The following is a 72,089-nucleotide window of genomic DNA, read 5'->3' on the forward strand; positions in this document are numbered from 1 at the left end:
TCAATTGGTATTCAAGTATGACGAAGAGGATGAGAAACAACCAGGCCCAAAGAGGAGTCATTGTCCAGCAAATGAAGCAACGGTGGAGTTTCTATAATCAGTCTCCAAGTGGGACATTGTTGGGTGTGGAGCCTGATTATCTTTTGTATTCAAAGGTATTGCTGCACTGGACCCCAGTTTGAAATGGGGCGGCAAGGCCGCTCGTAAAATATTCGCTGCAGGGGGGTCTAGGGGGGGGGGCGGTTGCGACCTTTGGGGAGGCCCCCCCTAGCGGGGGGCTTTGAGGGTAGCGCCCCCGAAGCTAAAAACAAATGTAAAATTGCCTTGTAAAAGTATAGTAATTTCTAGTCAATCTGGGTCGTTCATTAGGCTGATGATCTCACAATAGAACTTATGTTTAGTTTAGGGTTTTTTTCCCTAGAAGGAAACCCCTATCTTTGTATGAGGGCATTGTATTAATTTTATGTAATCTATGTGTATTCTTCGAGAGAGAAACAGGGAAGTGAGACTGTGAGAGAAAATAGAGGATGTTACAGCAGATCTGTTGTAGGTTGTGTCTCTTCATTTTGTTGGATAATAGAAAGGAAGGACTGGCTATTCGGGGTGGGCATAGCCCAAACTGGGTGAACCACGTATATCTGTGTCTCTCTTGTTTTATGCATTTTCTGTGTTTATATTTCTACAATATTTTATGTGTTCCATTGCTCCGTAATAGATAATTTTCTAACATATTTTGTAACAAAATATCTAAGCCTGGGAAGAAAATTATCCTCCCATTAATTGTTGTAGCTCATAGATGTATACCATGTTCTTTCACTTGGGTGGAGACCTTGGTTGAATTTGCATTTGGCTTATGAAGATTGTGTCTCTCAATGCTGGCAGCATTTGTGTGGTGGTATTGGAAAAACATCGAAGCATCAACCATTGACTATGTGTTTTGACCAAAAACTTCCAATGACTTTCCAAATTGATCCTCGTTAGCTGATTAATGACTTTGAATCACTTTTTGGAGGTTTATTGGCACATTTTAGTAAGTGGTTTGATATTTGGAAATGATCCTTTAGTGCAATTTGATATGAAATTGGATTGATATAAGTTATCACTAACTACTTCAATTAGATTGTTTTAAATATCTATTGTGTGAAATATTGTTGCTTCTATTTGTTTGAGACAAAATTCCCATTCTCTACAAAGAATTTTCTCTTTTGATTCTTCAATTCTAGGAATATTAGCCAATCTTCCATCTGCATTGTCTTGCCATGTCAAAAAACCCATGATTTTCTCCTTTATGTCATCAAATTAAGTCCTGGGATCTGATAGATGATCAACTAAAGAACTAGTTGTGTTGCATAAGTCATGAATAGTTGCTAACTTTTGGCAAAATACAATCTATTGCTAAGTGAGAAGAGTGTTTAACTCTTATTCTTCCTTCTTAAATTCAGTCAATTCAGGATTAAAACTTAGTTGTTCAATCTTTCTTTGTAATTCTTGTATTTAAGAGTGTCAGGTATGTAAATCAATATCATAATGAACTTTGAGAGAATTAAAATTTTTATGGAGTTCAGTGACATGTCCTTGCCATTGCTCGAAAATATTTTGTTTCTCTATTTCAATTCTTTATTCCAAATGCACAATCCTGTCTTCTTTTTTTTAACAGTTGTTGTACTTCTATAGATTTGTCCATTGTTGCTGAAGCATAGGCTCCTGTGAATTGAGTGAGCCTACCCAAGTCTTTTGTAGGAGTGACCAGAGATCCTTTCCACAAAACCTCAAAAGATGCATTTCTAGGGACTAAAGCCTGAGACTAATTAATTTTCCTTTTCTTCCTCTCCCTTTTGACAATACCTTATACTGACGATTGTAAAAGATGTCAAGCAGAGGAATTTCTTAAACTCTTAACAGAGCCTCAGATTTTGGGAGAGTTGTTATAATTTCAATACCTTTATGCCCCAAAGGATTCTAAAAGGAATTTTTTGTTATTATATTTTTTTCAAGACTTTTGGAAATGTCTTGGACCTTCTATTGTAAAGGAGTTTTAACAACTTAAGGTTCATTGGCCTTAAAATTTAGAGCCTTATTATATTTCTCCCATATTTCTTCTAGGTTGGTATTTGGGATAAGACCCTGTGATTGGGAAGAAGAAGAAGTGGTTGTTTCTCTTGACTGAAAAGCATTGGTAGATTGTGTAGAACGAACAATTATCACATCATTGGCCACTATTTTCTCCCGAGGAATCCTTCATGAATCCAAAGGAAGGTTTTCTAGCATTGCAACTCTCTACTGGGTGAATGGAATCATTTCTTATGCTATCACCTATTGCTCTCCATGTCTCACAAGAATTGAATAAGTAGAATCATTTTCAAACAAATCATCAAACTTGTCTAGCTCATGAGAAAATTTCCTGATGATCGATGATGCAGTAACCTTTTTGACAATTTAATGGGGGTCATACTATATGCTGGGAATGGTGGGGAAAATGAGCCATTGAATAGAATTAATTACAATGACTACATCCTTGAAATTATACAAAGTATATATACCACAATCAATAGGAAAAACAGGCCACACCTTCTTATTTGATTCCTTTAAAAATTTTGAAATATTGTTTCCTTCGGTATGGTGGGAAAGAAATAGGGGAATTTTGAGGTCTAAAGTTGGCCTCCTAAGGAAATTATAAAATAATAGTGGAAATAAAAAAATAAGATTAGATTACATCATCAAATTGTAGAGGGATTTATTTTTCAACTCATATTTTCAAATTATCTCCCTATGGGTTTACTCAAATTTTGAGTAGAAATAGTTGTTTGATGCAAAATTTGATTCCTCATCCAAGGAGTACCCATGTTGCACACTCTCGAGGGACCCTACTACATGAAAGATGAGAAATACATGAAAAATGTGATTGAAATAATGTTTTTTTCATGTATTTCTCATTTTTCATGTAGCAACGTCCATCGAAAGTATGCAACATGGGTACTTCTTGGATGAGGAATTAAATTTTCCATCAAATGAGTACTCCTTCTTGAAATTTGAGTAAAACCTTAGGGAGATAAGTTAAAAATATGAGTTGAAAAAATATTTTTATTATTTTACTATTTTTTATTATTTTTACTTCTTTAACTCCAAAAATGGTGAATCATCCCCATGGTTGACATCAACATCTTGAATCCTATTGGTTCTTATACAAGTTTATTTTGGTTGTACATTTTTCTTAGGAGTCCCATTTTAGATCTAAAAATTCCCCTAGTGAAGCTCTTACAAAACAAAAAGAGGTAACAAATGAGGGTGAGATAGACTACCAAAGGCTCAAACATTGATAAATAACTCTTCTTCGAACCAGTTTCCTACCTGGAGCATGTCCGTTTCAGCTTCAGGAGATACCCATGGGGTATTTTTATAAAAAATAATCTTGTACATAGGTAGCATAACTCCATGACAAATTGTAGAAATCCAGAAGATACTTTGAATCCTAATGAATATCGTGCTAGATGTGGATAGAGGTTGGGTCTTCTAAATTCCACTTCCAACCCGTAGACGTGAAGTCCATGGTTAAACATAGGGCATACATTATATTAGCGCTCATATAAAAGGGGGATTTTTTTTTTCTTTTTTTTTCTTTTTTTCTGAGACTTTAAACTTGCTTCTAAAAGCCAAGATATGGGTAGCTTGGTTGTCTGCAAGTATGATACCCTAGTCAAAGATATAACCCTCTGAGGCCCCATTAATAAGTCATGTCCATTGATCAATAAACTGATGTGTATTAGAGTAAGAAAAGATTATACACATCATAGAAACTACTTTGCAATAGGGACAAACAAGGGAGTCAACTGCATACTTACCCATATCCTCTTTCTTGTTCCTGTTTTCACGCCTCCTCCATGCCCTAATTGGTTCTGATGCATGGTCATGTTGTTTCATGAATGCTTCCACAAATTTCTTGTCATATTTACGCTAAGGATTGGGAAAATGTTACATTACGCTCAAATCCTTGCCAGTAAAAGATCCCATGACCATATTCTTCATCATCACAATCGGTCTTTGGGAAATGATCAAGTTTTCAACAACCCATGAAACCATGTCTGTATAAATTTTAGGTTGTGCCACCATTCTGTAGAAGAATGAATTCACTACATCACTATAGATAATGTTTGATATCAAGGTATAACCTTCCACTGTAACAGTGATTTGCGTGAATTTGGGTCGTTCATACTCAAAGAGTTTGTACATGGATTCCAAAGAGGACTATCTAGAGCCTTTGGTGCACACTGTGTTAGAAAATAACATTGGCATGGAATTTTTGTCTTTTGGGATTTCTACTAGAGGAGTGATAGATTGTTGTTGCGCAATGGTTATTCTTTCCTTTTGATGCTTTATACATTTCTTCACTATTACGGTGATTGGGACTAGCCAGTAGAAGAAAACACAGGGATGAGTGACGAAATTTTTCACACAGAGGACTTAACGAAAATAATGAATCTTTACACAAAAATCTCCTTCTTTGAAGTAAATCTTGATAGAATCAAACTATAATGAATCAATTTTTTTATAATTTCGAAAATAATAAATTCACCACTATCAAACAGTAAGTGCAGAAATGTGAATTCATGTGGCCACTCTAAAGCAGAATATGAGAGATAAAATATTGGAGGAATGAGTAGCAGTAATATGTTTAGATGTTACGATAATGGTGACTTATAATAAAGGGAATTTCGATCAAGTAACGACTATTAAAAAGAGGTGACAAGTGATATTGGGAGATTTATATCAAAGATGGCATATTAGGGATTTAAGGAACAAGCTTCCAATTTAAAAGTTTCGATAAAAGCTATCAATAGGAATATCAAAGGTATCTGCAATGGGAGATATCGAGGATATCTAATATCTTATGTGACTAGTATCGGAGGTAACAAATATGGAAGTGAAAGGCATTAGAGCTGGGAGATATTGGAAGCGTGAAATATCATAAGTGTCACACTTTAAAAGTTACAATATTGTGAGGGCCAATATAACAAATGAAAATTGTGGCAGCAACAGAAATTATAATATTCATTTTATAGAGGCGCACATGACTTATGATAAATCTTTAATAAATAAAGTGATCATCGGGGAAGCTATATTAGAGAGGGACTTTATCGTAACTTTCACACAAGGAAAATTATGATATTATAAGGATTTGATGGAAGTCTTTCGATAATGCTTTTACTTTTAAGAGAAAGTTTTAATTGGGGTTTATATTTTATCGTAACATTTTAAGGGTTGAGATTTTGATATATGAGTTCTAATGAGGGAAACCCTTAAGCCCAAGAAATTGATAACAAATTCAAAAATGTCCTAGATTTATTTATAATTAAATAATTTTATTAAAATGAAAGAATGGTCCCCATTATTTATTAATAACTAAATAAAAATAAATGGGGTGTTGTTGAATACTACAAAAAAGTTATAATTTAAATCTCCTTATGGTGGCGCTGAATGATAAGCTTGGGATATTTACAGAATATGGGGGTTGAAATGAAAAGGAGAAATGAGAATGGGGATGAGGAGATTGGGAATAAATAGAAAATCAACTGAAGAAAAAACTTGGAAAAGATTAACTCAATTTGAGTGTTGTGAATCAATCACATCCCTAGTTTAAAATAGAAGCAAAATTTGATATCAGGTCATACCATGGTGATATTGATGCTTTGAAATTGAATTAGTAGTTGTAGCAACTGGAAGTTTATTTCAACAGCCAACAAATTGAGGAAGCACATAAAATCTAATTTCCACAACTGAAATTAGAGGGCCATGCCCTAGTTTGGTGGGAGAGCCAGATGGATACTGTGAGGTTGGAGAGAGATGCTCCAATCAATAAATGGGAAGACTTAAAAAACCTAATTAGGCCACAATTTTACCCTATTGTGAATGTAGAGTACCAGTGGATCTTGTGGCGCTACTTTTGGAAAATTTTGGGACAAAGCATGCAAGATTACACCACAAGTTTAAAAATATGGCCATAATGTTGGGTATCTCCCAAAAGAACCGAAATGTACTCCTCAAGTATTTGAGGGTCTGTAATGCCATATCTAGTAATAAGTGATGATGTTCAACCCCAACTTAGTGGACAAGGCTTATGTACATGCACAATCCCTGGAAAACATAGGCATGAAGAGAGCAGACTCAAGTGGATCAAAGAAGAAGGAGAAACAATATTCTTCTAAGGGGAAGATGAATAAAAAGGGGAAAAGATAAAAAGATGGCAACCACAACACATCCATTAAAATATGATAATAACCAATGCAACATTGATGATCATATAGAGGAGAAGTGTTCGAAGTTGCATCCAAAGATAAAACCAAAGAACAAAAAGAAAGACATTAAAAATAAGACTCTCATAACCACTGATTCAAGAAACCAACTTGAAAGAAACTCGGATGTGGATGAGAAGATCGTTTGTACATCAACGTAGAATGAGGTGAATTTAAGTATCCTTCAACTACATGAAGAGGAAGATTGATGCTTTGTTTGACTTAGGATCACCTTAAAATCTCATTGTGGCAAAGCTATTCTAGAATTTCGGGCTAGAAGTTCGTGATCATCCAAACACATATCCATTGGGATGTGTAAATAGGGATGCAAAGATGAAGGAAACAAAATAGTGCAACATTAAATTTTCCATCAATGTTGATTTTATTGATGAGGTACAAATAGATGTCGTTCCCCTTGATGTATGTGGAATCGTGTTTGTGACTCCCTACATGTACATGCGATATGAAATATTCATGCAAAAATATAACTAGTATCATCTCATCAAGGATAGAAAATAGTTCATCATCAATGCACACAAAGGTAATTTGAAAATTATATTTGTAAGTGTCGACCAAGCCATGAAATTGATTAGTTCTAGAAAGAAGTATGTTTTATTATTTTTAAGAGAAAATTAGTCTATAAAAGAGTTAGTAAGAGGTAAGGCATCCCTGGAGTGGCATATTAAGAAACATAAATAAAAACTAGAAGAGTTTCTACATTCATAATGGGATGTATTCTTAGAGCCTTAAGGACTACCACCTAAGAGGAAAGTGGAGCAAGAGATCCACCTATAGTTGGACTCCCCATTGCTAAAATTTGGGTTGTACAAGAATTTTATTATAGAGGCAAGTGAGGTGAAGAAATAGTTGTAGCAACTAGTAGAATAAGGTGTCATTAGACCGAATACATCACCATGTGGGTCACTCATCATAATTGTGCCAAAGAAGGACAAGGCTTGGTAATTTGTATATATTATAGGGCGTTGAACAAAATCACACTTAAGAACATATACCCTTTTCTCTAGATAGATGATTTGGTAGATCAGTTGCACTAAGAAAATTACTTCAAGAAGTTGAACTTAAATTTTTGATATCACAAAGTTCAAGTCAAATAAGAAGATACTTGGAAGACTACGTTCAAAACAAGGCAAGGATTGTATGAGTGGTTAGTCATGACATTTGACCTATATAATGGAACAACTACATTTATCATATTAATGAATGATGTATTACACCCTTTTATAGATTCAATTGTTATTGTTTATTTGGATGATATACTGGTATGTTGTGCTACCTGGGAGGAGCACATCTCACCTTTGACATAGTTGTTCGAGATAATAAGGAAGAACCAACTACCAGAAAATCTCAACAAGTATGAGTTTGTAGAATAACCTTTGGTGTATATGGACTATATGATAGGTGGAGGAGATTTGAATGTAGATCCTGGCAAGATGGAAGCCATAATGAAATGGTCAGTGCCCATAAATGTTTATGAGGTTGAGAGTTTCATTGGGGTAGCACAGTACCTCAGGAAATTCATAGCCTCATTTTCCGTGATAACAAAGCCACTCCATGCCCTAAGAGAAAGTGTCTAGATTTTCCAATGGGAAAATGGTCAGAAGAGGGCTTTTGTAGAGCTAAAGAAGAAAATTAGTCAAGCACGAGTTCTGGCATTACCAAACTTGCAATGGACCTTTGAAGTGGAGACAAATGCGAGTGGGTATTTTATGGGATTGGTATTGATGCATCGAGGAAGCTATGTATGCTACCATTTCGAAGTATTTCATGGGGAAATTATTAACTACCCTACCTAAGCCAATGAGCTCTATGCCCTAGTGCAAGTTATGAAGAAGCGGAAGCACTATCTAATGGGAAAGGAGACAATAATCCACACAAGTCACTAGTCACTACCATACTTGCGGGACAAGAGTAAGCTACAACATACTAGGAATCACAAGTGTATGGGGTTTCTACAAAAGTTTCATTTGGTAATAAAGTACATGAAGGGAATCACAATTGGATGACATGATTTCAAGGTCACCCACATAAAATATCATAGATTTTTGTATTGTTATTCACATGCAACCATTTACCCACGATTCATATAGAGAGGAATATTTAGAGGATGAGGACTTCAAGGAGGTGTTTCAACAATTGTAGAGTTATGGTCATGTGCATAATGGACACAATACAGTTGATTACGATATCTAGGATGTGTTACTCTACATGCTCAATAAGTTATGTGTTCCTAAAGGTGAGAGATTACAACTGATTAGAGAGGATAACGCCTCCAATGTTGTAGGGTACTTTGGTGTAGGGAAGACCATGGCCAACTTGTAGAGGTATGTGTGTTGGCCCAAGATGCAAGAAAAAGTATATAGGTTCATAAGAGGATGCATGCATTGTTGTACCAACATCCTAGAAACAAGAAATAGGGTCTATATCACCCCTTACCTTTACCCACGCATCCTTGGGTAAAAATTTCCATGGAATTTGTGGTATTTTTACCAACAACTAGGAAGGGACATGACTACCATTTCGTGGTAGTTGACAGGTTCAATAAGACATGTGTTCTAATGCCCTATAAAAGGAACATCAATGAGAAATAAGAAACAAACTTGTTCTTTGGATAGGTCTAAGTGCCCTTTGGGATACCAAGGAGTTTCATTTCAGACTGGGCTATAATATTTCTTTGTGCATTATGGACTACATTATGGGAAACGATGGACATGAAGTTGAAGGGATCTACAACATTTCATTTGCAGATTAATGGGTAGACAAAAGTAGTCAACAAGGATTTTGTGTAGCTTCTTAGGGGATATAAATAGAAGCATCCAAATACATAGTATGAAAATTTGGTATATACACAACATTCTTACAATAATGCAGTCCACACTTCTATAGGAAAGTCGCCATTTGAAACATGTTTTGGATATTTTCCGCCTTCACCTTTTGATATTTCATATGGAAAACAAGTAGGAGTGAGGTAAAATCTTAGAGGAGATGATTGAGGGTTAAAAAAATATAGAGAATATCAAGAAGAACCCTCTACAATTACAAGAGACACTACAAAAGTTGTAGGAAAAATATAAGGCCAAGCATGATCAACATAGAACATAGAAATCATTCAAGGTGGGAGGGTATGGCTACATTTGGACAAGGAGAGGCTAAAGGGGTCTAGTGAGAAAATCAAGGCTTTGAGGTATGGTCCCTTCAAGATACTCGAAAGGGTGGGGGATAATTTCTATCGAATAAATTACCACCATATATGTGAATTTGCTCAATTGTGAATGTAGATAATTTGAGACACTACGAGACTTCCATGCTAGATTAGCAACATGAACATTCCCTACCTTCTATGGAGGATTTGGAACCAGATGCTCAAGTAGAGTTGAAAAAGGATATGTTTTGTAGAAGGCATCCATAAATACAAGACAAGGATAGCGTGACCTTCGTCAAATTGGGTTGAAAGAACATCTTCCAAGAAAAGCTAAATGGTACGCCAGAGAGAAGGTGGAGGAAAAATTTTCTCAGCTCATTCAAAAAATGATTTTGGGGACAAAAAGCCTCCACAAATGGGGAGGTGTGATCTGAGTCAGATGATTATATTTATTTTCATCCATCTCAATGATTTTAGAGTGAAAAACATGGATGAAACAACTCATGGATTCATTTTTACAAGCGAGACTTGGTTTGGAAAAATAAGGTCTAAAACCTTTCAGGAGCATTTTGAGGCATTAATAATTTTTTGGGGGTAATTTTTTTTTGATTTGGAACCACACCTTATCATGTTATTCTATACAAAGAGACATTTCTAATGACACAATAATTATGTCAACTAGAGTCTGTATGCGAAAGTTGTTTGGGTCCAACCCCAACCCCTTATATATGTAATAAACCCAAGGGGCCTAGCTATAATCATAGTTAGTTAATAGAGATAATAAATCATGTAAGAGGTTATCCGTATCAATAATAATTGTAAGCGGTTCATATGCAGTATAAAAAAAGGACCACAATTAGTTATAAATGGGCCATAGTTAATAAATAAAGTGGTTAACCCGTGTTATGTAAGGGACCACTAATATTTAGGGTTTTGGATGTCATTAAGCTATAAATAGTCTTATATATAAAGCAAAGAATCATCGAGTCTAATTGTAATTAAGATCTGCTCTGTTGGAAATTTCCCTCTCGAAGAGGCAAGTGAACATTGTATTCTTCTTCTAAATAATAAAATATCTCTAGAGCTTGTCTCATTTCATGTGATATTTCTATGTATTAGACTATATTGTTTCTTATGTCTTGTATCCAGGTTTTCACACAGGTCAAGTGCATAATAAGTGGTATCAGAGAACTTTCTAGGGCCAGATGTACCTCTAATTTTCACAAAAATGAATTTAGGCTAGAGACCCATTTTTGTTTCTTTATGCCACGAGATCTATCATTAAGCACATAAACCTACGAATTTGGGAAGGCATGCATGCAAGAACTAAAAGAGGAGACCACACTTGTTGAAATCCCTTTTAACCACTGTGGGTACCCCTTTAAGTATTAGCGCATTAGACAGAACCATGCACGGACTACACTTCCATGTACCCTTGGGTATATCAAAAGCCCTAGATAAGGCACTAGTCGTCTTACTACTACAGTACACTGAAAGCAACACTCAGGGAGAGTACTTGCATGTATAATAGGGTAGTTATGTAGTATGACTAAGGGAACGATCAATCCTCCTTAGTTAGTGCCTTGAAAAATTGGGTTGAGTACTATTGGTGGACCCCTACGTATATTGTGATCTGTAGCACCTAACACTCCTTGGATACCATAGTTCCATTAGCTATCTTAAGATTTACCCCTAACTTTTCTTCCAGATTAGATACAGGTATTGGGGTTCTACTGTCATTTTCTAGATTAGATCCAGTAGTTGGGGTTAAGCCACCATCATATAGTTCAAATTTATTAGTTGGGATTTTCATGACGCAAATCAGACTCTTTGTGCGGTGACGATTTTAGCCGCCATAGTCCATATTAGGTTATCACAGCACATTCTAGAGTACCAAGACCTTGGGGTTTTTGTTACTATAGCCCAGGCCTGATTTTAGCAAGATCTTTGGCAGTATCAATCTTTCTAGAATTCAACCATTGCAGTATTGATCGGTTGGGAGTAAAACTCCTTTTGGATTTAAAAAAAAACAACTTAAGGCCATCTCGAGATGATTGTAAGGGACCAAGCCTATAAGATTCAGGATGACGAGTTGGCCACAATGGTAACATTCACTTGTAAGCCCCCAATTTTCAGGTGGTCCTAAATTTTTCTTGATGCGACTTCAAGAGACCCACGTCACTAGACTCATGATCTTGCCCTCTTTCTAGGAATAATAATCTTAAGAAAAATATAAATTTGATCAGGTTAGTGTATGATTGGTACCATGTATCAAGTTATGGCTATGGAAAGGGCTACTAAGAAGGTTCACAACCTTGAGAAAAAATTCAATAACTGCAAAGAGACCATTACCTCTCAGCTCGCAAAAGTATTGGCATTATAAAAAAGCCTCACAAAACCATGAGGGAAGAACATAGTGTTGATGCACACAGAGAAGGAGAATCCGACCATCACATTCATTTCCATGGAGATCACCAACCTTCAAGCCACCAAACACCCAAGTTGGACATGTACAAATTTGATGTCTCTAACCCCACAATATGGGTGGCATAGATGGAACAATACTTCTTCCTTGATAAGATATTAGAGGATGGAACTTGTTGGGTTGTGTTATATTCTTTCCACATAGTTAATAGGGGGTTTGAAGGACACCCGCAACCCCACTTCATGGGGTCTGGGGCAATGCCCCAGGAAATTTTTGTTTTGGACCCTATGTTAGGTTGGACGGACCCACCTATGGTTTTATGCATGATTTTCACACATGTTTTTTGGATGCGATGGTTTTTGGTCGATGGTATTAGACGCGATGGTTTTCAGTCCATGGTATTTGATGCTTCGACAAGTATAAATATATATTGTAACATTGAAAGGAACAAAATGAAAAATCAAGCTAGTAGTCCCAGTTTTGGGATCTAGGGGAAAATCTCTCTGTATATGTGTTTTATGTGTTATGATCTCGCATTATTTATTTTTTGTGTTTTAGAATTCATATGCAGGTAATTTCTGTACGGGGTTAAAACCTACATTTGGTATCAGAGTTGTTTTGGCTTCAAGGGGACACCTTTGTTGCTGAGGGGTTCACGCAAGCCTGTGGTAGACCCTGTTCAATGGGAGATCTGCGAGATCAATTCCGGCAGCGAAAGAAGATGACGAGCAATGCAAAGATAGAGATCGAGAAATTTAATGGTCAGATTTTTGAGTTTTGGAAAGGCAAGATGGAGGATCTATTGGTGGATAAAGACCAGTGGATCATGGTAGATCTGGGTACTAAACTAACGCGAGTGTCCGATGAAGAATGGAAGAAGTTGGATCGGAAGGCAAAAAGCACAATACCATTGTGTGTCTCAAATTCAGTATTGCTAAATGTATCAGGGGAAGCTAAGATGAAGGCTTTGTGGGACAAGTTAGGGACTTTGTACAAATCTAAGTCTCTGGTGAATAAACTGTTCCTGCGAATAAAGCTGTATAAACTGAGGATGAAAGATGGAGACTCGGTGATAGAGCATCTGAATGCATTTAATACTATGGTAAGTTAGTTAGCATCTATTGATATTAAAATTTCAGACGAAGATAAGTGCACCAGTTTGTTGTGTTTTCTACCAGATTTGTGGGATAGTCTGGTTATTGCAATAGGTAGCAATGCAACTTCCTTTCATTTTGATGAAATAGTCTCATCCTTGCTGACGGAGGAGATGAGACATAAAAATATGGAGAACCAAAATGGTGATGCCTTGTCTGTATGAGGGCGGACCCAAAACAGAAATAAAAATAAGTCATCGAGAAGGAGATCTAAATCTAAAGGGAGATCTAAATCTCCAGGAAAACCTATAAAGGTGGTGTACTAGAAATGTGGAAAGGAAGGGCACTACAAAAGGGATTGTAAATCTAAAGATCCTGACAAAGGAAAGGGATCTAATGAGGCTGCTTCTACAAAGGTGAAAACCACCTCAGATGAAGGTGGGGATGTGTACTTGGGTTCTTTAAGTACACATGTAGATCATGAGGCATGGTTGATTAACTCAGGTGCATACTTTCACTTCACTCCCCATAGAGAGTGGTTCTGCGAGTATGAGAAATATGATGGTGGTGATGTCTTCTTGGGGGATGACAGGAAGGCTAGAATCTTTGGTTGCAGAAAAGTAATGTTGAAGTTGCAAGGTGGAAGGGTTAGAATGCTTCTAGGTGTTCTACATATTCCTACATTAGCCAGAAATCTGATTTATGTTAGCAAGTTGGATGATGCAGGTGTAAAAACAGTGTTCGAAAAGGATACCTGCAAGATGGTTCGGGAAGCACTGGTATTGATGTGGGGAGTTCGGATTGGAACTCTATACAAGCTGCAAGGTAGCACTGTTATTGATGGGTGCAATAGTTTTGTGGTTCCTGAAAGTGAAGCAGAAAATCTGGTGGTCTCTGGAGGGAATACCATGCTGTGGTATCAAAGGCTTGGACATATTGGACAAAAGGGCCTTCAGATACTTCATGGTAAAGGTATCGTAGAAGGTATGAGTAATAACACTCCAGATTTTGATTTCTGTGAAAATTGTGTATATGGAAAGCAGAATCAGGTGAGTTTCCCCTTTGGTAGTAAGAGGGAGAAACATATATTAGAACTTGTGCATAGTGATGTTTTTGGACCTATGAAGATTCCATCATTGGGTAAGTCTATGTACTATGTATCATTTATAGATGACTTCTCAAGAAATACATGGACATATTTCCTTAAGAAGAATTTGAAGTCTTTGATAGGTTTAAAGAATTTAAGGCTCTGGTGGAAAACCAGACAGAGAAGAAGATAAAGGTGCTGAGGATAGATAACAATGGAGATTTTTATAGTAAGGAATTTGAAGAATTCTGTAAGAAGTGTGGTATAGCACAGCAGAAGACTACTCCATATACACCTCAAAAAAATGGAGTTGCAGAAAGAATGAATAAGACATTGATGGGAAGGGCAAGAAGCATGCTCAATGGTGCCAGGTTAGGACAATAATTCTTGGCAGAGGTGGCGTATACTGCATGTTACCTGGTCAATTGGTCACCTTCATCAGCGTTGGAGGATAAGACTCCACAAGAGGTATGCACTAGTAAGAAACCCTCTCTTTCACATATGAGGGTATTTGGATGTGATGCATATGTACATGTTCCAAAGGAGAAATGAACCAAGTTGGATAGTAAGAATCAGACTCTACAATAGAGGAGGAATCAAAAGATGAAGAGCCACAAACTCCGACTGTGCAATTTTCTTGGCAAAGAACCTTGCATATCATTCAAAGACAAAACACATTGATGTTCAGTATCACTTTGTGAGGGATATGATAGAAGACAAAAAGGTGTTGGTGGTAAAGGTGGACACTTTAAAGAATAATGCAGATGCATTGACAAAATCTATGAGCTATGAGAAGTTCTTTTGGTGTAGAGATACAATGGGCATTTCAAGGCTGGGAAAATGACTAAGCTCTCTTGTGGCCCCTTGTGGAAAGAAAACAACAAGTGGGAGAATGTTGGGTTCTGTTATATTCTTTCAACGTAGTTAACATGGGGTTTGAAGGACACCCGTAACCCCACTTTATGGGGTCCAGGGAAGTGCCCCGGAAAATTTTGGTTTTGGACCCTATGTTAGGTTGGGCAGACCCACCTATGGTTTTGTGCATGATTTTCACATATGTTTTTTGGATGCGATGGTTTTCGGTCCATGGTATTGGATGCTTTGGCATGTATAAATAAGTATTGTAACATTAAAGGAACATAATGAAAAATCAAGCTGGTAGTCCTGGTTTTGGGATCTAGGGGAAAATCTTTGTGTATATGTGTTTTATGTGTTATGATATCGCATCATTTATTTCATATGTTTTAGAATTCGTATGCAGGTAATTTCTGTATGGGGTTAAAACCTACAGAACTAAACTACATGTGGGAGCCCTTTACTTGGACCAAGAGAGATGGTAGTGGTGGTAGTGCCATCAAAACTATTATCTAGGGAAGCAAATTTGGAACATGTTCTCAAAATCCATCTATGATCGCTTTGATTGGGAATATCACCTTTTGGATCGTCTCACTAAGCTCAAGAAAATAGGTATAATAAGGGACTACATTGCAACTTTTGAACAATTGGCCAGCAAAACTAATGGACTAGGATATGAATTTTACTTGGAATCTTTCATCAGTGGCCTAAAGGAAGCCATCCAAGCCCATGCCTAAATGCATCACTCAAATACATGGTTGGACGCATGCCACAAGGCCTTATATGTAGAAGTCTCTTTAAATTCCCAATGCAATAATCCAAATTTCATCGCAAAGGCACGTCCCACAAGGCTATGGGCCCTACCAAAATAGTTAAGGTTCAAAAGGTGTCACCAACAAAATTGGCTGAAAGAAGGAAACAAAGCTTCTACTATGATGACAAGTACTCCATAGGACATAAATGTAAGGAACCAAAATTCTTTCAAATTGATGCTACCAAAAATAACTCAATCGTTGAAACTCCATCCGCTAAAGTTCCTCAGGAGGAAGTAAGTGAACCCTAAACTGACAAGGACAATGATCTCACAATGACTCCAAATGAGCCATTTATATTGCTACATGCCTTGGCTAGAATTTCTTTGCCCTAGACTTTCAAAATATGAGGTTATATTAAGCATCATCTAGTAGTGGTGTTGATTGAAAGTGGCAACACTCATAACTTTGTCCATAAGAGAGGAGGAAAATTTGTTCATTTTTTTATACGGGTCATATCTAATTTCCAAGTCCTTATCGCTGATGGGGGAACCATGTAATGTGAAGGACATTGTGAGAATATTATGCTTTAGGTGGGGGATTATCACTTCAAAACCCACATGTTTGTCATTCAAACGGGTGATTGCGACATTGTCCTTGGTGCTGAATGGTTGCGCACACTAGGCCCTATCACAATGGATTTTCAGAAGTTATATTTGAGCTTTAAGCAAAAAAACCACACTCATACATTTAGGGGAATCCAGGCAGGTGCTCCTACTATCATCAGCTCATATTGAATGAGTAAGCTTTTAAAAGTGGGCCATCATGGGGTACTAGACCGATTTAATGCCATCGAGGCCATTGAATCCACTCCTCCTCATATTCATCCTGATATGCAACAGGTATTAGAGTGCCAACAATGGGTCTTTAACAAACCTAAGGAGCTCTAACCTTCTAAGGGTGAAAATGATCATCATATCCCTTTGATCCTAGATGCCCAAATGCAAAATGTACTTCCATATTGATATCCTTTTGCACACAAGGATGAGATTGAAAATATCATTAAGGAACTCACCAAAGCAGGTGTTATGCATCCCATCAACATCCCTTGTTCATCTCTAGTGGTCATGGTTCTAAAGAAATATGGAGAATGGTGCATGTGTCTTGACTTTCAGGTCCTTAACAAGCTCATTATCTAGGAGAAATTTCGTATTCTAGTAGTTGATGATCTACTTGATGAACTACAAGGTGTTAATTTTTTTACCAAGCTATACTTTCACTCGGGTTATCACCAAATACACATGAATGAATTTGACATTCCCAAGACATGTTTTTGAACTCATGAAGGCCTTTATGAATTCCTAGTCACTCAATTTGGTCTCCATAATGCTCCATCCATTTTTGAGAGCCTCATGAACCACCTTCTGAAACCATATCTTAGAAAATTTGTCCTAGTCTTTTTGAATGACCTTCTCATCTACAACATAACACGAGAAAAACACCTTCAACATGTTGACCAAATATAGCGATTGCTCCAAGATCACAAATTAATTGTCAAATTATCCAAGTGCCCTTTTGGCATGGAAAAAGTAGATTATTTTGGACACATTTTGGGTCATGACGCAGTGAGGATTGATCTGAAAAAGATTCAAGAAATGCAAGATTGGCCCCAACCAAAAACCTTGAAGAGTTTGTGGGGATTCTTGGGTCTCGTGGGGTACAATCGTAAATTTGTCTGCAATTATGGATACATCTCCAGACCCCTCACTAATATTCTTAAGAAAATTTCATTTCTCTGGACTTACGCAACTTAGTAGGCCGTCTTGGCTCTCAAAAAAGCTATGTACTCCATTCCAGTAATGGATTCACTAGACTGCACCAAATATTTTGTTATTGAATGTGGTGCTTTAGGTACAAGCATTGGTGCAGTATTAATGAAGGAAGGTATACCATTGGATTTCACAAGTCAAAAGATCAGTGGCAAACATCTAGGTCAATCTACATATGAGAAAGAAATGATGCCATATTACATGCAGTAGACACTTTGCGACCATACTTATGAGGGCGACGTTTCCAAAAACCACATCTTGGAAGAGTTTCATTCCTCTATAATTATAGGACATTTAGGCTTTCAAAATACCTATGCATGCGCATGTCGTTCTTTCTTTTGGATCGCCATGAAGAACAAAATTCCTACTTTTGTAGTTGAATCTCATGTATGCCAACACAACCAAGGGGAAATGATTAAGCTATCGAGAACCTTACAACCATTGTCATTCCCTGCTTCCATATGGATGGATGTTTCCATGGATTTCATTACATGTCTCCAAAAATATGGAAACAAATTAGTCATAATGGTGGTTGTTGACAAAATTTCCAAATATGCTCATTTTTGTTCTCTACCACACCGATTCACCCCAAGATTGGTGGCTGAATTTTTCATGGACCATATCTTCAAATTGCATGGCAAGCTTACATACATTGTGTCTGAACGAAGCCCCACTTTCAGCAGCAAATCTTGGCAAGAACTTTTCAAGCTCCAGTGCACACAAATCCAACTAAGTACAACTTATCATCCACATAAACATTGTAAAATAGAAGAAGTCAACAATTGTTTGGAGACCTATTTGCAGTGCTTCACTTCAGATAAGCAACATCAAAGGTTACAATGGTTGTTTTTAGCTCAATGGTGGTATAATACTAACCATCATGAAGCCACCAAGATGATACCATATGAGGCAGTGTATGGCCAACTCTCACCTTCACTAACTTATTATATCCTGGATGTTCCAAATTACTCTCAGTTGATCAACACCTATAGAATCATGCCACCATGATCGCTCATCTCAAATATAATTTGCATCAAGCTCAAAACAAAATGAGGTAACGGCCTGACCAACATTGTTTCGAGTGGTCATTTCAAGTAGGTGACCTGGTCTTCTTGTGACTCCAACTATATAAGCATTCCTCTCTCAAAGAAAAGGCCGAACATAAACTACCACCAAAATTCTATGGGCATTATTAGGTATTTCAACATATAGAAACAATCACTTACAACCTCGCTTTGTCAACTACTTCAAAAATCCACATGGTCTTCCATGTATGTGCATCAAGAAAGTTGTGGGGAATAATTGTAGGGTTCAAACAAGTCTTCCGAAATTGGATGAGGAAGGCTCACTTTGGTTCTCACCAGAATAGGTCATTGATACTCACAAAATACATCTCCATGGCCGCACAATCAAGGAATTCATTATCAAGTGGAAAGACACCTCTCTAGATGGTTCAACATCGGAACCAACCAATATTCTTCAGCAATTTCCACAACTTCCACCTTGAGGACAAGGACGCTTTTGATGGGGGAGGGCATGTTAGTATCCAACCCTAACCCGTTATTTATGTAATAAGCCCAAGGGGCATAGTTAGAGTCATAGTTAGTTATTTCAGTCAATAAATCCCGTATGAGGTTATCCACATTAATAATAATCGTAAGTGGTTGACCCACATTATAGAAAATGTACCACAATTAGTTATAAAAGGACCATACTTAATAAATAAAGTGATTAACCCACTTATGCAAGGGACCATTAGTAGTTATGGTTTTGGATGTCATTAAGTTATAAATAGTCTTAGATAATAAGGGAAGAATCATCAAGTCTAATTTTAATTGAGCTCTGCTCTATTGGAGCTTGTTCCGTCAAAGAGACAAGTGAACATTGTATTATTCTTCTGAATAATAAAATATCTTTGCAGTTTGTCTCATTTCATGTGATATTTATGTGTTTCGGGCAATATTTTTTTTGTATTTCTGGTATTCTGTTTTTTTCGCAGGTCACGTCCATAGCAAAAATTATGCCATTCAGAAGTTGACCTTCTTGTTTTCACCACAATAGTTCAAGAGGATGGAATGTCAACTCTGATCATTCATGGAAAAGGGGCTAGTCATGCGATTGATGTGGAAGACTCTAACAAAGTCTATATTGTAACTTTGGTTAAGAGTTGAGGTAGTTTAGCCTAACCACTAGCAGACTATCTTGCAATTTTATAACCAGGCTACTAGGAGGATAAGGGGTTACATTCTTTCAAGTGCATTTGTTCCAAAGTTGAGCAAAAATAGCCAGGAGGGATAGGAGATAGAGCACACAGAGATGATTTGTGCACTCTAGTAACCCATGAGACACATGTTATACTTCTTTGTACTTACAACCATATTTTTATTTAGAGAAAGAGAGCATAACGACCTCACATTCTAGTTGGGGTTTTTTCCCCAAAAGGGTTTCCCAAAGAATATCTATGTCAAATGTGTGTATGAGATTTTATTTTTCCATTCTCTATTTTCTGCATAATTTTTATTTGTATATGTCGACTATTAACAGTAAAATCTAAAGATCTAGAAATCTATGAAAATTATAATAGTATAGAATTTCATATTTTCAATATAATTTTATTAAATCTATTGTAACTAATTGCCCACTAAAATACTAATGATAATCTACACATCAATGAAATATTAATGATACTCTACACATAAATACAACCCATAAATCAAAATCAATTATTTTACACTAAAAAATTATTCAGATAAAAATTAGTAAAATTAATATTTTTATTTTTATTTAAATTTTTTACCTATACAAAAAATTATAATATTTTTAATATAACCAGGGTTATTTAAAAATATTTAAATTATAACTATAATTTTTTAAAACTAATCAATTAACATTAATAATAATTAATTAAATTAAACTATAAATTCTTATATATAATTATATATAATCAATTTAATTTTATCAATATATTTTTAGTTCATAAATAATTCACAATCCCTCTTCCTCCAATTACACAACATAGATTCTATAAAACGTTCAATAACACAATTAGATAACCTCTTCTATTAATACAATAAAATAATATAAGAAATGAAAAGAAGACCTCTTATGTTAATACATATTATATATCTAACATAATTCCATCGCTAGATTTTTTAAAAAGTTCACGCTTTTTCAACCATGAACACGGTTCTTAATAAGGAATGTTGAGATCACGAAAATAAACATTTATTAACATGATTAAAGAATTTCATGGTAAGAGAAAATCAAAATTTTATAAAATCAAAATGACTATTTTAATTTATTTATTTTTAATTAAAAACAATATTTAAATAATTAAAAAAATATTTACTATGAAATATAATAATTATAAAAAATAATCTTCAATCCCAACGAAATTAACAAAATTACTATCCTTAAACCTATAAAATAAACAAACTAATTTCTAAAATTAGAATTAAAATAATCATTAACTAAACATAAAAGTGATCATAATTTTATAGAATATTTTATTTGTACTTCAAATTTCTTTCCTATTTAAAATGAAATTCAGTTATTAATGTAGTTTTTATATTTATTTAAATTAAATTTTCAAAGATTTAGGCGGAATTGATATTTCATCACAGGTTTAATCATAATTATAAAATTTAACTATAATTATAACCATAATTATAAAGTTCAACTATAATTATAATATTGAGAGAAAGATAAATAAAAGTAGAAATTATATAATGAGATTGAAAGAAATTATATCTTAATGCATTATGAAATATGAAATAAAATAATATTTTTTGATACTTTTGTTATTTTATATGGATGTATGTTTTTTGGTTGCAATATCTTCAAAAAAATCTCTTAGAACAGATCCCAAATTTGTTTATAACATATAGTCACAAGATTAAAGAAAATACATCATATCTTATATCTCTAGTTAAATCTAGCCATTTCCCCATTTAAAGCATGGTTGTGAGTAGGGATCTTATGTATCAAAGGCACTTAAACAAGATGGAAGACATGAGGCTTCCTAAAATTGCTTCTAACTCTAGTTAAATTCATCACTTTTGGGTCGAATGGGGTTTGCATAAAGATGCTCAATCCTGGCTCGACCATTGGAAGATAAATGACATGATTTGGAAAATTAAGGATTTAAATATTAAAAACATTATTACATCAAAATTTATGGTTTCTTTGACTAGAGCAAAAAAACAAAATAAGCATGATTAAAATAAGAAGAAATTCTCATGAGTTTCAAAGAAAACATTGGCCAATTCCCAAAAGACTATGGATGATAGATTACCACTTTTCTAAATATTTGTCACACTACCAACTTTCTCTATATTTTGTATAAGAAAAATTATGGTGATTGTAATATTTTTCTTTATGATTTTTTAACATAGAAATAAAATGCTAAAAACTCTAAATACTCTCTTTCTTTGATCAAGATTTAATAAATTATTTCAATTATAATAAATATTAATCACCATCAACGACAAATTTGTTATTTTCAAAATATTTAATAAATTTAGAATTAAAAACATCCTTAACTTGATATATTTAAAATAAAAGAGTTGAAATTATGAGAAATTATAAAACAATATTAAGTATGATGTACACTAAAACCTCGAGATTGCACTACAATCTCCCATAGGAAGCTGCAAGATAACCTAAGTACAACCCAGTTAGTTATCAGAGTCTAAAACTTTAATTAAATTACAATTTAATTAACGAACAAAATTATTTTAATTTTTATGTCTGTCTTGGGTAGTTTAAGTGGCCATGGCAGTGGAATAAAGTCTCACAGAATCGTAAATGAAAAAGTCCTACCAAACCTAACAAAAAAAACTACTCTAATCTCCTTCTAATTCTTAAAATAAACAACTCCACTCTAATACCATTCGAAGAAATCCAGTAAATCCAGTCTCCTACCATTCTAGTTCTCGTGTTCGAATAAATCCAGTCTCCTACCACTCTAGTTCTCGTGAGAGTCCGAATACAAGGGAACCACTACACGGAGGGGCAAATCCACCATCTTCAACCTAAATATCTGGCCGAAGCACAAGATGTTGGCTGCAATTGCCCTTCACCCACTTCGACCCTCTTTATGTTGCACATGTTCTGTCCAATCGACAAACCTAATCAAAGACTTCAAAATTAGTTCAATTAGGTCCATTGTTTTTTACCAAGGACAAATGAAGTCGTGTAGTTATGACCTATGCCAAACTCAACCTGGCACACTAGGGTGCAGTAAAAACATGTCACCTTGATCTATATGTTTGATCTGAATCTTGAAAAATATCCAAGAGTACGAAAAAAATACAAAACCCTTTTATACAAAATATAAAGATATATGTTTTGGAATAAAAAACCCTTTTAATACACAAAGATATATATATGATTTCTGCTCTCAGAAGATCGAAAAGTGTGAATATATATATAGCTCAGACAGGAATTTGCAACCAAGGCTGCCCCGCCATTTTGTCGGTCTACACAACAGTGAAGAACGTTTTCTACAATTTCATTAACATCTTCTCAGGAGAAGAAAAGACTATAGTAATTGAGGCTTCGAATTTCGGACCAGCGCTACCTTGTCATGTTCACGGTCTGCAAAACAGTATAGAAGTTTTCTGCAATTTACTTAACATCTTTTATATAAATAGAAATACTATATTAACTGACATCGAATTACGGTCTGCATAACAGTACAGAACGTTTTCAGTAATTTCCTTAACATCGATGACAGGTTTATAATGGTTTTGGTCGTCAGATTCCGTCGCCGTAAGGTTTTGATCAGACCATTGAGCTGTACCTGCAATCTGGGTTTGAAGGAATAGGCGAACGTTGACGAACAACTGGACGCCCGCATGCGAACTGAGGGAATACAGGAAAAAAATGTTAGTTATTGGGATAGACAATAGAGAGAAAACCAGAATAATTGCAGAAGCGCATAGGACATGGACCTTCTGGCTCAATGTATGTAGACTGTTCTTCCATCCCTTGACCTAAAATCCAGGGGCAACAGCGAAGTATTTCAGAATTTGATTTTAAAAAATAAAAGGGTAAAAGTCTTAACAACAATAATTTTGTGTTTTTCTTTTCCAGAAAATTAGGTAGAGTATATATGTCTTTAGAGAGGTGAAAGTGTAGAGTATGTATATTTTTATAGATTTAACAATTAAATTTTTCGAGAGAGTAGATCGAAAGTAGATCAAATATGACATTTTTTCTATTAAATGGTCTTAAAATTATATAATAATAATAATAATAGATAATAATAGATAAGATGAAAAAGAAATATGGTATCTTCTGGAAAATAGAACTCAAACCATTAAAGTTTCTTCTATTCATCAGATTTTGAAACAAATGATTTTAGATTTTTGTAATCCATATTTATAATCATGTTGTTTTTCCAATTAATCACATTATTTAAATTTGGTTTAAGTTTGGAACAATCTAATATGGTTCATCTAATCACATCAAATCTTAATGATGTGATTAACCAAAAAACAACTTCATTCTAAATATTTTGAAATGTCAAACAATTTGTCTCTCCTAATTATCAGATTCCTAAATATTCCTAAAATTAATCTTCTTCCTAATTATCAGATTCCCTCCTAAGAAGTCAAGTGTTCAAAACCAGAGAAATAAAGTATATATGACCTGATAGACTTAGCAGTCATATTGCTGTCTCTAAGACTATGACCTTAAAATTAGATAATAATAATAATGGACGATTAAATTCTTAAATATTTCAAAAATCTACTATCTAAATAAATCTAACTACTTATTAATTTAATTGAGGATAAGATTTCTGGATATTCCAAAAATATGTTATCTATGTCATCTAACTAAATCTAATTAATTAACTTACTACATGATAATTAATATTGGTCAATAAAGAATATATTCTGCTTTCTCCTCTCACCATTTTAGCAAGTGCCGACGGCACTTTTTTTCCCGGTTGTTCTGAGGGACTGAAAAGTTGTTCGAAAGAGTTTACTGATACCATGTCCATTGAATCCCTGCGGGTGGTGGAGCTCAGGTTACGGTTGAGGTGGAGAGGATTTCTGTAAGAAGCTTCCTGGAGCCGAGGAGGAAGCGGTAACTTTGACTGTCCGAAATCATTTTGGGAAATTTCATGGTCCATTGATTTATCACCTCTTCCCCATTCGAAAAGGGAATTCGAGCGCTCCAAAGCAAAAGATTTGCTGCCCTCGTCCAAAGAGCGGTGGCTGGAACTAATCGAAGAGACTGATCTGTTATGCACTGCGGCTGAGCTGCGGTTCGCTACGGTCATCGTTATTGTCAATTTTACACCATTCTCGGGACGAGTGCTTCCATCACGTAAAACCCCACTGTCACTGTATATGTTTTTCATGATACAGTTCCTGAATTCACCCGTCAATTGGTCGACTTCATCTTCAACTTCTTTATTTGGCTGAGAGCTTATGACCCTTTTCTCGTCCGAATTTGCAGAGGAGAAATTCTCTGCGACGGCTTTCCCCGGTTCTTCATCACTATCATCATTTTCAATATCTGATGGCGCTCGAAGCGAGGGACTTCTGCGGAATCGTTTGTTCCCGAATGCATCCCTGTATAGAACAGTATCAGGATTATTGGTTTGCCCCGGAAGATCTGGTTTTCCATTTACAGTATTCACTCCGAAATCGGCTTCAGCTTTGGAGTGTCTGGAAAACTTACTGTCCTTCCCGAACACATGTTCCATGGAATCATTTCGAAATTGAAAGATATCAGACATCATAATAGACACTATACTTACGACTGTGCTAAAGTCGAAAACACATAGCTGAGAACTGGAACTATAAAAAAAAAACAAAACTTTTGGGACAACAATTCATTTAAAAGGAGGTGAAGCTACAGCTGTCCAACAGAGTTTCATGTCACTGAATATTAAATGGGATTAAATGGGTGTGCCTATTCTTGATTTGTTTCATGCCACTTGGAAAGTTTCATTATATCAGGTCGTTTCACACCGCATATTATTATATTTTAGATTCTCTATATAATAATGGCATGCCATCGTAGTTAGGAAGGCAGTGGTTTATAATGTGGTTTTTTATAAGTTTTTTGGGTGGGTTTTTCCGATTAAAATCTAGCAGTAATTTATTGGAATCTCAAGTTTGATAGTTAATTTATGCACGATTAAAGCAAGATGCTGCATCTAAATATACAATTAAAACCATTTTAAATAATACAATTCAAGATTTAACCTCCGTCACCAAAACTCTAAAAAATCACATTATAAACGACCCGTTATGAACTATGCTAAACTCACTCTGGCACGCTAGGGTTCTGAGAAAACATGTTTTCGTGATCTTGTGATGAAAATTTAGAGGCGACCTTAGGGTTTGCATTAAGTAAAGCACACATCATGTGAGGAAGACAACGTCGTTTTCTTTACGGCCGTTATTTGCATAGACAGTGCTCTGTCCAATGGGAAAAAAGTCTTACAAATTTTGTATGGAACTCTGTATGGAGTTGTCGTTTCTGAAATTTGAAGTATCATGCAATTTTGACATTTGCTATTTAGAAGCGTCACGAAAACAACATAGATCGCATTTTCGAATTTATTAATTATCGTGAATATTTGACAATCAGTTAGAAGCCTATGAAAACTACAGATATCGCATTTCAAAATTGCGAAATTTTTGACAATTTGGGAATTAACAGTGTCATGAATAACTATGTACATCGTAATAGTTTAATTGAGTAGAATATAGCTTTAATATTCTTACTTAAATAAACTCTTTAAATAGAAATTATGCTATACAGTAAATTACTTGAATCTTATACAGCATGCTGTTTTAAGGAAAAAAGCATTCTGGAGAAATTATATAGAAATGTTAGGGTGGATGTGTTTCTAATTTTTATTGAGGTTTATCATCAGTCGATAGAGTTTATAAAAGCATCAGCTTTAAAATTTCTATGTGATTTTTCTAGGAAGTCTTGATTTAAATCATAAATTATAGAAATATCTAATTTAAAATAATAATAAAAAATTATTTAAAAATGTTGTTTTGAGGTTTCTGCGGTTTGCACTGTGTGTAAAATTTTCTTCTGGAATTATCGCATTCATTGTTTTTAGAATCTATATTTCGAGCCATCCACATTGGCTCGAAACTTAGATTCTAAAAACAATAAATGCGAGGAAAAAAATAAATTACGGTGCCTCAAAACGTCCATTCTAAAAACAATGAATTGCGGGAAAAAATATATATATATATATATATATTAAAAACACATGTAAAATATTTATATGATTCTAGGCCATTTACAATGCAAGGTTGCTTTTATGAATTTTAAAACTATTTTCATATTTATATCAGTTTTTTATTAGGAATTGATATTCATCACAAGCTCAATTGGAACCATAGCATTGAGAAAAGGATTAATGGGGGGTGGAAAGCTTACTTTGGTCTTGAAAATAATTGTAAAATAGCAAACCTTGTAATGTGGGATAAAAAGAAGTTCCTCTTTGAAACTTTAGTCACTCTTGTTATCTTATATGGCTGTGAGGTTTGGGGTTGCAGCATCTCCAGAGAATCATGGAGAAAGATTGAGCAAATCTAGAAGCGTTTTATAACTTATAGCCTTGAAATTAAAAGTAATACACCCTATCCTATTCTCCTTATAGAAGCAGGTATTTCCCCTATTGAGAGCCTAGCTATTATAAGAAGGTCATCAACCCCACCCTAGAAGATCAAAAGTATCTCTCTATTTTAACTAGCTCAAAGAAGAAAATTAATATAGCGAAGATTGAAACGAATTCTCATGACCTCCATAGTGAAATAGGTCGTTGGGCAGTTCCTAAAATGCCATGGACGGAAAGGATCTGCCATATATGTGAGAATAGGAACATCTAGGATGAAAATCACTTCCTCTTAGAGTGCCCCGCGTATAACCACATTAGATCTCAGTTTCACAATCTTTGTTACAATACTGAGCTTCCTAGCCTTTTACAATGTCAAAATTATAGTGAGCTCGGGAAGTTTCTCTCCAAGCTTTTTGAGCATAAGAATAAAATCTTATATCAAAATAGATAATTTATTTTTTTAAATCTGACAGAACATTATTTGATCTCAGTAGACATTAACCACCACCATTATCATCATCATCAAATAAATTTAAAATAATAATTAAAATACTGATAATTTAATAAAACTAATATATTTATACTTAACCTTCAACCACTTATAATCTCTTGAAATATGATTTGATTATTATTTGAGGAATGCTGGATGCTTTACGTAATAGTTCATTATTTTTTTTCTTTTTCCACAGTTCAAATATGTTCCATCGCATGTCAATTATGGCTGGACCCAATGGCCCTATGAATAGTTCAAATATATCATTCACATGACATGTTAATTTTGGGTTGAACCAATGGACCTATGAATGCTTATGGACTTCTAAATTTGCCTAATATGCATATTAGATGGTTAATAGAGTAGGGAAGAAGACAATTTATATGAGGTAGGTTATTTAGGATAAATCGAAATTTAATCTTTTTATATAGAACTAGTTTCGTCAACTTTATGAAAATGTTGATAAAATGATTTATTTATTTTTTTGATAAGGATTTCCATCGATAAATTTTACATATTTTATGTGGTTAGAAAAATTAAATAATTTATTATTTGATATAGTTTTAAATATAAATATTAATATTTTTATAATTATAAAATATTTTTTTGGGATATATTTTTAAAAATATAATATATAAATGTAATATTTATTTAAAATTAGAATGTATGGGGTTTTGGATTGATGGTGAATGGGTGTATTGATAAGACACTCTTTACGATAGGTCACCGATTGAGATTTTCCTAAGTACTTAATATATATATATATGAATGAAAAATGTTATAAATTTTTTATTTTTTATTTTTTAAAAAATCAATTTAAATGTAATTTAATAATTATTTTCCATACATTTATAATGATAATAAAAATAAATTTATTTTTTATTAAAAATATTTTAATTTCAATTATGCAGCGAAATTATTGTTTATATAAATGTATATAAAAAATTATATTTTACACAAATAAATAAATATATATAGAAACTTTAGATTTTTATACATATTTTATTATATACATATATGTTGAAGAGATAGGAGAATTATATAGTGATATTGGGTATATATAAAATGGGGTTTGATTACCGATTTGATTAACGAAAAAATTTTCATTTGAATTTTCTTTCTCTTGTTTTTGATATAGCAAGTTTATGTTTCTGAAAGAAAGAGGGATTCGATTTTCTAAGTTATTTTGTTTTTATACAGTAAGTTTATGTGTCTCGAGGAGAGAGATTATTGGAAGGAATGACATTGAGGAATCAATGTAGATTTCAAAAAGAGTTACTTATTTTTGTAAAATATTTTAAGGATTCATTGATGAATGTTGAGTTAATGATGGAAGAGAATGAGTCCAAAATAAGGTGACCATATTGTTCGAAGATTTGAGCAAGCAAGGTATTTAGCGGAGTCCAGGTAGATGATATTTATGATAGGGAGAAAAACAACGGGTTTCTTTTACTTTTTCTCAATAAAGGGCAACCATGTAAATGAGTTTATGTGATGTAATTGTTCTTTTAATAAATTATTCATAATTCATCTTCTGAGTGAAATTATTCATGATTCATCACTTAAGTGAAATTAATTATGTTTAAAAGCTAGTATATATTAACGTTTTATAAATAACTTAATATATAAATTTATTTTATAATAATAATAAAAAATAATTATTCAATAAAAATAATGAATTTATTTAGATATTTTTATAGCCCGTGTTTTATTATAATATTTCAGGTGCTGAAAAACATTTCATAATAATAACTCATTTAAAAAAATTATTAGATATGAAGAATCATGCCATTGGAATTAATAAATTACAATAAATATGTGATATCATCTTTATAATATTATAAAGATGAATAAAAATTATAAATTCCATTTGAGAGGATAGTGGTTAGCATATTTTATGATTAATTTGTATAATTAGATTTATATGATAATAATAAATTAAAATAAATTATTTATATTATTGATAATATAGTTAAAATAAATAATTAATATAATTATATAAATTGAAGGGTTATTAAAATCTTATAAGTATTTATTGATAAATATTTTATATAAAAGTAATTATAATATTAATAAAATTATAAATTTATTATTATTATTAAAAAGAATTAATATATGTAAATGATAATGTTTTGGGATTAATCACATTATTAGGATGTCGTTGACATTTTAAATCAACTAATGTGGTTCATTTTTGTCACACTTTTGTTGAGAGAATGAACTTTGTCATGAGGATAAACCATAATAGTCAGTTTGAAACATGGACCAAATTCTAATGAAACCCTAATGATGTGATTAATCCGAAAGACTCATTTACAATATGGATCACAAAAGTATATCATCTAAAGTTAATATATGAATTGAAAACAAATATATTAAAAAAAACATGTAAAGTGATTTTTTTATTGTGGAAATTAGATCTACTTTACTATGGATATTCTTCGTCTATATATAGGTGTGTTACAATATTATGGATCAATATCATATATTCTCAATACCATATATTATATATATATATGTTATTGGTTAGAATGACATTTTTCTATTTAATTTATTTAACTAAAATGATAAATAATATATAGTTAATTTTAAAAAGCTCTAAGGGATAGTTTAGTTGATCGAGTTTTTGGTCGCTAGGTTAAATTTCCTCAACGCCATTGGGTTAAGCCTTTGCTAATTTGAAAGATAGATAAATCTCTTGAAATTGATCTACCTAAATTTTCCGATAAATATAGCAACGACCACTCAATATTTGTGAACCACCTTAAAAAATACATAACTAATTTAATTATAAGAACTTTATTCTAAAATAAACAAACCTATAGAAACAAAAATTAAAACCAAAAACTATAACTTAATAATAATAATAAAAATAAATCGTACGGGACAAGACATGACAGAAAGACTTCGTAAAGTAAGGGGCATTTAAGGCCTTCAAACCAATGGAGAGGAAATGATAAGACGTTTTATAATAATAACTTTGTATAGATTCCATGTTCGGAGGAAGTGATGAACATCATTTATGGTTAACTTGGTGTATGTAATAATAAGGAAAGCTTGAATATGTTATAACAGAAGTTTTGTGTTAGCACTTCGCCTGCTGATTGACTGGCCGGGATGAAAAACATAAAGTCCGTACACTCCTTTGCGCTCCTAAATTCCATTCTTCTCTCCATTCAACTCTGGTTCCAAATACAGTTGATTTTTCCAGCCACCCATGAGAAGTTTAGTTTAGTCAACGTCCCCGTCTTAAACGGGATTAATTGACCATTGGGATAACCTAAAGTCGTTCTAGATTAAATCTCACTTTGATAATCAAATCAGAGAAAAATGACCTGAACCTCATAGGGAATCTTCAATCAACTGCTCCTGATTCATGCATTTACTTTCGCATCGTCCTGGTCATGACCCAGTCCACCCAATGTCATGACAAATATAAACTCTACTGCTTCGCTCCGTTGGATGATATACATTGGACTCCAGCTACTTCCTTTATTTTGCCCTATCAAGAATAAGAAAGTTGGTCCTATGGGGTTGCTTATAGTGAAAGAAAATAATTTTCAGCAGATGCCCACTACTTAACCAGATTCCTCTATCTTTAGGCTGGTTTGTTTTTTTTCTAATTTTTTTATTTGGTACAAAATTTCACATATTTTTTCTCGGTAGGTACTTTTAAGCTCTCTTTAAATTTACTTATATATTCAAAATATTATTTAACCAAAAAAGAATTTTCAATTCCATAAAAAGTGTATCATCAAATTTAAAAATAATTAAATAAAAACCAAAATAATTAAAATTCTAAAATACTTATCACTCCAAACTTTATAAAAGGCTTACTCTCACCCACTTGGTAACTTTGTTCCTACCATGTTTGAAAGTAATCAATATTATTCATTCATAGTCTCCCAATGTAACTCTACTCTTATTAATAAGAGTCAATTATGTTAATCAAGTTAAACATTATCCATGTGAATCAACTAAGTGGTCATTCTTGGTGGATGATAAGAAAAATTTTAAAATATTTAATGATACAAATGTTATTATTAATAAATAATAATAATATATTGTGAAGTGAGAATTGAACATAAATTTGTTCAACATTGTAATGTGAAAAATATTGTTGCAATGTGAAAATGAAATTATTGCAAAGTTACATTACATTGCAATTTATTTAGTATCATAATGTGATATTACAGAATGTGGCCAACTACATTTAATAATGTGGTTAATTTAATAATGTGGTTAGCAATGTTCAACTATGTTTGACTGTGTTTGACAATCAAAAGCAATCAACTTCGGTCAACAATAATCACCTATTAATATTACCAGTTAATTTGAATGATCATCAAATATGTTGTGGTATTGGAATGATTAAAAAATCTATCAAATATCGCAATCAAACAAACATTGTCATACTGTACATTACATTGCAATGCCACATTTAATGTGGTTAATTTAATAATGTGGTTAGCAGTCAAACATAATCACCTATTAATATTACTACTTATTTTTAATAATCATCAAATATGTTGTTGCATTAGAATGATTCAAAAATCTATCAAATATCGCAATCGAACAAACATTGTCATAGATTTACATTACATTGAAATTTATTGAAAGTCATAATTCAACATTAGAAAATTAGTCAACTACATTTACTAATGCAGTTGACAATGTTGAACTATGTTTGATAGTCAACACTCCTCAACTTTTGTTAAGCACCATCTCCTATTAATATTATTAATTGATATTAATAATCAAACATAGGGAATGACAATGGTAAAAAAATGTGAACCTTTATAATCAACATTTAAATAGTTGACCATGGTCAAACTTGGTTAACCCTATGTTTACTATATTTAACAATAGTCAATTTTGACAACTAAATGATTGACAATGCTTGACAACCATGGTCAACCATTGACAATGGTTGAATATGGTCAACTATGGTAATCCATTGGCAACCATTGATAATGGTTGGCTATGGGAAACCATTTTCAATCATTGTCAATGATTGAGTATGGTCAACCATAGTCAAAGTAAACCTTTATATTCAATGTTTGAATAGTTCGACATGATCAAACTTGGTTAACCCTATGCTTACCATACGTAACAATAGTCGACCTTGACAACACGATTGATGATAATGTTTGAAAATCATGGTAAACCATTTTCATCCATTAACAATGGTTGAGTATGGTCAACCATGGTCAACCATTAGCAATCTTTTTCAACCATTAACAATAGTTGAATATGGTCAACCACAGATAAACATTGTCAACCATTGACAGTGGCTAACTATGGTAAACTATTGTTAACCATGGTCAACCATGGTTAGTCATTATCAATTGTGGTCAGCCATGTTCAACTGTTAACAATGGCCAAGCATTATCAACCATGGTAAACCATTAACTATGGTCAACAATGGTCAATCATGGTCAAGCATGGTCAACTATTGTTAACCATTGACAATGGTCAATCACGGTCAACCATTGTCAACTTGTCAATGGTTGACTATGGTCAACCATTATCAGGCATTGTCAATGGTTGGATATGATCAACCACTGTCTACCATGGTTAACCTTATCAACTTTGATCAACCTCATCAACTCTTGTCAACCATGATCAATAAATCTACCTTATACATATTGGCTATCACTAACACAACCACATTTACTAATATAGTTAATATACATTCATTGGCGACATTTTCCACCTTCTATATATAAATCAATGTATGAAATATATCAACCATATTAATATATGTAATTGTGGTAATATATAAATAAAAAAAAAAAAAAATCATATATATAACTAACTTTATTTACTTATTTATTTATATGGAAAAAAGCGTATTCGGTGGGCATTTTGCTATGGTTATGAATGATTCAACTTTTAGGAAGAGATTTAAAGTGTTTTATATTAGATAAACGAAAAATAAATCAAAATTGCATGATATTAAAAATATTATTCTAAATCATATAATGTAATATATATGTTTCTCACTATGCTTTGGAAAGAAAGGCGCACACAGCCGGTAGGACTCCAATGATTATTAATGATTCGGCTTTCAATGGTTCATTCTCATCCAATATATTAAAACAATTAATGTATGAGTTAAAAGAACAAAGTTGTTTTTAGTGCGATTTTTTTGAAGTTTGAAGTTGTCGGTGTCAGAATTTGGTGGAAAAAAATGTGGTGAAATCTTGATTTGTGTTAAACTAGATTTTTGATTGTATATATGGATTCAACACCTTGAAAAACCCCAGGGTACTTCTATTGTGGAGGGGATACCCATCGAACTTGTAGTTTTGATGAATTCCTGCCAAATTTTAGAGAAATTAGACTAGAAAAATCAACCAGAAAAACTTCCAAAAAATCACAACTTGTAAAGAACAATATAATTAAAAAAAATATAAATTATAATAAAAATATTATTTCAAAAATGAAGTACAATAAGAAATGAAAAAATATCATAAAAATTTATTGAATAAATTAATTTAAAAATAAAAATTAAATAAATTAGTAAAAAATTATTATTGTGAAACCTATTATTAGAAAATAAAGAAAAACTGCTTAAAACATCACCTTAAGAGGGTTCTCCACATGTTCAACACTAGATAGACAATCAACCCTAAGGATTCAATTTCATGTATCTTTTATAATATGTATTTTATAAATAATATAACACATAGATATAATATTAACTCTCTCTCTCTCTCTATATATATATTGTTAAATTATTTATGTCATCTAGATTAATTGGTTTGTTTTGAGTGGATTTAGTTTTAATAAATTAATTAGTTTGGTTTGAGTGGATTTAGTCTCAATTAGGGTTTAGGGTTAAATTTATTGAGAGAGATTGATGATGAGAAATATTATAGAGAATTAGAAACTATCACAAAGAATATCTAAATACACAATTTTAGTGATAAACATTTCATTGTGAATTAATCTTTATGTTTTCATCTAAAAATAAACTTAAACTTAATCTAGGCTAAACCTAATCATAACAAAAGAAAGAAAAATACTAAATTAATCTAATATCATTAAAATAAGTAATAATAAACACTGAAATTTTGATTTCTAAAATAATAATAAAAAAAAAAAAACAAAACAAAAATCAATTAATGTATTCATATATTTTCAATATAAAAGATAAATTTTAATAATAATAAAAAAAAAAACTATTTTTTTCATAATTAGCAAATCCATTTTATTTACTATAAAATTTCTTTAATATTTAACATAATGAAATTAACTATACACCAATTCAATGAATAGAATAATAATTCCCATAAACGATAAATCCAATAGAGTATATATCCTAATTTAAAATTTTTGATATATTAAAATAGAGTATAAATTTAACAAGCGTTTTTCTGTCAACTAAATAGGTTTTTTTAAGTATTATTCTCCTCACATTCTAATTTTTTTTTTTATCATTGAAATAGTATATATTATATGCAATTTTATTATTTTTTGTGGGTCATAAACAAAAGAGAAATATTTTAATTCATGAATAGAATTTGGCATAATACTGTTAAATTAAAAAAGGTTATATAAAATATTTGATGTTTTATACGTGGTAAACAATTTAAAAACATTAAAGGGAATATATATATATATATATATATATATATATATATTATTATTGCAGATTTTTATTTTTATTTTTATGTTTAGAAAATTTCCAAATTTTATATATTTTATCTTAGTGAATTATTGAAAAATAAAGTATTTTTAGTAAAACTCTCATTAATGAACCTAATGTAGCTTATAATAATTTTGTTCTTCACACGTGATTAAGTATGTTTTTTCTTAAGAATCCTCTCTCACATGCCACTATATTAGAAGGTATAGTAAATATTGCTTACCATATCTTAGAAATGCTTGGAAATTTTGTATATAACTTGGTGGAACAAAAAATTCCTCTATGCATATTTCATGGATGAACCCTCACAATTAATATGAATAGTATTAAAAATGCATGTGACTCTTTTAGGCAAGATTCAATTCCCAATGCAATCATCCAAATTTTGTCGCAAAGGCACATCCCATTGAGGCTATGGGCCCCACCAAAATAGTTAAGGTTCAAAAGGCGTCACCAACAAAATTGGCCAAAAGAAGGAAACAAAGCTACTACTATGATGAAAATTACTCCCTTGGACATAAATGTAAGGAACCAAAATTCTTTCAAATTGACGCTACTGAAAATAACTCAATCGTTGAAACTCCATCCACTAAATTTCCTTAGGAAGTGTTACACTAAAAAATGTCACCATGGCTATTTACAGTTGGTATGGCTCTATCAACAGTCATACTACCCTCTTAAGCAAGTCTTATGCCTCTGCTATTCATGTCAAACTCCAAGAAAGAGAGAAAGTCTTTATAAATATGTTTATCTCTGGGTACGCAGGTTCTCTCAAACCTTGCCTACGGGTACGCACCTATTGTTCATAAGGTCTGCGTCCAAGGACGCTCTGTATCTTAAGGGGCAGGCGCGTCCCTCTGAAAAGGTTAAAATGCGCAAGTTTTATCTTCAAAAACTTACTTGTGGTCATTTCTAGAGCATTCTAGAAGGTTGTTTGATGTGTATTGAGCGCCTCCAGATGGTTCATGCACTCCTATCAAAGAGGAACTTATCCCATCAATAAGGGAGTGATCCCATCCAAAGAGGGGACTATCCCATTGATGGTGGACCTGATTAACTTCCTCTTGAGCACTATAAAAAGAGGCATTGAGCCAGAAGGAAAAATGTTGAAAGCTATAGATTTCTAAGGGTAAATGCTGCAGGAATTAGGACTCCCATTTAGAAGCTTGTGAGGAGAGATTGTCATCTTTACTTGTTCTATTTGGAAGTGGGTGAGCTTTGTCAAAGTAGAGGAAGACTCTTGTGGACCCTGGAAGGAGCTTGCACAACACCAAGGCTCAGGTTGTAATGGTTCCTTTTGATTACCTTTAATGCAAATTGGTCCATTCTTCTCAATAACTTGTTGTTTATGGGTTATTTCATGTACTCCTTGGTCTATGTGTTGAATATGCTTTGTTTTATGTTATAATCAGGTGCTATTTAATTGTTTGACTGTTGGTGATTGCAGGTTTTGGAGAAAAGGAGGAGCTCATCCAGATCAACAAAGCTTGGACTTCTACAACAGCGTTTGGACAAAGGTAAGAACGAAACACTTGATTTCTCATATCATAATGTATGTTTAGAGAAGGATAGCTCCAGTTTGTTTTGTTTGTCATTAGAATGTCTTAGACTTCTAGGAAGGTCAGTTGTGTCCGCACCCTTGACTGATTCCGTGTGACAAATTGGCGACTCCGCTGGGGATAGATTCCATTGATGAGAAGAGTCTTTTCTTTTGTGTGAACTTTGCTTTGAGAAAATTGGTTTATTTTTCTGGTTTTGGCTCTGTGACTTTGTTTTTGGGTGGGTTAGCTTAGGGTTAGTTTCATTTTAGTTTTTCTTGAATTTTCCAGTAGGACGCACCCTCTGAGTATTGCACAGTGCGTCCCTGGACGCACTGTCGCTGTGTGCACAGTGCGGGCCCGCACCTGTCTTAACGGGTTGCCTGCGTCCCCTGCTGAAATTTGAGAAAATTCCATTTTTTGTATTTTTGCTCTTAGATTTTGCTTTTTCTTAGTTTTTACTGCCCAGATCCACTAATTACCTGCCATAAATCTTCACCTAAGCTTGTTTCATTGGCATTCCTGCTTTAAGCTTTCATCAATTGGGTGTTTTGAGTCTCTTTCTTGAGAAATTCTTGATTTGTTTTCCTTTGGTCATTACTTAGAGGTTTCTATCAGTCCTTTCACAATTTTGGATCTTTTTGCTTCTTGTGTATGAGTGTTAATCGCCTTTGAGTGTTTTTATTTTTGATCTTTGGAACTCTCACCCAATTTTCTCAACTTGCACTTGATTGGTTCTTAGATCACATTAGAATCATCTTGTGTTTGAGAATTCTCTTGCATAGATCACATTTGCATAATTAGAATTCTCATTTTCGGAATATGAATGAAAAATGTGCATAGATTACACTTGCATACTTTTCAAGTGAATTGTGCTTAGATTACCATTGCATAGTTTACATTCTGAAAAATCAATCGTAGATTTAGATCAGTTTTCTTTGATTTGAATTTACACAAAATAGAAAATAAAAAATGGTTTGGAATTGATTTGCATTAGTTTTTCTTGATGAAATTAGTGCATTAGAGAATTTGTTATATTTTCTCTTAGTGATCAATTTTTTGCATTGTTGGAAGTGAATGGAAACTCTCTCCTTACTTTAGTTAGGATTCATCGAATTGAAAAGATTACATTATCATATTTGATTGCATTCAGTTGAGTCGGGTCATAACACCATTGGTTTCATATCCATTTACCCATTTGAGTAATAACAGCCTTAATAACATAGCGCTTAATTAAAATTCATCTAGTAATTTTTACATTTCTAGGGCTCTGATACACCAACATAGCTTAGGCTAGTGTCTTGGAGTAGGAGAGTAATTAACTCTCCAAGACAGTAAAACCAAACAAGTAGCTGATCTTGTGATAGAATCAAATCCAATTGTTACATTTACACTCTGGGAAAGCTCCTCTTAAAGGAGAAGCACGAGCTCGTGTCCGAACCAGTGAGGGGATCCATCCTCCCTCGTTGGGAATGACGCCAGACAGTACGTATTACAAATGGTAAACCTCGGATTAACCATTGTCGAGGAGCCAGGGGTCACTTGTCGGTAAACCTTGGATTATTTTCAAGGAGCCGACAAGGGGATTGAGCTTGCTACTCTGCCCTTGCGTGCTGTCGGAGTTTAGACTGTTCCCCCAGGTGCATTTGTTGCGGTTGGTAACCTTAGTGGCCATTATCTTTAGGATTCTACCGAGGTGACGGTGGAGGGAAGGTCCCACTGTACCTGGAGCAGACGTCGGCTATACTCACTTGGATTTTCTGGGGGTTCACTTCACTCGAGACGGTTAAAGTGGAGGAACTTGGTCCAGTCTATTCATTAAGCAGGTTGCCGGGGTAACTGTTCCACCCGCCATTTCTGTACTGAATTCTACGAGGTTGGGCTTCATCACCAACTAGTGTTTTCGGTCCGGAGAGCTTACTGTTTGTGTGTGGTTTGACTCCTATATTTGATAGCGCGTGTTAATTTTTTTGTTTTTACTTTTAGAGACCATAGGTGTGAATTGTGAATTTTAATTGTTAGGTGTGAATTGTGACTTGTTAATTTTAGTTTTAAATTGTTAATAAAATTCACTGAAGTTGAATATAATGGCAAATGTTCCAGAATTTATCAACCTAGGAACCCCTCCTAATGAGAATCCTAGTACTTTTCCTTACTTTGGAAATGTTGGTCCTCCTTATATGGCTACTTTGTCATTACCTGGATTTACAATAGGTTTACCGATATGGTTATTTTCAACTTCGTTGGCCCAAAATACTCCAATTATTCAACCTCAACCGAATGCTTCTCCTTCACAGGGTTCACCATCTCAACATCACCAACCTTCTGTTGACCCTTTACCTTCTTCACCTAATTTTTCTTCCTCCATTTCTTCCTCTTCGCCTGGTAAAAGCCTTGTTGCTAGTAACCAGGAGGCTAAGAAGAAGAAGAAAGGGAAGAAGAAGAAGAAGAAGAAGAAGCAAGATAAGAAAGAAGTCAACCAACCAACCACGACTGTAAGTGTTAGTGGTGTTGAGGAAAACTCCAACATGCAACGTAAACCAAAATACCCTTGCAGGCTTTGTAAGGGTGACCACTTCCTTGTCAATTGTCCTGGTATTCCAAAGGTCTTGGAAGTATGGTCAAAAAACTCTCATCAAATTTCCATTGATCCATCAACCAGTGATAGTCAGGTTCCTGGGAAAAAGGGTAAGGTTAGGTTTCCTTGTAAGTTATGCAAAGGGAGTCATCAAACTCACATTTGCCCTCACATGGATGAAGCCTCGAAATTGTTGGAAAACCTTACTGTTCCACAACAAGAATTTCCAACTGGTTACCGTAAACTTTCTCCCAACCTACCGTCAACTGACAGAGTGATTGATCTAAATTCAAGTACAGTCGATCACACTCTCCCATTGGAGAGTGAAACTCATGTCACTCAGGTTGATGATCAATTAGTTGATCAAGTGGTCGATTCAATTTCACAAAGAGTCGATCCCACTTTCCCTTTAGAGAGTGAATTTCATACCTCTCAGGTTCTTCTTGTTACATCAGATTCTTCTACGCCAGGGGGCATTTCACCTGTTTCTACAGAACCCCCTCCAAGTAGTGAGGTCTTTTCCTTTGATTGGAATAGACTGACAGAACCTCGTCTTCCTTCCTCCATCCCTTTCCAAATCATTGTTAAGGCTGGTAGTAGGGACATACATCGTACTCAGGTAGATGAAGGTGCTTCTGTTAGTATTTTATCCTCAACTATTTGGAAAGCTTTGGGTTCCCCTCAGCTTGCGCCTATTACACAGAATCTGAAAGCTTTTAACAGAACCATTAGTGAACCTTTAGGGATCCTTCCTAAGTTTTCTATTACCTTGGAAGGTAAAACTGTCTGTATTGATCTTATGGTAGTTCGAGGTCCCTTGGATTTCAATTTACTCCTTGGACGAGACTATGTTTATGCAATGAAAGCTGTCGTATCGACACTCTTTCGCGTGATGTCTTTCCCTCACAATGGCAGTATTGTGACTGTAGACCAGCTTTCGTTCCCTAGTCTTGTTTCAACTACCAATAATATGAAACCCCTAAATGTTCCTGATTCTAAAGTGGTATCTACCCTGCCACGGGTTAATTATGTGGCAACTGGTCCCATGTTTTCAGTTACCGATGTAAGTGAGCCTCTCGCTGTTTGCTCATCTTCCTTTGATTTAGATCTGGTAATTGACATGGAAAACTCTATGGGATTACTTGAACACGATGTTCTTCTCCCTTTTGAGTCCCTTGACATGTGTTCCTTCCAGAGAAGTATTCTTCCTTCTGATGAAGATCTCTTGGAAGCCATGATCAAGGTGTGTCCATTGACATGTCATTCCTCCAGTTGGAAGTCATGATCAGGAGCGCGAGGATAGTTTTTTCCTGTACCAACCTCGTTAAAAAATGAAACAGGCTGCAGTGAGGAAAATTCCTTTTACTGTGTCAACCTTGTTAAAAAATGAATCAATGTAGGTGAGGAAAGTTCTTTTTACTGTGTCAACCTCGTTAAAAAATGAATCAGTGTATGTGAGGATAGTTTCTTCTAGTCTCAACCTCGTTAAAAAATGAAACTGGAAGTCATGAGCATAGTTCCTTGTCTTGTGTCAAGCTCATTAAAAAATGAAACAAGGAGTTGTGAGGAAAGTTCATTTTACTGTGTCAACCTCATTAAAAAATGAATCAGTGTGTACGAGGAAAGTTCCTTTTACTGTGTCAACCTCGTTAAAAAATGAATCAGTGTATGTGAGGACAGTTCCTAATACTGAGTCAACCTCGTTAAAAAATGAATCAGGGTTATGAGGATGGTTCCTATTACTGAGTCAACCTCGTTAAAAAATGAATCAGGTATGAGGATAGTTCTTTTCTTGTGTCAACCTCCTTAAAAATTAAACAACTCCCTTTTCAAGTTAAATATTGAAAGTAAACCTTCATTTCATCCAGCCGGTTGAATGCAATGAAGCCTGGGGGGCATGTACCTCGCTTTGCATCATTATGCTGGGGGCATGCGAACTTGGTGAGCATAGTTCCTTTTCTTGTGTCAAGCTCGTTAAAAAAAAAAAATGAAACAAGGGTAGGTTAAGTAAGTAGATTGTAGAGCGTAGTCATGAGCATAGTTCCTTGTCTTGTGTCAAGCTCGTTAAAAAATGAATCAAGGATTTTAGAGCACAGTTCCTTGTCTTGTGTCAAGCTCGTTAAAAAATGAATCAAGGTTTTTAGAGTAGAGTATTTGTTAGGTAGATTGTAGACAGTAGTTACGAGCATAGTTCCTTATCTTGTGTCAAGCTCGTTTAAAAATTGAAACAAGGGTTTTGAGGATAGTTCTTTTCTTGTGTCAACCTCACTAAAAAATGAAACAACTCCCACAAGTCTTTCCAAGATCTTGAAAGTAAAGCTTCATTCCATCCACCTCATTGAATGCAATGAAGCTTGGGGGGCATGTACCTCGTTTTGCGTCATTATGCTGGGGGCATGTGAACTTATAACAAGCATAGTTTTTCGTTTCAAGCTTGCATAAACATGAAACCGAATCCGAGCATAGTTCTTTTCCTGTGTCAAGCTCGTTAAAAAATGAAACAAATCCTCCTCTACTTGAGTCGAGAGATTGACTAGATCTCATAGATGTTAAGTATTTAGGTTAGTTATTTCAGTTTTTGCATAATTTTCTTACAGTTTTAGGTCGAGTCTTTCAAATGATCTCGTAACTCAACCTTCATTTCATCCAAATGGTTGAATGAAATGAAGCTGGGGGGCATGCGCTCTAGCAGTTATGCTTAGGGGGCATCAAACATAGTTTTTTCTCTGTTTCAAGCTTGTGAAAAAATGAAACTACTTTGAAGCATAGTTTTTATCCGTTTCAAGCTTTTGTAAAAATGAAACCTATCTCGAGTCAATTTCAGTTATTTTCAAGACTTGTTAAACTCATGAAAATACCGAGATTATTTTGCTATCTTTCATTCTCGTAAAACAAATGAAAATGCCGAGTTATTTCCGTCTCTTCCTGCTCGTAAATTAAATTGAAAGTCGGCCATATGAGTACATTTTTATCCCTTTTTCGAACTCATTAAAACTTACGAAAAAGTGAAAACCATGAGTACACTTTTATCCCTTTTTCGAACTCGTTAAAACTTATGAAAAAGTGAAACCTCAGAGTCATCTTTTAAGCCCTTTTCTGACTCCTAAAACATGAAAATATTGCCGAGCGTTTCTTTTACACTCGTTAAAACGGAATTAAAAGACGTTCTCCTTATAGCTCTTTTCTGACCGTAAAATCAGGAAAATATTGCCGTGTTTTTGTCGTTTCAAACTCGATACGGAAATAAAACGACCTGTCCTTGATCGCTTTTTACTTTTCAGGTCAGTGACACTAACTATGAAAGTACTCCTTGGTCGCAAGATCAAGTGGTTCCCCCAGGTATTATTTTATACTTTTTCGGGCTTGAGGGACACAAATTTACGAAAAAGTTCAACTTGGAGTTTCCTTAAGTTTTTCAGACTCTCAAAAATTGAAAAACGCCGAGTTTCTCCTATACTGGGCTCGTTAAACATTTCACAGTAAAGGACATGTTCAATTACAAACAGGAACGAACCACTCCTTCCTAGGGTTTGAATCAAAACTGGATTGGACTCATCCGAAGGATGAGCTTATAATCAAGCATATGTTATCCTCCTCAAGCTTGTTAAAAATAAAGAGGTACTTGCCAGAAATGGTGGGGGAAAAGAGAGAAGAATGAGCCTATTTGTTACCTTTTGTCTCAGAAGAAACTTTATTACCACTCTTGGACACGACACTTTTCATTCACCTGGGTTGGGAAATCCTTTACCTCACAGTTGATCAAACCACTTTTGAAAGTCTTCAACCGGGTTCCGGGGATTAACTTTAAGTTATTTAGCACCAAACCATCTGTCGTGTCGTTATGTGTCCAAGAGGTCTGCAAACAAAACTTTCATATGCAAAATACTTGTCATCCATTTGACCATCCCTGAGTCAGTCCTTACAGCAATATTTCTTCAACTTGAACAATGATTTCATGTTGTGGGCTTGCCCGCAACGGGTCACTTTCTATCGACATCAGCACATTATCTAGAGAGATGACTTAGGAATCGTCAGTACCTTGAAGTATGCATGCATCAATGGCAGGTTTCTCGCCTTTGACGTCAGTTTACATCATTGACTTTCGATCGAAGGATTCCGTTAAATGTTCGACACCAACTCATTCATTCACATCTCATGGATTGTACTAGGTACTTTGAGAACCATTGACATTACTGGTGGTCTCTCTCACGCTTGTTAACAGTTCACATCATCGACTGGTAATCAAGTGGTTTCTACCATGTTCGACATCGACTCATTTATTCGCATGGCTAGAATCGTACCAATTCGAGAAGTAGGAATGAAGACCCTGGATCAAATCTTTACCATCCAGGCTGCGAGGAGTTTTGTATTCATTATCTAAGTAGACTAATCTTAAACAGATGGCTGCGTCCATACTGTGTCTACAAAAGTCTATGATTATGATGTACGGAAAAATCATTCTTGTATCAGAGTAGTTAGTATGTTAGTTAAAGTTTTTATCTGAGTATGGGAATGCCTACCTCAGTGATGATATAATCTTATCCATGTATTTTGTGTTGAAAATTGCAGGTTCCAACCAGGTTCTCCACGAGATAATCCTCGAAATGATAAAGCGCTTCACCCTTCCTAGATAATACAAAACCCTAATCTATTCCAGGCTTCGCACTTTAGGGGGCAATCTGTTACACTAAAAAATGTCACCATGGCTATTTACAGTTGGTATGGCTCTATCAACAGTCATACTACCCTCTTAAGCAAGTCTTATGCCTCTGCTATTCATGTCAAACTCCAAGAAAGAGAGAAAGTCTTTATAAATATGTTTATCTCTGGGTACGCAGGTTCTCTCAAACCTTGCCTGCAGGTACGCACCTATTGTTCATAAGGTCTGTGTCCAAGGACGCTCTGTATCTAAAGGGGCAGGTGCGTTCCTCTGAAAAGGTTAAAATGCGCAAGTTTTATCTTCAAAAACTTGTGGTCATTTCTAGAGCATTCTAGAAGGTTGTTTGATGTGTATTGAGCGCCTCCAGATGGTTCATGCACTCCTATCAAAGGGGAACTTATCCCATCAATAAGGGAGTGATCCCATCCAAAGAGGGGACTATCCCATTGATGGTGGACCTGATTAACTTCCTCTTGAGCACTATAAAAAGAGGCATTGAGCCAGAAGGAAAAAGGTTGAAAGCTATAGATTTCTAAGGGTAAATGCTGCAGGAATTAAGACTCCCATTTAGAAGCTTCTGAGGAGAGATTGCCATCTTTACTTGTTCTATTTGGAAGTGGGTGAGCTTTGTCAAAGTAGAGGAAGACTCTTGTGGACCCTGGAAGGAGCTTGCACAACACCAAGGCTCAGGTTGTAATGGTTCCTTTTGATTACCTTTAATGCAAATTGGTCCATTCTTCTCAATAACTTGTTGTTTATGGGTTATTTCATGTACTCCTTGGTCTATGTGTTGAATATGCTTTGTTTTATGTTATAATCAGGTGCTATTTAATTGTTTGACTGTTGGTGATTGCAGGTTTTGGAGAAAAGGAGGAGCTCATCCAGATCAACAAAGCTTGGACTTCTACAACAGCGTTTGGACAAAGGTAAGAACGAAACACTTGATTTCTCATATCATAATGTATGTTTAGAGAAGGATAGCTCCAGTTTGTTTTGTTTGTCATTAGAATGTCTTAGACTTCTAGGAAGGTCAGTTGTGTCCGCACCCTTGACTGATTCCGTGTGACAGGAAGAAGCAAGTGAACCCTAAACCGACCCAGACAATGATCTCGTAATGACTCCAGATGAGCCGTTTATATCGCTACATGCCTTGGCTAGAATTTATTTGCCCTAGACTCTCAAAATATGATGTTATATTAAGCATCATACAGTAGTGGTGTTGATTGATAGTGGCAACACTCATAACTTTGTCCATAAGAGAGGAGGAAAAGTTGTTCATTTTTTTATACAGGTCACATCTAATTTCCAAGTCCTTATCGTTGATGGGGGGACCATGTAATGTGAAGGACATTGTGAGAATATTATGATTTAGGTGGGCGATTATCACTTCAAAACCAACATGTTTGTCAATGAAATGGGTGATTGTGACATTTTCCTTGGTGCTGAAAGGTTGCGCACACTAGGCCCTATCACAATCGATTTCCAGAAGTTATATCTGAGCTTTAAGAAAAACAACCACACTCATACATTGAGGGGACTCCAAGAAAGTGCTCCTACTATCATCAACTCACATTGAATGAGTAAGCTTTTAAAAGAGGGCCATCGAGGCCATTGAATTCACTCCTCCTCATATTCATCCTAACATGCAACAGGTATTAGTGCGCCAACAATGGGTCTTTAACAAACCTAACGAACTCTAACCTTCTAAGGGTGAACATGATCATCATATCCCTTTGGTCCCAGGTGCCCAAATGAAAAATGTACTCCCATATCAATATCCTTTTGCACACAAGGACGAGATTGAAAAAATCATGAAGGAACTCCCCGAAGCAGGTGTTATTCATCCCAGCAACATCCCTTATTCATCTCCAATGGTCATGGTTCTAAAGAAATACGGAGAATGGTGCATGTGTCTCGACTTTAGGGTCCTTAAAAAGCTCATTATCTAGGACAAATCTTGTATTCTAGTAGTTGATGATCTACTTAATGAACTACAAGGTGTTAATTTTTTTACCAAGCTAGACCTTCACCTGGGCTATCACCAAACACACATGAATGAATTTGACATTCCCAAGACATGTTTTTGAACTCATGACGACCTTTATGAATTCCTAGTCATGCAACTTGGTCTCCATAATGCTCCATCCATTTTTGAGAGCCTCATGAACCACCTTCTGAAACCATATCTCAGAAAGTTGTCCTAGTCTTTTTGAATGACCTTCTCATCTACAACATAACACGGGAAAAACACCTTCAACATGTTGACCAAATATTGCAACTGCTCCAAGATCACAAATTAATTGTCAAATTATCCAAGTACTCTTTTCGAATGGGAAAAGTAGATTATTTTGGACACATTTTGCGTCATGACAGAGTGAAGGCTGATCCGAAAAAGATTCAGGAAATGCAAGATTGGCCACAACCAAAAACCTTGAAGAGTTTGTGGGGATTATTAGGTCTCGCGGGCTACTATCGTGAATTCGTCTGCAATTATGGATACATTTCTAGATCCCTCACTAATATTCTTAAGAAAAATTCATTTCTCTAGATTGACGCAACTCAGCAGGCCATCTTGGCTCTCAAAAAAGCCACGTACTCCATTCTAGTAATGGATTCACTAGACTTCACCAAGTATTTTGTTACTAAATATGGTGCTTTAGGTACATGCATTGGTGCACTATTAATGAAGGAAGGTAGATGATTGGATTTCACAAGTCAAAAGATCAGTGGCAAACATCTAGGTCAATCTATGTATGAGAAAGAAATGATGCCATATTACATGCAGTAGACACTTTGTGACCATACTTATTAGGGCGATGTTTCCAAAAACCGCATCATGGAAGAGTTTCATTCCTCTATAATTATAGGACATTTAGGTTTTCAAAAGACCTATGCATGTGCATGTTGTTCTTTCTTTTGGACCACCATGAAGAACAAAATTCTTACTTTTGTAGTTGAATTTGATGTATGCCAACACAACCAAGGGGAAATTATTAAGCTATCGAGAACCTTACAACCATTGTCGTTCCCTGCTTCCATATGGATGGATGTTTCCATGCATTTCATTGCAAGTCTCCCAAAATCTGGAAACAAATTAGTCATCATGGTGGTTGTTGACAAAATTTCCAAATATGCTCATTTTTGTGCTCTACCACACCGATTTACCCCAACATTGGTCGCTGAAGTTTTCATGGACCAAATCTTCAAATTGCATGGCAAGCTTGCTTCCATTGTGTCTGATCGAAACCCCACCTTCAGCAGCAAATTTTGGTAGAAACTTTTCAAGCTCCAGTGCACACGACTCCAACTAAGTACAACTTATCATCCACAAAAGGATGGTAAAACAGAAGAAGTCAACAATTGTTTGGAGACCTGTTTGCAGTGCTTCACTTCAGATAAGCAACATCAATGGGTACAATGGTTGTCTTTAGTTGAATGGTGGTATAATACTAACTATCATGAAGCCACCAAGATGACACCATATGAGGGAGTGTATGGCCAACTCTCACCTTCACTAGCTTCTTATATCTCGGATGTTCCAAAGTACTCTTAGCTAATCAAATCCTATAGAATTGTGCCACCATGATCACTCATCTCAAAGATAATTTGCAGCAAGATCAAAACAAAATGATGTAACAGGCTGACCAACATTGTTCCAAGTGGTCATTTCAAGTAGGTGACCTAGTGTTCTTGTGACTCCAAATATATGAGCATACCTCTCTCAAAGAAAAGGGCGAACATAAACTAGCACCAAAATTCTATGGACCTTATTGTGTACTTCAACATATAGGAGTAGTCACTTACAACCTCGCTTTGTCAATTTCTTCAAAAATCCACATGGTCTTCCATGTATTGTGCATCAATAAAGTTTCGGGGAATAATTATAGCATTCAAACAAGTCTTCTGAAATTGGATGAGGAAGACTCACTTTGGTTCTCACCAGAATAGGTCCTTGATACTCAAAAAATACATCTCCATGGCCGCACGATCAAGGAATTCATCATCAAGTGGAAAGACACCTCTCTAGAAGGTTTGACATCGGAACCAACCACTATTCTTCAACAGTTTCCACAACTTCTACCTTGAGGACAAGGATGCTTTTGATGGGGGAGGGCATGTTAGTATCCAACCCTAACTCGTTATTCATGTAATAAGCCCAAGGGGCATAGTTAGAGTCATAGTTAGTTATTTGAGTCAATAAATCTCGTATGAGGTTATCCGCATTAATAATAATCGTAAGTGGTTGACTAGCATTATAGAAAATGTACCACAATTAGTTATAAATGGACCATACTTTATAAATAAAGTGGTTAACCGCTCTTATGCAGGGGACCACTAGTAGTTAGGGTTTTGGATGTCATTAAGTTATAAATAGTCTTAGATAATAAGGGAAGAATCATCAAGTCTAATTGTAATCGAGCTCTGCTCTGTTGGAGCTTTCCCCCTCGAAGAGACAAGTGAACATTGTATTATTCTTATGAATAATAAAATATATTTCTAGTTTGTCTCATTTCATGTGATATTTATGTGTTTCGGGCCATATTTTTTTGTATTTATGGTATTCTACTTTTTTCGCAGGTCACATCCATAGTAAAAATTATGCCACTCAGAAGTTGACCTTATTGTTTTCACCACAATAGTTCAAGAGGATGGAACGTCAACTCTGATTATTCATGGAAAAGGAGCTAGTCATGCGATTGATGTGGAAGACTCTAGCAGAGTCTATATTGTAACTTTGGTTAAGAGTTGAGGTACTTTCGCCTAACCACTAGTAGACTATCTGGAAATGTTATAACCAAGCTACTAGGAGGGAAAGCGATTCCATTCTTTCAAGTGCATTTTTTCCAAAGTTGAGAAAAAATAGCCAAGAGGGATAGGAGATAGAGCATACAGAGATGATTTGTGGACTATACTAACCCACGGGACACATGCCATACTTCTTTGTACTTGCAACCATATTCTTATTCAAAGAAAGAGATCATAATGACCTCACATTCTAGTTGGGTTTTGCCCCAAAAGGGTTTCCCAAAGAATATCTATGTCAAATGTGTGCATGAAATTTTATTTTTCCATTCTCTATTTTCTGCATAATTTTTATTCATATGTGTGCACTATTAACAGTAAAATCTAAAGATCTAAAAATCTATGAAAATTATAATAGTATAGAATTTCATATTTTCAATATAATTTTATTAGATCTATTGTAACTAATGATGATACTCTACACATCAATACGACCCATAAATGAAAATCAATTATTTTACACTAAAAAATTATTCAAATAAAAATTAGTAAAATTAATATTTTTATTTTATTTAAATTTTTTACTTATATAAAAAAATTATAATATTTATAATATAACATGGATTATTTAAAAAAATTTAAATTATATATATATATATATATATAATTTTTTGAACTATTTTATTAACATTAATAATAATTAATTAAATTAAACTATAAATTATTTATATATAATTATATATAATCAATTTAATTTTATTAATATATTTTTAATTCATAAATAATTCAGAGTCCCTCTTCCTCCCATTACACAACATAGATTCTATAAAACATTCAATAACACAGTTAAATAACCTCTTCTATTAATACAATAAAATAATATAGGAAATGAAAACAAGACCTCTTCTGTTAATACATATTATATATCCTAACATAATTCCATCGCTAGATTTTTCAAAAAGTTCACGCTTTGTCAACCATGAACACAGTTCTTAATAAGGAATGTTGAGATCACGAAAATAAACATTTATTAACATGATTAAAGAATTTGACGGTAACAGAAAATCAAAATTTTATAAAATCAAAATGACTATTTTAATCTATTTATTTTCAATTAAAAAAATATTTACTATGAAATATAATAATTATAGAAAATAATCGTCAGTCCTAACGAATTTAACAAAATTACAACTTAATTAATTTTTATTTATTAATTAACATACAATTTTTAATAATACTTTTAAATAAAATTATTTTTATATATTACTTTATATATTTTATTTAGGCATTTAACTTATTCATTTATTATAAGGTCATTTATTTAACTAATTTCCCTTTAAATTATTAATTTATAATTTTTAATAATTATTTCTGAAATCGAATACCCTCAATAATAATTTATTTATTTTATACTAATTAAATTATTATAATAATTTTGACCCTGATTCTCGAGTCAAACTAGCTGTTAGGCAAGGTGGCTGTTGGAGGCTCCACTCAGAGTATTTAACATGATGAGCTAGATCTGTTTCTTCAACTTGTCCTGAGGATGAACCACACTAGTTGGTTCGAAACGTGTCGACAAATGGTATTCCATGTGATTTTCGCCGAAGAATTTTTCTCTAAAATTACTATCCTTAAACTTATAAAATAAACAAACTAATTTCTAAAACTAGAAAACTAATTTCTAAAATTAGAATTAAAATAACCATCAACTAAACATAGAAGTGATAATATTTTTTTTAAATTATAAAATATTTTATTTTTACTTCACATTTCTTTCATATTTAAAATGAAATTCAGTTATTAATTTAGTTTTTATATTTATTTAAATTAGATTTTCAAAGATTGGGGTGAATTGATATTTCATCACAAGTTTAACCATAATTATAAAGTTCAACCATAATTATAATATTGAGAGAAAGATAAATAGAAGTAGAAAGTATATTATGACATTGAAAGAAATTATATCTAATGGATTATGAAATATGAAATAAAATAATCTTCTCTGATACTCTTGTTATTTTATATGGATGTATGTTTTTTGGTTGCAATATCTCCAAAATGTTTCTTAGAACAGATCCCAAATTTGTTTATAACATATAGTCACAAGATTAAAGAAAATACACCATATCCTATATCTCTGGTTAAATCTAGCCATTTCCCCATTTAAAGCATGGTTGTGAGTAGGGATCTTATGTATCAAAAGCACTTAAGCAACATGGAAGACATGAGGCTTTCTAAAATCGCTTCTAACTCAATCTAAATTTATCACTTTTGGCTCAAATGGCATTCACATAAATATTCTCAATCTTGGCTCAACCATTGGGAGATAAACGACATGATTTGGAAAATTAAAGATTTAAATATTAAAAACATTATTAGATCAAAATTTATGGTTTCTTTGACTAGTTTAAAAGAACAAAATAAGCATGGTTAAAATAAGAAGAAATTCTCATGAGTTTCAAAGAAAACATTGGCCAATTCCCAAAAGACTATGGATGATAGATTACCACTTTTGGAAATATTTGTCACACTACCAACTTTCTCTACATTTTGCATAAGAAAAATTATGGTGATTTAGTAATATTTTTCTTTATGATTTTTTAACATAGAAATAAAATGCTAAAAACTCTAAATACTCTCTTATCTAATCAAAATTTAATAAATTATTTCAACTATAATAAATATTAATCACCATTAACAACAAATTTGTTATTTCCAAAATATTTAATAAATTTTAAATAAAATCGTCCTTAACTCATATTTAAAATAAAAGTTGAAATTATAAAAAATCATAAAACAAAATTAAGTATGAGGTACACTACTTTTGAAGGGAAAACTTCGAGACTGCATTGCAATCTCCCGTACTAAGCTGCAAGATAACCTAACTACAACCAGAAACCTCGAAATTCTCCCATAGTAAGCTGCAAGATAACCTAAGTACAACCAAGTTAGGATCAGAGTAAAATTTTTATTAAATTGTATTTTAATTAACAAATAAAATTATTTTAATTATTTTAATTTTTATGTTTTTCTCGATTAGTTTAAGTGGCCATGGCAGTAGAATTTAAGTGGCCATGGCAGTAGAATGAAGTCTCACAAAATAAGTGACCTTCTTATACTACTCTCTATATTCCTCCCCATTACTAAGTGAATAATGAAAACATGTAAACTCTATATTCCTCCCCATTACTAAGTGAATAATGAAAACATGTAAAGTAGTAAATGAAAAAGTCCTCAAAAAAAACCTACTGTCATACCATTCGAACAAATCCAGTAAATCCAGTCTCCTACCATTCTAGTTCTCGTGTTCGAACAAATCCATTCTCCTACCACTCTAGTTCTCGTGAGAGTCCGAATACAAGGGAACCACTACACGGAGGGACAAATCCACCATCTTCAACCTAAATATCTGGCCGAAGCACACGATGTTGGCTGCAACTGCCCTTCACCGACTTTGATCCTCTTTATGTTGCACATGTTCTGTGCAATCGACAAACCTAAACAAAGACTTCAAAATTAGGTCAATTAGATCGATTGTTTTTTACCAAGGACAAAAGAAGTCGTGTAGTTATGACCTATGCCAAACTCAAGCTGGCACACTAGGGTGCAGTAAAGACATGTCACCTTGATCTATATGTTTGATCTGAATCTTAAAAAATCCAAGAGTATGAAAAAAAATACAAAACCCTTTTATACAAAATATAAAGACATATGATTTGGAATAAAAAACACTTTTAATACACAAAGATTTATATATGATTTCCGCTCTCGGAAGATCGAAAAGTGTGAATATATATGTATATATATAGCTCAGACAGGAATTTGCAACCAAGGCTGACCCGTCATTTTGTCGGTCTACACAATTTTCTACAATTTCCTTAACATCTTCTCAGGAGAAGAAAAGACTATAGTAATTCAGGCTTCGAATTTCGGACCAGCGCTACCTTGTCATGTTCACGGTCTGCAAAACAGTATAGAAGTTTTCTGCAATTTACTTAACATCTTTTATATAAATAGAAATACTATACTAACTCAAACATCGAATTTGGAACCGGTGCTGCCCTGTCATTTTTACGGTCTGCATAACAGTACAGAACGTTTTCAGTAATTTCCTTAACATCGATGACAGGTTTATAATGGTTTTGGCCGTCAGATTCCGTCGCAGTAAGGTTTTGATCAGACCATTACGCTGTACCTGCAATCTGGGTTTGAAGGAATAGACGAACGTTGACGAACAATTGGACGCCAGCATGCGAACTGAGGGAATACACGGAAAAAATGTTAGTTATTGGGATAGACAATAGAGAGAAAACAAGAATATTTGCAGAAGCGCATAGGGCATGGACCTTCTGGCGCAATGTATGTAGACTGTTCTTCCATCCCTTGACCTAAAATCCAGGGGCAACAGTGACGTATTTCAGAATTTGATTTGGAAAAATAAAAGGGTAAAAATCTTAACAACAATAATTTTGTGTGTTTCTTTCTCACCAAATTAGCCGGTAGAGTATGCCTTCAGAGGTTAGCCTGCAGAGTATATATGCCTTCAGAGGGGTGAAAGGGTAGAGTATATATTTTTATAGATTTAACAGTCAAATTACTCTAGAAAATGGATTAAATATGATGTTTTCTGTTAAATGATTTTAAATAATAATAATAAGAAGAAAAAATATGACATTTTCTAGAAAATAGAAGTCAAACCATTAATTATGTTGTTTTTCCAATTAATTACATTATTTAAATTTGGTATAAGTTTGCAACACTCTAATATGGCTCATCTAATCACATTAAATCTTAATGATGTGATTAATCCAAAAGACAATTTCATTCTAAATATTTTGAAATGTCAAACAATTTGTCTCTCCTAATTATCAGATTCCTAAATATTCTTAAAATTAATCTTTTTAGTAATTATCAGATTCCCTTTTAAGAAGTCACATGTTCAAACTAGAGAGATAGAGTATGTATGACCTGGTAGACTTGCAGTGAAATCGGTGTCCCTAAATGGCTTCTCTATAACCTTAAAATTAGATAATAATAATAATTGATGATCAAATCCTTAAATATTCCAAAAATCTATTATCTAAATAAATTTACCCACTTAATTTAATTGAAGATCAGATTAAGGATCAGATTTCTGGATATTCCAGAAATATGTATCTATGTTTTCTAACTAAATCTAATTAATTAACTTACTACATGGTAATTAATATTTTTCAATAAACAATATATTCTGCTTTCTCCTCTCACCATTTTAGCAAGTGCCGACGGCACTTTTTTTCGCGGTTGTTCTCTGGGACTGAAAAGTTGATCGAAAGAGTTTACTGATACCATGTCAATTGAATCCCTGCGGGTGGTGGAGCTCAGGTTACGGTTGAGACGGAGAGGATTTCTGTAAGAAGCTTCCTGGAGGCGAGGAGGAAGCGCTAACTTTGACTGTCCGAAATCATTTTGGGAAATTTCATGGTCCATTGATTTATCACCTCTTCCCCATTCGAAAAGGGAATTCGAGCGCTCCGAAGCAAAAGATTTGCTGCCCTTGTCCAAAGAGTGGTGGCTGGAACTGCTCGAAGAGACTGATCTGTTATGCACTGCGACTGAGCTGCGGTTCGCTACGGTCATCGTTATTGTCAATTTTACACCATTCTCCAGACGAGTGCTTCCATCACGTAAAACCCCACTGTCACTGTATATGTTTTTCATGATACAGTTCCTGAATTCACCCGTCAATTGGTCGACTTCATCTTGAACTTCTTTATTTGGCTGAGAGCTTATGATCCTTTTCTCGTCCGAATTTGCAGAGGGGCAATTCTCTGCGACGGCTTTCCCCGGTTCTTCATCACTATCATCATTCTCAATATCTGATGGCGCTCGAAGCGAGGGACTTCTGCGGAATCGTTCGTTCCCGAAGGCATCCCTGTATAGAACAGTATCAAGATAATTGGTTTGGCCCGGAAGATCTGGTTTTTCATTTACAGTATTCACTCCGAAATCGGCTTCAGGTTCGGAGTGTCTGGAAAACTTACTGTCCTTCCCAAACAGATGTTCCATGGAATCATTTCGAAATTGAAAGATATCAGACATCATAATAGACACTATACTTACGACTGTGCTAAGGTCGTAAACACATAGCTGAGAACTGGAACTATAACAAAATAAACCTTTTGATATTTTTAAGAGGACGTAAGCTTCGATTCCATTGCTCGGAGACAACAATTTATTTAAAAGGAAGTGAAGCGACAGCTGTTCAACAGAGTTTCATGTCGCTGAACATTAAATGGGTTTAAATGGGTGTGCTTATTCTTGATTTGTTCCATGCCACTTGGAAAGTTTCAATATATCAGATCGTTTCACGCCGCATATTATTATATTTTAGATTCTCTATATAATAATTGCATGCCATCGTACCTATGAACTATGCGAAACTCACTCTGGCACGCTAGGGTTTTGAGAAAACATGTTTCCATGATCTTGTGATGAAAATTTAGAGACGACCTTAGGGTTTGCATTAAGTAAAGCACACATCATGTGAGGAAGACAGCGTCGTTTACTTTACGGCTGTTATTTGCATAGACAGTGCTCTGTCCAATGGGAAAAAAGTCTTACAAATTTTGTGCATTGGATATAAGTCTCAACCAACTGGAACTCTGTATGGAGTTGTCGTTTCTGAAATTTGAGGTATCATGCAATTTTGACATTTGCTATTTAGAAGCGTCATGAAAACAACATAGATCGCATTTTCGAATTTATTAATTATCGTGAATCTTTGAAAATCAGTTAGAAGCGTATGAAAACTACAGAGATCGCATTTCAAAATTGCGAATTTTTTTACAATTTGGGAATTAACAGTGTCATGAATAACTAGTAATAGTTTAATTGAGTAGAATATAGCTTTAAAATTCTTACTTAAATAAACTCTTTAAATAGAAATTATGCTATATGGTAAAGTACTTGAATCTTATATAGCATGATATTTTAGGAAAAAAAAATTCTGGAGAAACCATATAGAAATTTTAGGGTGGATGTGTTTTTAATTTTTATCGAGGTTTATCATTAGTGAATAGAGTTTCTAAAAAGCATCAATTTTAAAAAATTTATGTGATTTCTCAAAAAAAAAATTTGATTTAAATCACAAATCACAGAAATATCTAATCTGAAATAATGAAATTTTATTTTTTTGGCTTCCACAATTTGTATGTCTATAGAATTTTTGTCTGCAATTATTGCATTCATTGTTTTTAGAATCCATGTTTCTACCCATCTACCATAGCTCATCATCGAAATAGATCTATCCTAGCTCATCATCGAGATAGATCTATCCTATGATGAGCCACAGTGGCTCTAAACATAAATTCTAAAAGCAATGAATGCCGAGGAAAAAAACAAATTATTAAAAAAACATGTAAAATATTTATATGATTATAGGCCATTTGCAATGCACGGTTGCTTTTATGAATTTTAAAACTATTTTCCTATTTATATCAATTTTTTATTATAAATAAATAAATTTAAAATAATAATTAAACTACTGTAAATGATAATTTAATAAAACTAATATATTTATACTTAACCTTCAACATCTTGTAATCTCTTGAAATATGATTTGATTATTATTTGAGGAATGCTGGATGCTTTACGTAATAGTTTATTATTTTTTTCTTTTGCCACAGTTCAAATATATCCCATCGCATGTCAATTATGGCTGGACCCAATGGCCCTATGAATAGTTCAAATCTATCATTCACATCACATGTTAATTTTGGGTTGAACCAATGGACCTATGAATGCTTATGGACTTCTAAATATGCCTAACATATTAAATGGTTAGTAGAGTAGAGAAGAAGACAATTTAAATGAGGTAGGTTATTTAGAATAAATCGAAATTTAATCTTTTTATATAGAACTAGTTTCGTCAACTTCATGACAATGTTGATAAAATGATTTTTTTTTGTTGATAAGGATTTCCATCGATTAAATTTTACATATTTTATGTTGTTAGAAAAATTAAAGAATTTATTATTTAGTATAGCATTAAACATAAATATTATATATTTTATAATTATAAAATATATTTTTTTGATATATTTAAAAAATATAATATTTAAATGTAAAATTTATTTAAAATTAATATATTTATGTATGAGTTCATGGGGTTTGGATTGATGGTGAATGGATGTATTGTTAAGGTACTCTTTGTGATAGGTCATCAGTTCAAATCTCCTGGGTGATTATGTAGTATTATATAGAAAATTTATTGAAAAATTTTAAATTTTTTATTAGTAACTTTTAAAAAAGTCAATTTAAATTTAATTTAATAATTATTTTCTATCCATTTATAATATAAAAAAATAAATTTATTTTTTTATTAAAAATATTTTAATTTCAATTATGTAATGAAATGATTGTTTTATATAAATGTATATAAAAGATTATATTTTACACAAATAAATAAATATATATAGAAACTTTAAATTTTTATACATATTTTATTATATACATATCTGCTGAAAGAGTTGGGAGAATTATATAGTGATATTTGGTGTATATATATTATATTATATATAATTGGGTTTGATTACCAATTTGATTAATGAAAAATTTTTCTTTTGAATTTTCTAGGTTCCCTTTTTTTTTATATTTTAATTCTATGTGTCTCGAGGAGAGAGAGATTATTGGAAGGAATGACATTGAGGAATCAACGTAGATTTCAAAAGAGTTACTTATTTTTGTATAATATTTTAAGGATTCATGGATGAATGTTGAGTTAATAATGGAAGAGATTGAATTCAAAATAAGGCGACCATATTGTTGAAAGATTTGAGCAAGCAAGGTATTTAGCGGAGTCCAGCTAGATGGTATTTATGATAGGGAGAAAACAACGGGTCTCTTTTACTTTTTTCCAACAAAGGGCAACAATGTAAATGAGTTTATTTGATATAATTATTTTTTTATAAATTATTCATGATTCATCACTTAAGTGAAATTAACCATGTTTAAATATATATATATATATATATTATATATATATATATAATATTTATATATAAATATATATATATATATATTTTATAATAATAACAAAACAATTAATTATTCAATAAAAATAATAAATTTATTTAAATATTTTTTTTTATAGCTCGTGTTTTATTATAATATTTCAGGTGTTGAAAAGTATTTCATGATAATAACTTATTTAAAAAAATTATTAGATATGAAGAATCATGCCATTGGAATTAATAAATTACAATAAATATGTGATATTATAAATTTATTATTATTATATAAAGAATTTAAATATATGTAAATGACAATGTTTGGGGATTAATCACATCATTAAGATTTCGTTGACATTTTAAATCAACTAATGTGGTTCATTTTTGTGACACTTTTGTTCCGAGGATAACTTTGTATTTCAGGTGTTGAAAAGTATTTCATGATAATACTTATTTAAAAAATTATTAGATATGAAGAATCATGCCATTGGAATTAATAAATTACAATAAATATGTGATATTATAAATTTATTATTATTATTAAAAAGAATTAATATATGTAAATGACAATGTTTTGGGGATTAATCACATCATTAAGATTTCGTTGACATTTTAAATCAACTAATGTGGTTCATTTTTGTGACACTTTTGTTCCGAGGATGAACTTTGTCATGAGGATAAACCATATTAGTTGTGAGGATGAACTTTGTCGAGAGGATAAACCATATTAGTTGGTTTGAAACGTGGACCAAATCCTATTGAAACCCTAATGATGTGATTAATCCGAAAGACTCAATTACAATATGGATCACAAAAGTATAACATCTAAAGTTAATATATGAATTGAATACAAATATATTAAAAAAAACATGTAAAGCGATTTTTTTATTGTGGAAATTACATCTACCTTATTGTGGAGATTATTATGGAAATTAGATCTACTTTATTATAGGGATTCTTAGTCTATATATAGATGTGTTACAATATTAGGGATCAATATCATATATTCTCAATGCCACATATTTTATATATATGTTATTGGTTAGAATGGCATTTTTCTATTTAATTCATTTAACTCAAATGACAAATAATACATAATTAATTTTAAAAAGTTCCAAGGGATAGCTCAGTTGGTCGAGTTCTTGTTGTTAACTGCTTTGTCTATCTTGAAGGTGGCTAGGTCAAATTTCCTTGATGCCATTGGGTTAAGCCTTTGCTAATTTGAGAGATGGATAAATCTCTTCAGATTGATCTACCTAAATTTTCCAATAAATATAGCAAATGCCACTCAATATTTGTGAACCACCTTAAAAATACATAACTAATTTAATTATAAGAACAAGACATGACAGAAAGACTTCGTAAAGTAAGGGGCATTTAAGGCCTTCAAACCATTAGAGAGGAAATAATAAGGCGTTTTATAATAATATCTTTGTATAAATTCCATGTTCGGAGGAAGTGATGAACATCATTTATGGTCAACTTGGTGTATTTAATAATAAGGATAGCTTGAATATGTTATAACAGATGTTTTGTGTTAGCACTTAGCCTGCTGATTGACCGGCCGGGATGAAAAACATAAAGTCTGTACACTCCTTTGCGCTCCTAAATTCCATTCTTCTCTCCATTCAGCTCTGGTTCCAAATACAGTTCATTTTTCTAGCCACCCATGAGCAGTTTAGTTTAGTCAACGTCCCCGTCTTAAACGGGATTAATTGACCATTGGAATAACAGCTCTGGTTCCAAATACAGTTCATTTTTCTAGCCACCCATAAGCAGTTTAGTTTAGTCAACGTCCCCGTCTTGAACGGGATTAATTGACCATTGGAATAACCTAAAGTCGTTCTAGATTAACACTCACTTTGATAATCAAATCAGATTAGCACTTCGCCTGCCGATTGACTGGCCGGGATGAAAATTATAAAGTCTGTACACTCCTTTGCGCTCCTAAATTCCATTCTTCTCTCCATACAACTCTGGTTCCAAATACAGTTCATTTTTCCAGCCACCCATGAGCAGTTTAGTTTAGTCAACGTCCCCATCTTAAACGGGATTAATTGACCACTGGGATAACCTAAAGTCGTTCTAGATTAACACTCACTCTCATAATCAAATCAGACAAAAATGACCTGAACCTCATAGGGAATCTTCAATCAACTGCCCCTGATTCATGCATTTACTTTCGCATCGTCCTGGTCATGACCCAGTCCACCCAATGTCATCACAAACATAAAGTCTACCGCTTCGCTCCGTCGGATGATATACAATGGACTCCAGCTATTTCCTTTATTTTGCCCTATCAAGAATAAGAAAGTTGGTCCTACGGGGTTTCTTTGGTTGAAAGAAACTAATTTTCAGCATATGCCCGCTACTTAACCAGATTTCTCTATCGTTAGGTTGGTTTGTTTTTTTTTTTCTAATTTTTTTTACTTTGGACCAAATTTCACATATTATTTTCTGGGTGTGTACTTTTAAGCTCTCATTAAATTTACTTATATATTCAAAATATTATTTAACTAAAAAAGAATTTTCAGTTCCATAAAATGTGTATCATCAATTTTAAAAATAAATAAATAAAAAACTAAAATAATTAAAATTCTAAAATACTTATCACTTCAAACTTTATAAAAAGCTTACCCTCACCAACTTGATAACTTTGTTCTTACCGTGTTTGAAAATAATCAATATTATTCATTCATAGTCTTTCTCAATGTAACTCCACTCTTATTAATAATGGTCAATTATGTTAATCAAGTCAAACATTATCCATGTGAATCGGTAATTCTTGGTTGATCATAATAAAAAATTAAAAATATTTAATGATATACTTTTTTTTTTATTAATAAAGTTAACAAATAAAAATAATAATAATATTGTGAAGTCATAATTGTATATAAATTTGTCCAACATTGCAATATGAAAAATATTGTTGCAATGTGACAATGATATTATTGCAAAGTTACATTATATTGCAATTTATCTAATATCACAATGTGACATTACAGAATGTGGCCAACCACATTTAATAATGTGGTTAGGAATGTTCAACAATGTTTGATTGTGCTTGACAATCAAAAGCGATCAACTTTGGTCAAACATAATCATCCATTAATATTACTAGCTAATTTTAATAATCATCAAATATGTTTGTTGGCATTATGATTCAGGTTTGGCACTATGGCACAGGTATTGTCCTTGATGGCAACTCACTCAAATGGCAAATCACTATTCAGGCTCTCAAAATGATAGAAATGGGATATCCGCAGGTGCGCTTAACAAAAGTTGCGGACCCATAGGTGCCACGAACAAGAAGTGTGGACATACCCGCAGGTACTCCGAACAAAAGGTGCGGGCGTCAATTTCACTCATTTCAATGTAGAGAAGGGCGCGCACGTGGAAATTTTTATGATTGATCCATGGTATTTAGTACGAAGTACATGATCCTATGGTTTTGATCTGTGGTATAGCATCTAAATTATTGAACCCCGGTTTTGGGTCCCTTGTATTGGTTTTCTATGGTTTTGATCCATGGTTTGAGTAAGGGCTTGCCTATAAAAAGGAAAGGAAATCATTTGGCTAGACACTTGTGAAAATTGAATATCTTAAGATCTGAAATTTTGGGTGATCGGTTTGAAAAGCTAGATCTAAATCAAGGTGAAAACTGTAAATTGTAAGGCGGATCTATTGATAGGTCGTGATCTCTTTGGCGAATGATCAGATTTGTGAATCTGACAGTCCGTGGCACATTGGAAGACTAATAATTTGGCTCCATTCGGAGGTTCGCAGGCGATCCACAGCACAAGTGCGGAGGTACGCAGCGCAGCAGAAAGCGCAGGTGCGGAAGCACGCAGCACAGCAAAAAGTGCAGGTGCGGAGGTACCAAACGCAGCAGAAGGCGCATGTGTAGAGGTACACAGCTCAGAAGATGGATAAGGTGCGGAGGTGCGTTGTCGGGTAGACAATGCAAGTGCAGAGTTGCGCAGACTAGACACAGAAGAACTACGGATATTCGCAGGTTTCTATTGGTGAAGTTGCGAACTTTTCTTGAAATATTCGTTGGTTGCCTTTTGTCTATTGCTGCAGAGTTCTAGGTTTAGATAACTCGTATTGCTTTTCTGGTTACTGCATTCTGAGAGGGTATTGGCTGATTCATTAGTTGATAGTAAAAGGAGATTGGTTGATTCACATGTACTTGATGATTATTTGATGTTCGTGGATCCAGTCTGAAAATTAATGAAACATGGTCCTTGGAAGGAAAAAAGTAGGTCAGCACCTACGTACTAGTATCTCAGCTAGTACATGAGCTAAGGGGGTTGTAGCTCCCTTCCAGGAGAGACTGGAAAACGAGAGAGGGTTGTAGCTATCTTTAGGTTGCAGCCTGCATACTGGTAAAGGACTGCACCAGTAAAAAATCATTGTAAAAGAAGTTTCTAATTGAAAGAAGATAGAGACACATTGCAACAGGTGGTTTTCACCCACATTGGGTTTCCACCTTATATCTGGTGTTCTTTGGTGTGACCGTCTATTTTTCTTGTTCTTGTTCATTATTATATGGTACTGACATTGAAATTAATGGTCAACATTTGAAGAATAAATTAAATTATAAATCTAGAAGGAATATTGAAAAGAATTTGATAATACTGATTCACCCCCCCTCTCAGTATTATTTCCAACAATTGGAATCAGAGTAGGTCCTTCAGAAGAAGCTTGATCACTTGAAGGAAGATCTATCATCATGAGCAACTACGAGAGGGAAGCATCGATCAGGCCACCGATTTTTGATGGGACAAACTTCGTATATTGGAAGGTAAGAGTCACTGCCTATTTTCAATCTCTTCGTATAGAAGTCTGGGATATCATAGATACAGGGTACACCTTTCCGTCAGCAACACCTACAGATCCGGCTGGTAAGAAGCAATGTGAAACAAATGCAAAAGCTGCTAATACTCTATTAGGATGTCTATCTCAATCAGAATTCATCAAGGTTATGCAGTATAAATCCGCAAAAGAAATATGGGACAAGATTGTTTTGAGCTATGAAGGAGATGAACAGGTAAAACGAGCAAAACTTCAAACCCCCAGAATTCAGTATGAAAATCTCATAATGCACAATGATGAAAGTGTGGCTAACTATTTCCTTTGTGTAGATGAGATTGTTAATTGTATGAAAAACTTGGTGAAGAGGTAAAAGAGGCTGTTGTTGTTGAAAAGGTTCTAAGATCCTTGTCCCCTAAATTTGAATCTAAAGTTTATGCTATAGAAGAATAATAGAATCTACGAAACCTCACTATGTCACAGCTGCACGGAATTCTGACCACTTACGAAATGACGAAAGGAGCACCATCAGACAGAAGAGAAGCTGCTTTCAAGGCTTCAGGCAAAGGAGATTACTATGAGTCAGGACATCTATCAAAAGAAGTCGAAGAATCAAATTTTGTCAAGAACCTTCAATAGGGTGCTGGAAGATTCAAAAGTAAGTTACCTTTCAAATGCTTTGCTTGTGGAAGAGTCGGTCACTATGCTGCAAAGTGTCCACATAAAGACAAGCTAGATAAAGGTAAGGAACCTGTCAGATGGAACAAGAAACAAAATGTAAATAAGAAAAGTTATTACACTCATGAAGACAGTGATGGACTTTCAAATAGTGACGAAGATGAACAAGGTAACAATTATAGACTCTTAATGGATTTTGAAGATGATGATTTTATGGATGCTATAGATGAAGAAGGTCTTTATGAAGAAATTTCTAGACCCAAAATATGTTTAGAAGAGAAGAATGTGATCATTGATACTCTTCAATTCTAACTTGTTGAAAAGGAAAAGCTTCATGAAAAGTTAGAATGTGAAATTGTTGGTCTTAGAAAAGAGATTGAGAAAACAAAAGCTCTTAATCTTAGATTTGTTAAAGGATCAGAAACTCTAGATGAGATTATCAATGTACAACGTTCTCCACTAATCAAGACATGTTTGGGGTATAATGAAGAAGTATCTCAAGCACAGCAACCATCCACCTCCAAACGTTATCTTGATGCAGCAAGGAGGAGTGAACAAAGGTCAAATAAAAATCACCAGGTAAATCAGGGACAATTTACCTCAAAAATGAGCAAAGACTACCAGGTAAATCAAGGACTATCCCCCTTAAGGATGAACAGAAGCTACATCCAACCACAGGTAAAATATTCCCAAATTGCCTCAAGAATGGATGTCAGTAGAAACTACAATCGGTTGGTTGATAGATTTGATAATGGCAGGAGTTTATTCGATGGCCAATGTTTTTCTTGTCATAACTTTGGTCACAAAGAAACCCAGTGTGTTGCATATAAGACAATCATGACTAGAGAAGCTCAAAAACAAAGGAGCATGACTGGGATCATGAAAAGAACCTACAATAAATTTTCTACTCTTGAAAATGAAATATAATGCTCTATTTGTAACAACTTCGGTCATAAAGATTCTGAATGCAAGAGCAGGTTTCCGCAGACAACTCAGAAGGAGCAAGCCTCAAGTGTCAAAACATGGAGAATGAAGGAACCACAACCAGAGCGATGTGGTATAGCTTTATATGCAGAAGGGCAAGAAAATCAATGGTACATTGACAATGGTTGTTCGAAACACATGACAGGTGATAAGGAAAAACTCCAGTCATATAGTGCCTTAGAGAAGGAGAAGAAGGTCTCTTTTGGAAATGACACCCCTGCGCTCATAAAAGGTAAAGGTTCTGTTCAGTTGAAAGAAAAGGTCAAAGCTGGAAATGTTATGTATGTTGATAGGTTAAAGCATAATTTGTTGAGTGTCAGTCACATGTGTGATCAAGGAATGGAGGTAATATTTCGATCAAATGGATGTAGTGTTCGTGATCTTGATACAGGAAAAACATTGATCAAAGGTGTAAGGACTCCAAATAATTTATACATATTCAAAGAAGGACAACATCAATGCCATCTAAGCAAGAACAATGAACACTTGTTATGGCAAAGAAGATTGGGGCATCTTAGCTTCTCACAGATAAGGAAAGCATGTAAATACCAGGCAGTTCGTGGTCTTCCAGACATCAGAATTCCAGACAATACAATTTGCAAATCATGTCAGTTTGGTAAGAAAACCAGAACGAACTTCCCTGAGAAGGAAGGATCAGCTAGCAGGCCACTTGAACTTGTCCATACTTATGTATGTGGCCCATCTAGGAAAAGGTCACCTCGAGGAGAAGAATATTTCATATTATTCATTGACGACTTTTCCAGGATGTGTTAGATGGGACTTATGAAGCACAAAGATGAAGCCTTTGAAAAGTTCAAATCATTCAAAGCCTTGGTGGAGAACGAATCAGATCATAAAATCAAATGTCTCAGGTCTGATAGAGGTGGGGAGTTTACCTCGAATGAATTTTTCGACTTTTGTGAAGAACATGGAATAAGAAGGGAATTCTCTACAGCTAGGACTCCTCAGCAAAATGGAGTGGTAGAAAGGATGAATAGAACGGTTCAAAAAATGGCTCGTGCTATGATTGATGAGTCTGGAACTCCCGCAACCTTCTGGGGTGAAGCCGTATTTGCTGCAGTTGTTATTCTCAACAAGACAAATATTCGGGTGAACAACACTCAAACTCCTCATGAGCTCTGGTATGGTGAGACTCCTTCGGTAAAACATTTCAAAATTTTTGGAAGCAAATGCTTTATTAAAAATAATGATGAAAATCTTGGCAAGTTTGAACCTAGAGCAGATGAAGGCATTCTCCTTGGTTACTCTCCTCACAGCAAAGCATACAAATGTTACAATAAAAGACTTGGAAGAATTGTTGACAACATTGATGTAGTGGTGGATGAAAAAGGAAACACTCCCAGGCAGGTAAGATCTGAAGACTTCAAAGATGATGAGAACTATCCATCACCATCAAATCAGATTCATGATGAAGAAGAAACCCATGAGGCACCAGAGGAACAGATAAGGATAGAAGAAAAGACTCCATCCAGGTATGTTCAAAAGAATCATCCAGAATCTCAAATTTTGGGGCAAAAGGAGGCAGGCATACAAACAAGAAGAACAATTGCAGAAGCTTCAAGCTATTTGGCATTACTCTCCTCCACTGAACCACAAAATGTAAGAGAGGCATGCAAAGATGAATGCTGGGTCAAGGCAATGGATGAAGAACTTGAGTAGATCGAAAAGAACAACACTTGGGAGTTGGTTCCTAGACCAAAAGATAAGAATGTCATAGGGACAAAATGGATCTTCAAAAACAAGTTGAATGAAAATGGGGAAGTAATTAGAAACAAGGCCAGACTTGTTTGTAAAGGGTATGCTCAACAAGAAGGAATAGACTTTGAAGAAACTTTTGCTCTTGTTGCAAGACTTGAGGCCATCAGAATGTTCCTTGCTCTCTCTAGCTTTCAGAAGTTCAAAGTATTTCAAATGGATGTGAAATTAGCCTTTCTGAATGGAGACTTAGAATAAGAAGTGTACATTGAGCAACCAGATGGTTTCATCCTTGGGAATGATCCAAATCTTGTATGCAGACTAAAAAAGGCTCTCTATGGTCTCAAACAAGCTCCAAGGGCTTGGTACTATCAGTTGGACAAATACGTTTATCAACAAGGTTTTATAAAAGGATCAACTAACAACAATCTATATATAAAGGTTGATAATGAAAAATTTCTAATACTTGTTGTGTATGTAGATGATATCATCTTTGGCAGCAATGAAGAAGACATGAGTCAAAAGTTTGCCTTGGTGATGCAAAAGGAGTTTGAAATGTCCATGCTTGGTGAGCTCACATATTTCCTTGATTTTCATGTCCAACAAAACAAAGACAGTATTTTTCTATCACAAACCAAGTATCTCAAACAGATCTTGAAGAAATATGGGATGGAGGATTTGAAACCAGTATGCACCCCTATGGTGACAGGATGCAGCCTCAGCGCGAATGATGAATCGGCAGCAGTACATCAACCAACCTATAGATCCATGATCGGTAGTCTTCTCTATCTAACAGGTACCCGACCAGGCATTATGCATGCAGTGGGAATAGTTGGAAGCTTTCAGGCAAATCCAAAGGAAACTCATCTTCAAGAAGTTAAGAGAATATTCAAGTATCTTCAAGGAACTCAAGACTATGGCTTATGGTATCCTAATAATACAGACCTCACACTTCATGCATACACAGATGCAGATTGGGCAGGGAGCGTGCATGACAGGAAAAGCACTAGTGGTGGTGCATTCTTCATGGGTCCTAGATTAGTATCTTGGTTCAGCAAGAAACAAAGCTCTATTGCATTATCTACACCTGAAGTAGAATATGTAGTTGTTGCATCTTGCTGAACACAACTCCTTTGGATGATGCGAACATTGCAAGACATGCAAATCACTTGTACTCCACCTATCTCCATCTTCTGTGATAACACAAGTGCAATCAGTATTTCAAAGAACCCAGTCATGCACTCAAAGACCAAGCATATACCTATAAAATATCATTTTCTTTGGGAACAAGTGCTTGAACAAAAGGTCAAGTTGGAGTATGTTCCCTCTAAGGAACAAGTTGCCGATATACTCACCAAACCGCTGCCTAGGGAGACCTTTGAATACCTCAGGCAAAAACTGGGGGTAGTTGATGCATCATCTTACTGTTGAATCTTATCTGTTTCAGAGATTGTTGGTTGTACGCAAGTTTCATATGGGGTATACGCGTACATTCGCTGGTTTATGGATTGGTCAAAGACCAAATGGCACAGGTTCAGGGGGAGCATATATTCTTCTAATAATGCATTGTTGGCATTATTGTAGAAGATCTTGGAGGATCATGTACAGAAGGAGTACATGGATGCTGATCTGAATATTGCTGCTAATTTTTTGTCTCTATATCTTATATCTCTTTTGTCAAGGTCATTTATGGTGTATGGTGGATTATGGTGCTTCTTGAAGAAATTTTCTCTTGCAGATCTGGCCTACAGTCAGGGGGAGCATGATCAACACAGCATAGCAGAGTTTTTAGCATGTTCTCAGGGGGAGCATAACCCTTTGCCCTTGATGACAAAGGGGGATAATGACTTTGAGGATCTTGGGGTTGCCATCAAGTCCAAAGGGGGAGATTGTTGGCATTATGATTCTGGTTTGGCACTATGGCACAGGTGTTGTCCTTGATGGCAACTCACTCAAGTGGCAAATCACTGTTCAGGCTCTCAAAATGATAGAAAATGAGATACCCGTAGGTGCCTCGAACAAGAAGTGTGGACATACCCACAGGTACTTCGAACAAAAGTGCAGGTGTCAATTTCACTCATTTGAATGCAAAGAAGCGCGCGCACGTGGGAATTTTTATGATTGATCCATGGTATTTAGTCCGAAGTACATGATCCTATGGTTTTGGTCCATGGTATAGCATCTAAATTATTGAACCCCGGTTTTGGGTCCCTTGTATTGGTTTTCTATGGTTTTGATCGATGGTTTGAGTAAGGGCTTGCCTATAAAAAGGAAAGGAGATCATTTGGCTAGACACTTGTGAAAGTTGAATATCTTAAGATCTAAAATTTTGGGTGATCGTTTTGAAAAGCTAGATCTAAATCAAGGTGAAAACTGTAAATTGTAAGGCGGATCTATTGATAGGTCGTGATTTCTTTGGCGAATGATCATATCTGTGGATCTGACAGTCTGTGGCACATTGGAGGACTGATAATTTGGCTCTATTCGGAGGTCCGCAGGCGATCCATATCACAGGTGCAGAGGTACGCAACGTAGCAGAAGGCGTAGGTGCGGAGGTACGCAGCGCAGCAGAAGGCGTAGGTGCGGAGGTACGCAACGCAGCAGAAGGCACAGGGGCAGAGGTACGTAGCGCAGTAGAAGGCGCAAGTGCGGAGGTATGCAACGCAAGAGAAGGTGCAGGTGCGGAGGTACGCAACTCAGAAGATGGATCAGGTGTGGAGGTGCGCTACTGGGTAGACAGTGCAGGTGTGGAGCTGCGCAAACTAGACACAAAAGAACTGCGGATATTCAGAGGTTTCTATTGGTGAAGTTGCAAACTTTTCTTGAAATATTTGTTGGCTGCCTTTTGTCTATTGCTGCAGAGTTCTGGGTTTAGATTACTGGTATTGCTTTTCTGGTTACTGCATTCTGAGAGGCTATTGGCTGATTCATTAGTTGATAGTAAAAGGAGATTGGTTGATTCACATGTACTTGATGATTATTTGATGTTCATGGATCCAGTCTGAAAATTAATGAAACGTGGTCCTTGGAAGAAAAGAAGTAGGTCAGCACCTACGTACTAGTAACTCAGCTAGTGCAAGAGCTAAGGGGGTTGTAGCTCCCTTCTAGGAGAGACTGGAAAATGAGAGAGGGTTGTAGCTCTCTGCAGGTTGTTGCCTGCGTACTGGTAAAGGACTGCACCAGTACAGAATCATTGTAAAAGAAGTTTCTAATTGAAAGAAGATAGAGACACATTGCAGCAGGTGGTTTTCACCCACATTGGGTTTCCACCTTATATCTGGTGTTCTTTGGTGTGACTGTCTGTTTTTCTTGTTCCTGTTCATTATTATATGGTACTGACATTCAAATTTATGGTCAACATCTGAAGAATAAATTAAATTATAAATCTAGAAGGAATATTGAAAACAATTTGATAATACTGATTCACCCCCCCTCTAAGTATTATTTCCAACAATGTTGTGGTATTAGAATGATTCAAAAATCTATCAAATATCGTAATCAAACAAACATTGTCATAGTGTACATTACATTGCAATGCCACATTTAATAATGTGGTTAGCAATGTTCAACTATGTTTGACTGTGTTTGACAATCAACAGTGATCAACTTCGATCAAACATAATCACCTATTAAATTTACTAGTTACTTTTAATAATCATCAAATATGATGTGGCATTAGAATGATTCAAAACTCTATCAAATATCGCAATCGAACAAACATTGTCATAGTGTTACATTACATTGCAATTTATCGAACGTCATAATTCAACATTACAAAATTAGTCAACCACATTTACTAATGTGGTTGACAATGTTGAACTATGTTTGATAGTCAACACTAGTCAACTTTCGTTAAACACCATCTCCTATTAATGTTATTAATTGATATTAATTATCAAACATAGGGAACGAAAATGGTAAAAAAATGTCAACCTTTATAATCAACATTTAAATAGTTTACCATGGTCCAACTTGGTTAACCCTATGTTTACTATATTTAACAATAGTCAATTTGACAACTAAATGATTGACAATGCTTGACAACCATGGTCAACCATTGACAATGGTTGAATATGGTCAACTATGGTAATCCATTGGCAACCATTGATAATGGTTGGTAATGGGCAACCATGTTCAATCATTTTCAATCATTGAAAATGATTGAGCATGGTAAACCATTGTCAAAGTCAATCTTTATAGTCTAAGTTCGAATAGTTGGCCTTGATCAAACTTGGTTAACCCTATGTTTACCATAAGTAACAATAGTCGACCTTGACAACATGATCATTGACAATGTTTGAAAATCATGGTAAACCATTGTCATCCATTAACACTGATTGAGTATGGTCAACCATTGGCAATCTTTGTCAACCATTAACAATAGTTGAATATGGTCAACCACAGACAAACATTGTCAACCATTGACAATGGCTAACTATGGTAAACTATTTTCAACCATGGTCAACCATTGTCAACCATGGTCAGCAATTGATAATTGTCAACCATGTTCAACTATTGACAACGACGAAGCATTATCAACCATGGTAAACCATTGACTATGGTCAACAATGGTCAATCATGGTCAAGCATGGTCAACTATTCTTAACCACTGACAATCGTCAATCATGGTCAACCATTGTCAACCATTGTCAATGGTTGACTATGGTCAACCATTGTCAATGGTTGACTATGGTCAACCATTATGAGGCATTGTCAATGGTTGAATATGATCAACCATTGTCAACCATGGTTAACCTCATCAACTTTGATCAACCTCATCAACTCTTGTTAGCCATGGTCAATAAATTTACCTTATACATATTGGCTCTCACTAACAACCACATTTACTAATAAGGTTGATATACACTCACCGACGACATTTTCCACCTTCTATATATGAATCAATGTATGAAATATATCAACCATATTAATATATATAATTGTGGTAATATACATAAAAAAATTGATATATATAACTCACTTTATTTATTTATTTATATATATAGAAAAAAGCATATGCGATTGGCATTCTGCTATGATTATGAATGATTCGGATTTTAGGAAGGGATTCAAGGATTTTTGTATTAGATAAATGAATAGTAAATCAAAATTGCATGATATTAAAAACATTATTTTAAATCATATATAATATAATATATATGTTTCTCGTTATGCTTTGGAAAAAAAGGCGCATGCGGTTGGCAGAACTCTAATGATTATTAATGATTCGGCTTTCAATGGTTCCTTCTCATCCAACATATTTGAACAATTAATGTATGAGTTAAAGAACAGAGTTGTCTTTAGTGCGATTTTTTGGAGTTCTCCAGAATCTAGTGGAAAAAAATGTGGTGAAATCTTCATTTTTGTTATTTAAACTAGATTTTTGACTGTATATATGGATTCAACACCTTGAGAAACCCCTAGGGCACTTCTATTGTGTAGGGGATACCCATCAAACTCGTGGTTTCAATGAATTCCTGCAAAATTTTAGAAAAATTAGACCAGAAAAATTCACTGGAAAAACTTCCAAAAAATCACACTAAAAACAACTAGTAAAAAACAATGTAATTAAAAAATATATAAATAATAATAAAAATATTATTTCAAAAATAAAATACAATAAGAAATGAAAAAATATCATAAAAATTTATAGAATAAATTAATTTAAAAATCAAAATTAAATAAATTAGTAAAAAAATTTATTGTGAAACCTATTCTTAAAAAATAAAGAAATACGGGTTAAAGCATCACCTTAAGAGGGTTCTCCACATGTTCAACACTACAGACAATAAACCCTAAAGAATTCAATTTCATGTATACGATACCAATTCCGGCATAGGGATGTCGTAATATTATAAATGCTAAAGTGCTACAACCCACCGGCCAATAACGATTTTTTTATAATAATAATAAGAAGAAGAAGAATAAGTATTTTATAAATAATATAATACATATATATATAATATTAATAATATATGAAAAAGAATTGAAAATTTGTTAAATTATTTATGTGATCTATATTAGTTGGTTTGGTTTGAGTGAATTTAGTCCCAATTAGGTTTTAGGGTTAAATTGAATGAGAAAGATTAACGATGAGAGATATTATAGAGAATTAGAAACTATCGCAAAGAATATCTAAAT

The 72,089-nt window shown here is 34.1% G+C and overlaps 2 protein-coding genes across 2 annotated transcripts; both read right to left on the bottom strand.

Annotated features, from left to right (window-relative positions):
- Nucleotides 1–23,031: 23,031 nt before the first annotated feature.
- On the bottom strand, nucleotides 23,032–25,287 carry LOC149207768 (uncharacterized). Its single transcript, XM_089398142.1, has 3 exons — nucleotides 24,409–25,287; nucleotides 23,173–23,485; nucleotides 23,032–23,087 (listed from the first exon to the last, which is right to left on the bottom strand). The coding sequence occupies exons 1-3, from the start codon at nucleotides 25,243–25,245 to the stop codon at nucleotides 23,032–23,034; spliced, it is 1,206 nt and encodes a 401-aa protein (XP_089254268.1). The 5' UTR covers nucleotides 25,246–25,287.
- Nucleotides 25,288–52,555: 27,268 nt separating this feature from the next.
- LOC149207769 (uncharacterized) lies at nucleotides 52,556–54,994 on the bottom strand. Its single transcript, XM_089393949.1, has 3 exons — nucleotides 54,013–54,994; nucleotides 53,112–53,153; nucleotides 52,556–53,022 (listed from the first exon to the last, which is right to left on the bottom strand). The coding sequence occupies exons 1-3, from the start codon at nucleotides 54,847–54,849 to the stop codon at nucleotides 52,942–52,944; spliced, it is 960 nt and encodes a 319-aa protein (XP_089250075.1). The 5' UTR covers nucleotides 54,850–54,994; the 3' UTR covers nucleotides 52,556–52,941.
- Nucleotides 54,995–72,089: the final 17,095 nt, after the last annotated feature.

The sequence above is a fragment of the Pinus tabuliformis genome, chromosome 1_2 (genome assembly GCF_031772625.1).
Source record: "Pinus tabuliformis cultivar Carrire ecotype Pingquan chromosome 1_2, CPIR1, whole genome shotgun sequence".
In the NCBI taxonomy this organism is placed as follows: domain Eukaryota; kingdom Viridiplantae; phylum Streptophyta; class Pinopsida; order Pinales; family Pinaceae; genus Pinus; species Pinus tabuliformis.

Coding starts and splice junctions, on each gene's coding strand:
- LOC149207768 (XM_089398142.1), bottom strand. CDS start 25,245: ATGATGTCTGATATCTTTCAATTTCGAAATGATTCCATGGAACATGTG. Junction 23,486..24,408: donor CGTCGGCACTTGCTAAAATG/GTGAGAGGAGAA, acceptor CCTGGATTTTAG/GTCAAGGGATGGAAGAACAG. Junction 23,088..23,172: donor TCTGTACTGTTATGCAGACC/GTAATTCGATGT, acceptor ACTGTTTTGCAG/ACCGTGAACATGACAAGGTA.
- LOC149207769 (XM_089393949.1), bottom strand. CDS start 54,849: ATGATGTCTGATATCTTTCAATTTCGAAATGATTCCATGGAACATCTG. Junction 53,154..54,012: donor CGTCGGCACTTGCTAAAATG/GTGAGAGGAGAA, acceptor CCTGGATTTTAG/GTCAAGGGATGGAAGAACAG. Junction 53,023..53,111: donor TACATACATTGCGCCAGAAG/GTCCATGCCCTA, acceptor GTATTCCCTCAG/TTCGCATGCTGGCGTCCAAT.